The sequence below is a fragment of the Typopeltis vanoorti genome, chromosome 17 (genome assembly GCF_054136105.1).
Source record: "Typopeltis vanoorti isolate ZY-2024b chromosome 17, IOZ_Tvanoo_1.0, whole genome shotgun sequence".
Taxonomy (NCBI): domain Eukaryota; kingdom Metazoa; phylum Arthropoda; class Arachnida; order Uropygi; family Thelyphonidae; genus Typopeltis; species Typopeltis vanoorti.
Genome location: NC_143565.1, coordinates 91,828,731 through 91,900,819, shown reverse-complemented (window position 1 = coordinate 91,900,819; position 72,089 = coordinate 91,828,731). Strand labels below are relative to the sequence as shown.

General features: G+C 35.1%; 1 protein-coding gene across 1 annotated transcript; it reads left to right on the top strand.

Annotated features, from left to right (window-relative positions):
* Positions 1-13,843: 13,843 nt before the first annotated feature.
* Positions 13,844-49,307, top strand: LOC150097628 (cell division control protein 42 homolog). The gene is made up of 3 exons (XM_090406845.1): positions 13,844-14,478; positions 25,666-25,724; positions 47,504-49,307. Exons 1-3 carry the CDS (start codon positions 14,286-14,288, stop codon positions 48,026-48,028), a joined length of 777 nt encoding a protein of 258 aa, XP_090262971.1. The 5' UTR covers positions 13,844-14,285; the 3' UTR covers positions 48,029-49,307.
* The last annotated feature ends 22,782 nt before the right edge of the window (positions 49,308-72,089 follow it).

Genomic DNA, 72,089 nt, shown 5'->3' with positions numbered 1-72,089 from the left:
TCACTTAAACATGATAGGAGAGGAGAGATTAGCAAAACAAGTGTTCTCTGCCAGTTTGCCCTAAATGAGTTTTAAATATAACAAGAAATAAAAATATAGAAAGAAAAACTTTTGATCATTTTGTAACCATATAATTGAATTCTTTAAGCGCCTCCATAGCGCAGTTGGAAGAACGACGGTACGTTGCGCCCTTCGATTGGAAAAGTTCGATTCTCGTCATGCCTGGGGGAATCTTTATATGGACTTTTCAATATATATACAGGGTGTTCGGGATAAATTTGACATATTTATAATTAATTATATTTTTCCGTAAGTTACATGTATTAACACACACTTCTCTTCATTTAAAAGTTTGGACCCTTCTTCATTCACATACAAGATGTCAGAAAGGATGGATAGCTGGAACCCACCTGAATCATGGAAGAGAATAACTTGTATCATGATGATTCGTGCCCGCCATCAAAATAAGGATATTACGACTGCTGCCCAATGCTCCCTGAATACAGTAAAAACAATCAGGCACGAACTAGAGACTTGCAATGGTGACTACGAGGATGTAGCAAGAAGAAAGATCCCTAGCAGACGATCTGATTGCGTTCGTACAGCAGAATTCCTCGCAAATCTGCAGGAACAGGTGTTGAAGAACCCTGGCATTGGAATTCGGGCTTTGTTCGTGGAGTTGCTAACTGTAGTCAAGCCCTGGATAACAAGGGTAGGCAATGGTAGGCCGTATGAATGGCAGCAGGATTCGGCCCCTTGCCACACCTCTGGGAAAAGTCAAAAATGGTTGTCTGAAAATTTCTACGACTTCACCAGTCCAAATGTTTGGCCTCCAAACTCCCCAGACCTTAACCCCATGGATTATTTTGTATGGGGCGCAGTTGAAAAAGACACCAATCGCACTTCCAGTAATACAAAAGCCCAGTTAATGGATAAAATTAAAACAGTTTTTGCGGCCCTTCCCAGGGAGACTGTAGCATCAGCTTGTTCGAGGTTCCGAAGCAGAATTGAAGCTGTGATCGATGCTAATGGTGGTTATTTTGAGTAAATCTTGTTGATAGTATTGTAATTAACTCTGCCTGTAATGTTTTTTTGTCAATTCATTAAATTTAATAGATACAAAGAAGATTTTCTTTTTCCTTACGAAACTGTCAAATTTATCCCGAACACCCTGTATATATATATATATATATATATATATATATATATATATACACTAGCATTTGACCTTACATCTCTTTTTAGTCCAGTGGAAACGCAATGAATTTTTTTCTGCTATTTTATTCCATCTGCTTGTATATCTGAGATTTCTTGTTTCCCAACTATCGCATACCCCCTGCTCACAGTATTGATATGTCATATATTGTCTCTTACAGTCTGAATTAGGATTTTTTTTTTTTTGGTAAGTTTATCTTGAGCAAGTAAAACTTTTCTTTTTATAGTAATATGTTGCTTTTTTATTGTGATTGTTGTGAATTATAGTATATACTAGAATGGTCAGTCGAATCGAGTCTTGATAAGTAGGTGCTGCCATCTATCGCCTTTTAAGTTGTAATTTTACCATTACTAGCGGACTGTGAATAACAAAAGGTGGTGTGAAATGGAATTGAAAGAGTTTGAGCGGATTTGCAGTTTATAATACGACTAGGAGGATGGCGCCTACGGCGCCCAACCCCCCAGTTCCGGGATGGTAAGCCGGTTCTCTGAGCTGGTAAGCTGGTTAGTTTTGGATCAGATGTTTGGAACTTGATCCACCTTTGCCGCGAGTTGTCCCTTCTTGCACTACTTCCGAGTTGCCCTCATGTTGCACTACTTGCTAAGACTTGAAAACAGCCATTTTTGTTCAATATTAGCTTTGTCTTATATATCCATAAAAATAGTGCAACGTTTAATATTTTTCTATTTAAAAAAAATGTATTATTTTCCTCAATTTTTTTATATAAAAATAATTACACTACCCACATCAAATTATTAATTACTATTAAATATCTATTATATTAAGAAGCCGGACAAAAAACGTGACACAAAAACATTACATAAAAATGCTTATCATTTTATATCTATCAGTTAGATTAAGGAGATGAGTATAATCTAATATGTCTAATCTAATACAATCTGATATGAAAAGATATACAGTGCGACTAAAACTGAATAATTAATTAATGTAATAATTAATTTTTCTTCAGTGCTAAACATTTATATCTTCTAATAATGCATAAAAATAAATATACAATATATGCCTATTCATGGATTATAGATATTTATACAGTCAACCCTCGACTTACGTCCGTGATCCCATAAGGCAGTGGTTCTCAAACTGTGGGGTGTGACCCCCAGGGGGAACGGCATACTTTCCTACAGATAAAAATTAAAACTGCCCTAAATGAGTTTTAAATATTACAAGAAATAAAAATATAGAAAGAAAAACTTTTGATGATTTTGTAACCACATAATTGAATTCTTTAAGCGCCTCCATAGCGCAATTGGAAGAACGACGGTACGTTGCGCCCTTCGATTGGAAAATTTCGATTCTCGTCATGCCGGGGGGAATCTTTATATGGACTTTTCAATCGAAGGTGAGTTAGCCGATCTCATACGGAGGTAGCAGGGTTTTTTTTTTCCCGGAAACGGGTTTTTCATCCCGCATACAGACAAATCGGCCCTTCAGAACACACGCAATTTACAGACAAAAAATACTAGCTGTGGTGGTGATGGGCAGTAGATGGCGCTGATGTTGATTGGTGGTAGAGGTGCGATGTAGTGATGGAGACGGAGAGTCGCACAATAGGTGTCCTCCCGCGATGAGTCATCGAACTCCTTGGAGGTGTCACGAATAATAATACCGTTTTAATTATCATGAATTTCAAAATAATTATTTTCTTCACTCGCACTTATAAAACTCGTGCGCCAGAGAAGTGTTGATAGTTCGGCAGCGGCCGCATCCTCTTCCAGGCAGCACTATACACGCGCAGCTGAAAGCAGCAACTTAATGACATTAGGCCTAATGTTGTGATACTTTAATTATTGTGTTTCAAAAACTGTTAAATAGTATGTAGAAAACACAAAATAAACTGAATAAAACGTCAAACTTAGTATGACTTCTATTTTGATAAATAAAACCGGCGGGGAGGGGGGGGGGAACTGACAGCGTTTTCTCTTGTCAGGTGGGGGCTGAGAGGAAAAAGTTTGACAACCACTGCCATAAGGGAATAAATAACATTTTCGACTATACTTTCGAACAAGACGCAAGAGAGCGTAAAGTAAAAAAAGGTTTTTATTTAGCAACATTGCATCATGTAACAATGCTGTGGCAACAGCGCATTCAGCGAAAACGCATGCACCTTGGCATTATGACCATAATAGCTAAGACACTAAGTCTCTTCAACATGTTGAAGGAGAAAGCAGGACCCGATTACGACTACGAATTGTTTCGGAAAAAATGCCTGAGCCGACGTTCATCCACAAAAAAAGCTAAAATCTATGCCTGGTTTCAAAGCTCTTTAAAGACCGTGTTACGATTCTGTTAGGAGGTAATGTGGCTGGATATAAACTGAAATCATTTGTGATATGGCACACTGAGAATCCACGAGCCTTCAAAAACATGAGGAAGCATACTCTTCCAGTTGATTATCGGAGCAATAAGAAGTCTCGTGGATGAGTCAAAAATTATTTGCGGATGCCTTAATCAACTGTTATGCGAGTGAAATGGAAAGCTGTTGTGTGAAAGAGAATATAGAATTTAAAATTTTATTAAATCTAGATAATGCTCCAGGCCATCCGTCTTATATCGGTGATCTTCACCAAGTTCAAGGTCATGTTTCTCCCTCCAAACATTACTTCATTGATCCAACCGATGGATCGGGGAGTTCTAGTAGTGTTTAAAGTTTAGTATCTAAGGAGAACTTTTCACAAGCCATTTCTGCTAATGAAAGAAACGACTAGACCTCTTGCATTTCTGGAACGCATTCAATATTTATCAAGATATTAAAAATATTGCTGTGGCTTGAGACGAAGTGATCTCTCAGTGTATGAATGCCATATGGAAAAAGACATTAAAAAGGTTTGTTGCACGATTTTGGAAGTTTCGGTAAAAAATGAAGACCTTTGTAGATTGAGTGAAGAACTGGGCTTAGCAAACAACCTGAATCTCGAAGTGAATGACGACGACATAGTTCAACTCATAGAAAATGCCCTTGAAGAGTTGCCCAACGAAGAATTGATTGAAATGGAGGAACAACGTGGTGCAGAAGAGGAAGAACGAGAAAAGGAAGAAACAAGGAGAGGTACTTGAACAATTCACAGTGAAGAGTCTTGCAGAAATGTTCTTTGCAGTTAGCGATGTTCTCAAAATGGTTAGACATGGACCCCAATGTTGAACCCTACTTATTAGTAGAAAGAAAAGCACATGATGCGTTTGCTTGCTATAAACAAATTTATGATGAAAAAAAGAAGAGGAATAAGCAAAGCACATTGGACATTTTCATCAAAAGGTTACACCAGAAGAGCTGCAGCCTGGTCCTTCACATAGAGAAGGTAATGAAGATGTGATTATGGAGGAAGATTTGGGTGATCATTCTCCTGTTTTTAGTGGCAGTAACGCACAGTACAGTTTTATAATCTTACGACTTACATCCGAACCGACTTATAAGTACAGTCATCCAGGGATGATTTTGCAATTAAAGTTTCGGCCTGTGTATTCTCTGGAAAAGAAATATTAACTTAAATATCTGTTTAATTTAAATGACATTCATAAATAAATATCGAAGACGATGCAAGGACTGCTTTGCAAATTATATGATGAAAACTATTTGCCCGTTACTTCATGTCCTCTTGGTGCTGATGCGTCTCCATTACTTAGGGGGGGGGGGGAATCCTACAGTTTGCAAAAGACAGGTGTAGAAAAGTAGTCCTAATGCCCAAAAAATTATTTTATTCTTCTAAGAGAACACAGTTGAACCAATCACGGTTACAAAAATAAATAAAAATAATAAATAAATTAGTTACAAACGACCTGGATTCGATTCTCTTCAGGATATCGACGTGAAGAATTTTCATAAGGAATTTTTCACAGCTGAAGGTGTATCGTTCTCATACGGAAATAGTAAGGTTTGTTTTCCTAAAGGCACACGGCCATAAGATAATACAATTAAAATAAAATGCATTTAATGAGTGGAATAGGGTTAGACGGCTTGTGCAGTGTGGAGTTGTTATTTGGAAATATGGCCGAAGCAATTATGAAGCCAGTGTATTGTCTGTAAATAAATAAATACCAGTATAAATAGAAGCGCGTAAAGCTTACTACAAATTCAGGCCAATTCCGTTTTGTATATTATTACCAGTGACTATCATTTGGACAGCTTTCTTCTTCTTCTTTTGTGAACAGTCCTCCGTCTGCATTAGGTAATGACATTAAAACGCACCAAACTGCTGAAGAAATTTGGTAAACGTATGACAGACCAGTCACGCCCCCTGTCTTATGTTGAAAATAGAATTTCAAAAAACATCGAAAAAAAAAAAAAAACATCTTGTCAGCAACCGAATAGTTCGAAATGTTTTTTTTTTCTCACTGAGTATAGCTGTGACCTACATCATATTTTAGTATAGGCCATACTTAGTTAAAAAAAAAAAAAAAAAATTCTCCCACAAATTTCTCCATCGCATAAACCTGAGCACTAGTGAATCCACTGATTTTATGTAATCCGATCCAATCCCACACAACTTAATAATCTATTTTGCCTCCAATTTAACAAATGTTTATATCCTACACTGGGAAAAGAGCTGGCTTCTGTTTACTATTCACCCCCCCCTCCCTCTTTGTGTGTGTGAGAGTAATGTTTGCAACGATACATTACAATCTCCGGATTCTTCATCGTCAGAGCTCTTGTTCCAAGACTGACTATCACCTTGGGTTAAGATTTTTTTTTTTTTTTCTGTTCTTCAACGAAGTTAATCACATATTAGGATGTCAAACAAGAATTCCTGCTTGGTTGCTGTGTATCCACAGAATCAACCTTTCCTTCCCGGTTCGACATGTTTCATTTATCACTGAAGTGTCTGCCAAACATCTGTACAACATCTTCAAACTCATTAAGATGTCAATTTTCAGTATTGATCAGCCTTGGTACCCCCATTCCAAATAGCTCGCATATGTATTCAAGACTGTACCAAGGAATCATGTACTTCAGATGCCATTCATGTACTTGTTTATGCTGCATACTTTGGATTTATAACATTGTATGGCCAGCGTAAATAAAGATCTTTCAATTCTTATTATTATTTTGTCATTATTATTATTATTTTCTCGTCCTCCTTGACTCTAGAATTATTCTTTTACTGTAGAATTAGCATCATACGGAATAACTTTTATTAAATCGCCGCTAATAGGCTCTGATTTTAAGCTCTTAGTGTTATTTGTGTATTTTCTAATTTATTAGAACTTTTTGAAATTCCATCATTTTCCTTGTAAAGCCCATTGAAAATTTCATGGAGTGAAATTCTTTCCCAACAATAGAGGAGCAAGAATACATTGATATATTATTCGCTCCAACAAATTTCTTTTTCATTTATGAGGGGGGAGGCGAATAGAGAAAAGAAAAGAAATGTTAGTCGATCTTTGGCACAAGCAAAATTCGACTAACAGAGGATCCTGTAGCCCAATAATAATAATAAATAAATAAATAAATAAAATAAAATTAACCGGAGAATTCACTAGCTGATATAATATATACCTGTTAAGACTTAAGGCCACAAGATGGCGCCACTGATCCACAATCTCTCTCCCCCCCCCCGAAAGTCTTTGTTCATGTAGTCTCCACACACTGCCAGTCATGGCTGAAGGGTAGATACGGGCTATTACCGATCTTCAAAAAGTTAGCTAAGACTAAAATAGCGTCTATTCCCTTTGGATATAAAAAGTATTAGGTGATTTATTATTATTATTATGACACCCCCAAGGAGTCCCAGGACTCATCGCGAGAGGGCACTCTACTGCACCACACATCTCACTATCTCCACTGCTACTTAATTCTCCTCCTACGACACTACCATCAACGCTATCTACCGCCCATCTTCATCACCAACGGTAAACTTACGTTTTTTTTTTATGGGCGATTTGGCTGTGTGCGGAATGAAAAACGCGAGATTCTGGTCGGAAAAACCCTGCTACCTCCGTATGAGATCAGCTAAGTTGCCTTCAATAGAAAAAGCCCATATAAAGCTTCCTTGGTCACGACGAGAATCGAACCTAGGCCTTTACCAATCGATGGGCACAATTTGCAGCTGTTCTCCCAATTATGCTACGGAGGCTTCAAATTATTCTTTATTTATTTTTATTTCTAAAAAGTTGAGTACGTTAATGTAAGATAATGATTATAAAAAAAGGATTCCAGAAATCAGTATCGGTAATCCAGAGGATAAGGCCTGCAATGTGCAATGAGTTTTAATCCTTGAAGAATCCTATTATGGAAGTGGAGTTTTGCTAAATTCTTTAGGGTTTTAAATTGATTAAAGTTGTAAAAAAAACTCCATGTATGTAATAGCATAAAAGCATTTTTTTCCCTGTTAAATCAGGCATATCGATTTTCTAACTCTTGCTTCTCCACCGTCTAACAAGTTTTTCTTAAACTTTCCTTAATAGAGAAGACACACACACACACACACACATACACAACACACACAGGGGGGGAAAATCCTGAAAGGTTAGTAAGCTTGAGAGTGTGGAAGGTTGCATTGCTTTATGAACCCCCCCTAGTTACTTTTACTTTTACTGTTATTCACAGGCAGATCAATGTTTCCTGCTTGCATATCTACTTATATAGGCAAATGCTCAAAACTTCAAGATGGGCGGGACAGGGGTTGTACTGTCCTCCTGTCGGCAATCAAGAATTTCTTGTCATTCCAAATATAATATATTTTTAATATATATTATATTTAAATTTATATTTTAATATATATTATATTTAAATTTATATTTTAATATATATTATATTTAAATTTATATTTTAATATATATTATATTTATATTTTTAATATGTATTATATTTATATTTAAATTTATATTTTTAATATAAATTTTTATTTATATTAAAATTTAATATAAATATTTAATATTTAATATTTAAATTTAATATATAAAATTATATATAATATATAAATATATAAAATTTAATATTTATATTTTTAATATATATTATTATAATATATATATACACATAGTAGCATGTAGACTTTGCCGGTTCATGAACAACATATAGGACAACATCCCTGAAGACTCTTCCTGTCGTGACAATGGGCAACCAAGAAGGTGTACAGATTATGCTCAAATAATGATTCGTAAATCCTTAGCCAACCCACAGCCTTTCACGGGTGAGATTAGTGTTAAAAAAAAAAGTCTTTGCTTAAATTGTACCATTTTGGTTTTCCTTTTTTTTTTCTTTTTCATAGCCTTCAAAATGTATGCTTTGTTTTTCTCTATCCCTACAGAAAAAAGTCGAAGAGCAGGTTATAAAATTGTTTCACTTTTGACACAAACACCTTTAGTTTACAGCGCGCGTATAAAGTAATCAATTAATCTTGTTTTAATAATAATGGCATTGCTGAGAAATTAGAAAATTCCCATCATTCATCCTATTACGTTCGTTTTGACTTCTCTTGTCATTTTGGGAAACAGGTTTTTCGTTATTGAAATAAGCAGCCAATAATTAAACTTCATAACTAATTGGTATTATTCTATTACAACACATTTTTTCCCAGTCTCCTATTTAACCTTCATTTCATTCTTATTAAATTAAAACGTGATTTAACTTTGGACATTTTTATAGCGATTTATCAATTTAATCAGTGACGCACTGGTTCTTACGAGTGCAAAATATCTACACTATGTGGCGTTTCTTTTGGATGCAGCAGAACAGATTTTGCAAATTATTACAATGTGATTCGGCACGTACAGTGTAACCTGCAGGCAGCCAATCGCCATAAATGAGTCTTGTGCTATTACAAAAGCCGGTCACATGACCGTCAAGCCCGATTTAAAAATTAAAATATTCATAATAATAATAATATTTCAAATTATTAGTAACTAGAAATCGGAACTGATCTTTGTTTTATGTTATAGTTGTACCGACTTGTATAAAAATTAGGTTTAAATTTAATACAAAAATTGCTTGGTATTTCTATCAATTGTTCAGTTGTCTGAGTGCTGTTTCACATTTTTAATGACTGTTTTAAGTGCGAATCTGTTTGACAATTTGCTTTGCTGCCAATATTTCATCAAAATTAAATTACAATTTCAGATTTTACCTAAGACAGTTTTTGAAAGTGAGTGAGTTGCATTTTTAATGTATTGTTTTGTTGATTTTATTTGCATTCATTAACAAATTAATAATCAAATTAGCAAAATTTAGGAATGTTTATTTGCACGTTGAACAATCAGCTATTTCGTACGTTCCCATCATGGGATCCACTATTTTCGTTAAAGACAGTGTGAAGTGTTCGTCCAAGGTTCATAAAGTAACTAAGTAGATAATGGGGTATGTGATTTAACGTGATAATGCCCTAATAGCACGTGAGTATGATATGATAGTTGGCATCAGACTTGTCAGTGCGCGTTGCATGGAAATTGTCGTGAGAAACGCTTCTATATGGCATTCGCAAGGGTATTTCGACATTTTCAGTTAGAAAAGATAGTAAGGCTTTTGTAATCATAACTGTTTGAATTGTTTGTTTCTTGTTTACAGGAGAAAACCCTGACCTTCAAGTGAAGGTCTTTGGCCTTCATAAAGGTTCTTCGCATCCTAGATAGACACAAATCCATGTATTTCCATGCAGCTGAACCTGACCTATTACTAATTATATGAGAACATCGATGCTTTTGATACACAATAACGGGAATGTCCGTTTTTTACTACTGCTCTCTCGGCTGTAGGAAAAGAATATAGAGCCGTTTTGACTTAATACGTTCGCTGCCATGCTACTCGAGCATAGTTTGTTACCGTACACCAAGCAATTTCACTTCTTCAAGGTCAGTACGGGTAATCGACATACGAGTATATTCGTAGTTGGCTTGTGAGGCTCATATACCAACTACGAGTATACTTGTAGCTGGCAGCGAACGTGTTAAGTACTAAAGATAGATCGTTCTACCATTAAAATAGTAAGATTTAAATCGAGGTGACCCGAAAAATAAATAGCTTCTGTAATGAATTTTATTCCTCAACTAAATTTCTGGAGACAACTAGTCTTCATCTTTCACTAATAGTAACGCAAGCTATTAATGAATCAAGAGGACAGTGAAAGAGATAGAGAGAATGCATACAGCAAACAACTGCAACCATCGCGTGGCCCTTAATGCTAACACTTATCATTGTCTGTAATAGTGCCAATTCGACGGGTGATATTTTTGAGATGTGGGGTTGAAACCACAGTTTCTAGGAAGAAAATACATGCCCATGCCAAAATATTACACTAATTTGGAAAACTGGGTGAAGAAAGACTTAAAAAAGTTCCTCCTATGATTGAACTGGAAGCTACAAAGCTCTCTCTTTGGGTGGCCTATGAAAGCAAATTGTATTTCTACAAGCATCTCTGACTCTACAAATATTGGTAAAAAAATATATAAAAATGAAATCTCCTTAAAATCCGTTACTCAGCATTTAGCATAATTTGGTGATTGTGTGTGTGTGTGTGAAATTTTTAAAAAATCTAAAACTAGAAATAAGGTGCTTGTAAAAATTAAAAAATATCGCACATTTGCAATTCCAAGTATGTGTATTTTTAACTCAGTAATAATAAATATTTAATATGTTTATCATGAAGTTACATTTTTGCATTTGTAATCGATCGAAGTATGTTCTTGTTTTGATCTCCGCCACTGGCGGCTCGTGACTTGAAATAGTGCAGGTGCTGCAACTTAACTTTCGAAATATAGCAGGGTTTTTTCTCCCGGAAACGCGGGTTTTTCATCCCGCATACAAACAAATCGGCCCTTCAGAACACATGCAATTTACAGACAAAATATACTAGCTGTGGTGGTAGTAGTGGGTAGGATGGCCCTGATGCTGTTGATTGGTGGTAGAGGTTTGGTGTATACGGAGAGTCGCACAATAGGTGTCCTCCCACGATGAGTGTTCGGACTCCTTGGAGGTGTCACGAATAATAATAATAATATACATACACACACTGTAAGTACAGTGTATACGTGTTTGGATAAAATATCAAAATTATGATATAAATTTTTTAAAATTTTTTTACAAAAATTAAACATGAAAAAATAGTGTTTATTATTGATAAAATTATACAGTTTAGTATAATTCAAAATTACTTAAAAATAAAATCCATTATCATAACCCCAATAATGTTCTAAAATAAAAACTATAACAAATGTTATTTCTTTAATTGGGGAGCCTGTGTAGCTCAGTGAACGTAGCATTTGCCAACACGGCGCTTGGCCACACAAAGGAAGACTTGATTTCGAATCTAGCCAGCGACTAGAGGAAATTTTTCTAAGCCTTTTTTCGACCGGTCCCGAGTTAGTCGATCTCTGGCACGGGCAAGCGGGTTTTTTCTCCCAGAAACTCGGGTTTTTCGTCCCGTAAACTCAAGAAAGTCGGCTGTAGAACCCACATTATTTCAGACATGAAATACGAGTTTGATATTAATGATAGCCTTGGGCCAGCTATCTCTGATTGGGTACCAGTGGAGATTGAACTGCCCACTCAGTCTCCAAAAATTAGATAGGGCTAAAAACGGCCTCGCTTACTCCCTATATATACGGGAATAAAAAGGCGTTAGCTGATTTGATTTTTTGATGTCTTTAATTGTAATGTCCAAATATTTAAAAAGACGGAGTAAACACGATAAGCACTACGAACACTCTACTACTGGTGCAAACTGCACATAAACAACAGTAGAACTGCGCGAAGAACAGTGCTGCATTACGCTAATAGCTCGAATCTCACTATGACGTGCATATGCTTGCGCGCGTAGCAATATGGCATATGCACTAGCAGCACTGTGTTTACCACAGTGCTGCTAGTGTCCTTCACCCCCCCTAAGTGCTACAAGAAGATTTTTATTATTTTTTATATAAAATAAGAGAATTGTATAGGATTGTTGATGATAAAATTAAATATTATAAGCAAATATAAATAAATATATTTATGTATCGAGAAAAATTGGGGGTGCTGCAGTTCCGTAGTGCCTATGCACGAGCCGCCCCTGATCTCCGCTGAAACAATTTCACATTATACTACCTTTTTTTTTTAATGTCCATGCCAGAGAATCAGATTTAGCAACTCGAGAACTACCGACACCCACCATGCTTCTTTGAAATGATTCCGTACGCAACATGATCATCAAAAAGATTCTTAATTCTCACATTCTTGTTGCTTTCAGTGGCAACATCCCAGTAACGCTGTTGTCGTCTGTTCTTGTTCTCAAAATATCAGACCTTTGTGCATCGTTAGCACTGGTCCGTCTGTTTAAATTGATCGCATCACTTTATCGTACGACAACCAACATTTCTTTCGGTATACAGAAACTATTCGAGTTTTCATAAAGTATGTACAAGTATTTCTATAAGAAAATGCTTTCATTCAAACCTTATGGTATAAATTACTGATGTGATAACACACACAGTTAACAGAAACAATACTTCACAGCCAGAGTTGCTTCAATTGTAAATCCGAAACTTCCTATCTACCTACACACATATACAATTAACAGACAAACAGTACTATTAGTAAGCGATAGATGGCGTAGTGTGCAGATGAAGAATGTCGACGGCGAGTTGCGTGGTGTTGAGCATCCTACTGCGATGAGTCTGTAGACGCCTTGCAGGTGTCACGTAATAATAATAATCGCTTGGGCAACGGTCCTGGACAAAAGCATGCATTTTCTATACGTGTATATGCATGTTGTCAATTTGAATAATAATAGTAACACATTCCTGTCCTCTGATTTTATGTTACCATATTTGAATCTTGATAATTTCTCATTATTATTATTTTTTTTTTTTCGCGAGGACCGGTGCCTGGCAGAGGATCACACTTGGAGAGACGCCGTTATATAGTAGGCTATATATTCAGAAATACCATTTTGCGCTACCGCTTTGTGTTCTTCAGCACCGAATGAATATGTGCATCTGGAGCATTTGCAAATTTCGTTACCTTGATTTAAAACCGAAAAAGAAAAACAAACTTATGTTTTAAAAAAAAATTAAAAATTAGCGTCACTCGGTCTGTGTGGTAATTAAATCAATCATATGCACTATCTGGGATATTATTTCTTTACTTTGCATACGGTATTTGTAATTTTTTAAATGAACATCATTATTAAGATGGCTTATTCGTTCCAGAGTTTCCCCCTCTCCCAAAGAAACTAATTAATTGCACGAAATATAAAATTCAAAATTTATTCCTTAAAAAAAAAGGGAGAAAAAACGGTTTTACTACCACAGAAGGATTCCAGGATCTCATCAATTGATATAATCTTTAATTTCAAGGTAATTTTACCCTACTACACTCAGAATGAACCAAATGAAATATATATAAATGCTCCATTTTCAACGCAATAGGAAATGTGTTCGTCACAACCCTCTCTACTGTAAAACTACTTTACCTGTTGCTCGTCTATAACTAGTAGCATTAAGCACAGCGCCACAACACAAGGTATGGAATAGTTTCTCCTCCTTAATTCATAGCTTTACCCACTTTGGTTGAGTTTTTAAGCATTTCTGTCCAATCAGACCTAGCGAAGTGTGACGTCACTAACCGGTTGCACCGATAGGTGTCGGGCTACCCAGGCCAGCTGTCGGCGTATGTGTAGCAGACGACAGTGGGGCTTTCATTCAGTGTACTTTTAACTTCTATGCACGAAGCTTGGTGTGTGCTTTGAACTAGCTTGTATAATATATATATTATATATATATATATATATATATATGTGTGTGTGTATGACCGAACTACATGTGTATATTGGAGTCTTTTATAGTGTTTAAGGGATATGATGACTACCACGTTAGTAAAGAAAACTTCAAATTACAATATATGCAGTTTTTAGCTATTTTACGTAGAGCGTGTTGTGTTCGTTAGCTTTAAAAGTGTTGTGAGGACGTTAAAGGTTGAAACAACTGCCAGCCATTATGGCTTTGGCGCGATGGCTTTTATTTAGGATTTTCATTTTTCTTGTGTGACCCAAAAATGAAGTGCAGAAGCATTTCGCTTCGGCACATTTACTAAATTTGATCCATATATGAAAAAGATTGTCCGTTTTTGGATTTAAGAGTAAAAATGCCACCTCTAGTGCGGGACCAAACAACAAGTCTCCTTTCAACTTTGGATACGTCTCTCGGCGACTGTGTGTGCAAGGTGAAGTGTGTTTTGATTGGAGATGGGGCAGTTGGAAAAACAAGTCTAGTTGTTAGTTACACTACAAATGGTTATCCAACAGAGTACGTACCTACAGCCTTCGATAATTATTCAGGTGAGTGTATATATGTTTATTTATTTATATTGATATAATGCTTGCTTATTTAATACGTTACTTAACGATGAGATATGGTTATGTTACCTTTTAAAAATCTGCTCACCAAGTGAGTGTATAAATATTAGTAATTGCAAGAACAGTGATTGCGCATCTGGTAGTTGATCTGAATTTTATACTTATTAGGTTGCCTAGGGTAGCTCATCCATTAGCTAAAGTTAATAAAAATTTCGATGCCCTTCTTCAGCACGCACACACACACACACACACACACACACACACACACACACACACACACACACACACACACACACACAAAAAAATGCCTATCGGAATAATCATGTTTTTATTTCAAGAATACGTGTTGGAAGATGAGTATCCCAATATCAATCAGTATCTCTTGAGTTTTTAGGTAAACTTTGCCCTCGGTGTTTTGGATATACACTGGTCTCACAGCCAGAGTTGCTTTAGTTATAAATCCAAAACTTCTTATTATGAAAATTGCTCCGATAAACTCTCTTAACACCACTAATGGGGTTTCGTGGGTGGTAGGTTTTTTTTTTTTTTAAATAATTCCACCCACAAAGGTATATGATAATATATTTATACCATTGTTAGACTAGAGGATTAGATAATCCCGGAATCCTATTCTAGAGATCAAACATAGAACACCCAGCTGCTTTGAAGTTCATTAAGCGGGTTGGTGTTCCAAACCTGATGACGAAAATCTTCTGCTGACATTTGGAAACATAAGTGCTAGAGAGCATTTCGAAACAGCCTCGTAAGTTGCAGACCAATGGCTCAGTCGACACTGACGATGCCCTTGCCCGGAAAAATCCTGGATTCGATTCCTATCTAAGACGCAAAGAATCTTATGAGGGTATTTTTGTTCAAGGTGAGTTAGCCGGTATCGTACAGAGGTTTTCATCCCGGAAAACAGGCAAACCGACCAGAACGCACACAATTAATAGCATAACACACTGCTGGCCTTGGTTATTTCGGTTGTAATTCAAACAGCAGAATATAATCGCTACCTTACCCACTAAGCTAACCAGCATGTTGCGCCACCGAGGGAGATGAATGTGTCTAAGGGACCTGATATATATATATATATATATATATATATATATATATATATATATATATATATATATATATATATATATATATATATATAACCATTGCTTCCAGTAATAAACAGAATATATTACTAGAAAAAAAACAACAACAAAAAAAGTGTTTCATTAGGATTCTGTTATCTACCATTATGCACTTAATACCTGAAGTGATTAGAATATCGTAAATTGACATGAAAGTGTTTTTAGGGGGGAAAAAAAAGTATGACACATTCCTTTTTTAAGGTATGGAACAATTCCTCATATTTCTTATTTTCCCTACAAAGAAAAGTAAGGGTCATTATCGGTGGTTCTGACAGACCCTTAAGCATCCACGACTTCACAAGTATTCATGGATTTCGTCATCATAATTCATAAGGTGTTATGAATTATGATGATTTGCTTGACATACAGAATGAAAAGGCGTTTCCCGGAGGGAGAAAAAAATCCTCCACCGCCGTATGAGACCGACCGACTCGCTTTTAGTTGAAAAATTGTGCTATAGGTTCTCCTCGTCCTGTACAGGTTCCAACCGAAGGGCACAACTGAAACCGACTGCGGAGGCTAGCCAAGCAGGTGGTGTTCACAGATCCATTGACGTTTCTGTTTCAGTTTGCAATTGCATTTCAAAAAATACAGCGACGAGATCAATTTTGAAATCGTAGGTAATGGGTGTGGCTTGCAGAATCTGTCCAGGTGTTGGAAAATATTAAAATATCTATATTTTATAAGCGAGGTCTGCGATACAAAATTATATCCCCGTAACTGGATGAGAAATGCAAGCTTTACACACGAATATCAGAGAATTACTGCTTAGAATAATTTTCGAACTCCTGACCATCTTGCACCACAGAATTTTTTTTAAAAAAATGAAAATACTGGTTAAATAATACTTTTCAGAGGAAATCAACCATTCACCAGAATTGCATTCGAAACTTTTTCAGTGATTTTTTTTAAAATAAAAATACATATAATAATCTAACAGTCACGAAGGTAACTTGTTGCAGGAATTGCTTTCGATACGATTGCATGGGGATTGTTTTTCTCAGTGAGAATTTTTTTTTTTTTTTTTTTGTGTAACTTTAATTTACGTTAATTTAATTAACTTTGTGGTGCTGTATTTATCAATATGCCATAAATTAGCAATAAAAGTTTTGTACACACCAAATTGACAGTGTACCTATTTATTACTATGTACCCTCCTTGAGGAAGGTTAAAAAGTTGTGAATAAACTTGTGAACTCTGGGTTCCATCTCAAAGAATAATGTTGCTATTAGTAAATGAGTGGTTTTATGTTAATTGCACCCACAAAAGTGGGAGTTATATCGATTATAAATCGATAGCAAGTTAGTATTGTGGGTGGAGCAAGAATTAAATAATTCGGAAATCTTAGTCCAAATAGACCCAAACATGGAATGTTTTGAGGTTCCTTTTTAATCCTACAATAAGCAAGGTTATAGCGGGCAATGAAATCATCTACCGCCTAAAACTAGCGTAGATGTCTGAATTTCCCAGATGGATTCGAATTTGTAGCCTAGTGGTGAAAGCGGCAATGATCAGCTCAGTTGAGTAAGCAAATGTCCAACGATATCGTTCTGCGTGGACGATTTGTCCTTATTTGAATGAATATTTACTCGTGAAATTTATTTGCCCATGGATGCATCGATCGACAAGTTTAACGCACTGAGCATAAAACAAATTGATTTTTATCTTCAATTTGTCATGTTTTTTAAATTTAATTATCCCCCCAATATTTGTGCCATTTCGTACCCTAAATAGATGTCATTCAGCACATAACATTTCAATAAGGAATAGCTATGTGTTTCATGTTTGGAGATATTTGCTACAGATTCAAGAAAATTGGAGTATACGACTTTGCATTTATTATTATTATACCATTTCGCAAGGTTCAAGAGATTTCGTTTGTCAGAATCAATTTCATTAATAATAAAGTATAACTTTGCTATTAATGAAATTGCAGTTATACATTGTATAACTGCAAGCATTTTCTTTCTTCTATTTTGATCCCCCCCCCGCCTTCTTTTTGTCTTGTAATAAACCCATAAATTCAGAGTGACTCATCTCTTCGTATAGTTAAGAAAACTTTTAGACACGTGTATTTTGTCACTTGTGTATAACACTTAATCTCAATTTCAACATGAGTTTGAGACCCATAAAAAAAAAAGTTGTCGATCCTATTTCCGGATACTTCATAAACATTGGAGAATAATGCGCTCGATTTCCTCAGATTTTATTCTTATTTATTTATTATTTTTTAATTATAGGTATTGTTTGGAAATTTGTATTAAATTTCAGTGTGTGTGTGTATGTATATATATATAAATCTTTTATGGCATATAAGATGCCATAAAGTGGAATGATATTCTGCCTTTTTTGAAAACTTGTCGATTGGTAGAGCCTCTGCTACTAATGGCTCAGTTAAGTAAGTTTGAGCACGGTTAGTAGTTGGAAGGGGACCAATCGTTCGATGCTGTCGGCACACTCTCCCTCGATGAGTCTTTGGACTCCCTGGAGGTGTCAAAATAATAATAATAATAATAATAAAATATTTGTCTTTGTTATCTAAATTTTAAATTATGAGAAATGTTGTTATAAAGAAGCTATTAGAAAATTATTTTAATCCGTGATAAATGGATTTGTTTAGTTCATAAATGTTACCTTAACGTTTATTATATTATAATAATAATAAACGTTAAAGTAAAAAAAAAAAAAAAACTAATTATATCATTTTAATTCCATATTTAACCCCGCTGCTTTTTAGCCAGTGGTAGGAGAATTATCACTGTTGAAAAACTAGCGTAAATATTACAATACTCACAGTTCCCCCTATTATTATTATTATTATTATTATTATTATTATTATTATTATTATTATTATTATTACATGACATCCAATGAGTCCTTGAATTCGTCGTGGGTCCAAGTGGTTAGAGATCGTTTTTTTTAAGAAAAGGGTTTAATTTTAAATACAATTGATTTTGTTGATATTCGTAACTCTCGAATGTTCTTTAGCTCAGCATTGTTTAACTGATATATATTATTTCGCCTTTTCGATTATATTCGCCATTACTAGTACGAACTGTTATAGCAGTTAAAACTGCCATGATTTTCTTGCGGCCAGGATTCTTTGCATCATGGTCACAGACAAAAAAAAAAAAAATCTTTCTATTCAAAAATGATATCATGAAATATTTACATTTTCTTAACAAAGGAATTTAAGAATATTTCAAAACGATTTTAAAATGAATGAAACATGATACCTAATCGTGAACTACTGGTTTCTTTATTTAAAAAAATAGTAATATTTCAGTAGTTAAAATAACTTGAACTGTCACATTTGTTTCAAGAATAATACATTTGAGCAATCTGGATATTTGGTTTAAAAAAATTATTATTTTCAATTAGGTCTGTTATTGGTCGTTGCGAAGTTTCTTTAGAAGTAATTTTCAAGTTTTTTTTTTTATTATTATTATCGTGAGTTTACTGTTTTGTTTGTTGTTTCAGGACTGCAGTTTACACACGTTTTAAATAAATGTAACATTTACACTTTTCAGCTACTACCTTTCATCCCTATTTCAGTCCAATTCGTTCTTATCCATGTGGAGTGTTTGTGGGATTTTTTTTTTTTTTTTTTTCTGATGACCATGGAGTGGTTTCATTTGTTTTATTTCAGAGTTTAATTCCAATAGCATTGCTTTGGTAATCCGATAACTTTTGGTTCTCATTCTAGAACTGAAAGAACAAAGTGTCGATTTCTCTTATCGGCATTGAGAAAATCAATGAAATTTGATACGCAAATAATTACCTTTACCATGTTTAGTTTTTTCATGGAATCTTATAGAATTAACATCTTAAATAATTACACATTTTTTAAAATAAATTTCTTAAAATTATTTTATTCATTAATGATTTTACGCATAAAATAATTACACAATTTAATTTATTGAAATGTTTTCCCATTCATCGGTGCAGATTAAAAAAAAAAAAAAAAAAAAACAGTCAAGTTGAAATATAGAATGGAAAACAAACTGGTGCAATTAGTAAGTAGAACCCGACTTCAGGATGTGCTATTTAATTATATATATATAATTACTTTTATTAAATAAAATATTATATACACAAATATATGCAAACATTTGTTTATCTGCACTGGTTGTGAAGATAAGACATCATTTATATAAGTATATTGTAAATTATTGTTTTCATTTAAAGAAATGATTCTTCAAAATTCTTATATGCTTAAATTTATAAATACGTTATACAGTGCTCATAATTTTTAACCACCAGTTCGGAAAACTAAAAAATTAACAATTACAGAAAAATTGTCATATATATATATATATATATATATATATATATATTCAGCATTAGTTGATAATTGACCAATGATGTGAGTCTTGATAATAAAATGTTAGGTGATTGAGTGATAACAGTTTTTGTGACAGGATAAAAAATATAGACAATGACAGTTAGTGTTAGGAATTTAACTCAGAAATGCTGTTTTTCTTAAAATCTGGTCAAAGACACAAAAATTTACATGAAAGTGTAAATGGATAGAAAGTTTGACTGATGAACCAGGAAAATGGAGTTAAGTGGAGCATGGAAAGAGTGTAGTAGGGGATGTAGTAGTTCCACAGTATAAGACTGTGCTTCAGTTCCAATAAACACTTAACACATGGGTGCATAAACTGCAGCTTACAAGTCAATATGACACATGAATGTTCTGTTTGGCTTGTATAGTAATTGTATAAAATGCTAAAAAAAAACTTACATGTTATATTTTCTTAAATAATGAAAGCATATGTGAAACTGTTAAATTCAGTGAACTTTCTAGAGATGAAAAGGGATAGTTTGCTATACAGAATAATTGCCTTATTGAATTTCTCTTAGAATAACATTGATGCTAATGGAGCTTTGACTGGGACATGTTTGGTACAGAAAGCAAATTCAGTCTAAGAATTTATACATTGCTTTCTGTACATAATATTTAAAAAGCTTATACAAACATTTTAAAAATCTGTTTACTTTGTAGAATTAATTTAAATTTGAATAAATTATTATTAACACCAGACCTCCATGGAGTCAAACGACTCATTGCAGGAGGTACACTGTTACACACAAAACCCATTAAAGTGTGCTTTAAACTTATTCAATGTATCCACATTCACTACAATGTCAGGCAGTGCATTCCACTCTCCATGCAAAGAACCTGCTCTTTATGCCCCTGCTTGCACTCTCCTTATACAGCTTCCAGGAATGTCTCCTTATTCTACTCCTCCTCCTGTTCTTAAAAATTTCTTCCAATTAATTCAGTAATAACCCTTTAGCAACTTAGATGCTGCAAAGAACCTGCTCTTTTTGCCCCAGCTCACATCCTCCTCATACAGCTTAAGTCTGAGTGAGAATGGAATGATGGAGGACTGGTGAGTAGTGGGGGGTATACAGCAAAATAAATAAACTTGATGCCTCGCAAAGGAGAATAAAAAGGCGTTAGCTGATTTTTTTTTTTTTAAAATAAGATGATTGAGCTAGATGGCATATATAGCCATTGTTTTAAGGTTATGACAAGTGGGTTAAATGTACCCTTAACAAAGAGTAGATCCCCAAATTACAGATCAGTGTCTGTGTATCCAGAGTTGTGGTTAAGATTATCAGAGAGATTGGTAACGGGTAATCCAGGACTGACTTAAGAACAGTATGATGCTGCAAGGGCTTGTATAGGAGGTTGTGTTTTAATGTATAAAAACTTTCAGGTCCAACACATTTGTCACCTGTGTAATGTGGAAGACATGAAGAATTGACAAATATGTTGAACAAGAAGAATATCTATGTAGTAATATATCTAGGTTTTGCAAAGATTTTTGGCAAGTTAGCACTTCAATTAGGACAGAGAGAGCTAAATATAGATTAGTGAGTTGGATAGATGACTGATAGTTATCAACAAATTGCCCAGAAGAGGAAAGTTGCTAGTGGCATTCTGCAAGGATTTTTTTTTAGGGACTTTAATGTTATTAGGAGAGATTGAAATTTAGATTTATGAATGATGCAAAACTGGGAAGAACTATGAAGAGTGAAACCATTGTGGTTCTTCAGGGAGATTTCAACAAAATGTTAGCGCAGACAATGAGTGAAGATACCACCTGTTGCTGGCTGAGTGATTAGCACACCTGTTCTCTAACCAACAGGTTGAAGGTTCAAATCCCACCATGGCATGGATGTTTGTGATTGTCTTTAGGTGGAAGATAAATTCATTGCCTGGTGTGAGACCCCCCCCACACACACACTTACTGGAGGCTTGAAAAGAAGTTCCATGTTTGGTCTCTAGAGCATGGTTTCCAGACTATGTGACAAAAAAAAAAAAAATGCAGAAATATATATATAAAACTGATAAAAATAGAAAAAATCTTTAGCCCATCCATGGTACAAAATGTACTATAGGTTTGCATACAATCTTTTGTGTATGGTAACAACATAAAAAATAAATAACAATTTAATGTTAGTTTTAAGCTTTTGTATTGGCAAAGGCAAGGTTAGTGTGCTGTGTATTCAGTTAGTGAGAATGTATTGAAAGAGTGTAGGAGATGAGGGACCTGAGAATAATGAACAAAAACTTTCAGGTTGGGAGTCACATTGCAAGAATTTTAAAGATAACGCGGTGGATTATGCAAATGATGACAAAGATGCTGATGTATATAAATAGTTACATGGCCTGCATGCTTGATAACCTTGTTTTTGAGATGAGATTTTGGAGAGGGTCCAGAGAAGAGAGAGAAGGAGACTAAAGCAAGGCTTTCAGAATATTGGGTATGAGGATAGGTTGAGAGACTGCTATCTGAAGAACCTAATGGATATAAAAAGGGTGATATCACAGGCCATAAGTTGGTGAGGGGTTTTCGTACCAGATTGCCTAAAGTGTATGGCAGATACACTAATCAAATTTAAGGTACAGTTTGTGCATTGCATTTGTTAAGGATAATTTTCCATAATGAGTCACTGACTCCATGGAGATTTAATGATAATGATTTCATTAAGACCCAGAGTGGTGAATGTTTTTGTATACTTAAATATAGATGGGATAGCAGAAGTGGATCATTAGGAAATATTAATGATGTGAAACAAGCAGCACCTTAAATAATAAAGTGTAAGTGGAGTTTGACAGCACAGCACATTTACAGTGTTGAATCATTGACTGACTTGTCTAAGAAAAGTTTTCAAAGAAGTAAAATGGGCCATAAAATAGTATACTGCATATAAGTGAAGCGTCAGATTACAGCTTACTTTGTTTACCTGAAGTGACAGTTAATGTTAGTGGTTGGTTAGATGTGGAATTGATATGAGCAGGATTTTCTAGGGATAAACATGAACTAATGGGTTCATGGTTTCCTCCAATGGGTTAAGAGGAAATAATATTTTAGTAATTTTCCTGTATTATAACAGGATAATAAATACTCTGGACAAGAGATTTATATGCAGCAGTATATCTGGGAAATAATGACTTCCCACAATGATTTTTGTGACTCCTTGGAGAGTTTGATGATGATAATAATTGTATTATTAAACATTTTACTTTTATCCTGTAAGTAATCAAGTCAGTAAGCATAAGAATAAAATAAAAGAATAAAAAGGTGCTAGAGAAAATTTCTCTAGCACCTTTTTATTCCCCAAAGAGAATAGCCAAAGCTCCTTTAGTTCTAACTTTTTTAAAGATGTGTGGACAGCCAGTCTCCATCCTTCAGGCCTTCTCTAATAGTGAGCTCAATGAATCAAGGCTTTTCGGGAGAAAGTCTAGCAGACAACAATGGCCTTCTTATAGCCATCATGGTATATTGTCATGGTATATATTGTAATCCTGTGTATTGGTGGAACTGTGATCCAGGATAAGATTCGGGATTTGAGGATGAGCATTGGCAAAACATGAAGTTCGTGGGACACACAGAATATTGTTGCTGAGATGAGGAGGACATTGACAAGTAGATGTAAGGTGATATCTGTGTACCATTGTATGAGCCCTTGATCAGATCACATCTGAACCACTGTCATCAACATTTTGAAGAAAAGTTGATGGCATGTGAATTACTGAGCTTGGTGGATATGACAAGATAGGAATGGAAAGAAGCTGGTGAGGAGTAGATTTTTTCCATTCAGAGAGTGGTTTAGTGGAAGTTGAGAAAGGTTGGGAATGACTATAGAATAACACATTGGATACATCACTAGTTGAGTAAGACTGCCGCTCATGATGAATCTACTGACACTATGGAATTTTTATTAAAAATAAAATATTAACAATGGTTATCAGCATTTTCATGGAGTTGCACAGCTCATCCTGAGAGGTTAGAGTTTGTTATTATGTCTGAAATGTATTCTCACTAATTCTAGCAACTAATTCTTAAATTATGGATATATATATATATATATCCAAAGCATCCCATCAGCTTTCATTGTGGCTTTCAACAAGCCCTAGTTATTTTACTGTAATTTTTTCAAGATATAAAGATAGATTTTGTACTTAATATTTGTAGCATACTTCAAGTCAAAATCTTTTTTTTTTTATGTTAATTTTCATAAATATATATTCACTTCATACACTATTCAGTAAGTATACATTATTATGAAACTGGATGTGATGTCTTGTGGATAGGTACATTGGATAATGGCAATGATGTGGAGGACCTCTGATGTGCAGAAATAAAGAGGTTATGATCCATATAAGGCCTTGATTGGGCTTTATATGGATTATTGCACAGATTTGGTTACTAGCTTTCATGGTACATTGGATAATGGCAATGATGTGGAGGACCTCTGATGTGCAGAAATAAAGAGGTTATGATCCATATAAGGCCTTGATTGGGCTTTATATGGATTATTGCATTATTGCACAGATTTGGTTACTAGCTTTCATGGTACATTGGATAATGGCAATGATGTGGAGGACCTCTGATGTGCAGAAATAAAGAGGTTATGATCCATATAAGGCCTTGATTGGGCTTTATATGGATTATTGCACAGATTTGGTTACTAGCTTTCATGGTGACAAGGATATGTTAGAAAGGATCCAGAGAAGATTCATAAAGGTGATCAGTGATCTGGAATGTAGAATATGAGGGCAGATTGAGAGAATACCTCTGTACCGAGCCTTGATAAGAACTCATCTCGACTACTGTACCCAGATTTGGTCACCTCGGTTCCTTCTTGATGGGGAGGAGGTGGAAAGGATCCAGAGGCGAGTGACTAAGATGATAACAGGTCTATGGAATGAACCATATGAGAACAGGTTGAAGATTTGTGGGTTGGAGAAACTAGTTGATAGGCGGAGGAGGGGAGATATGATTGAGACATTCAAATTGCTAAAGGGATTCTATAGGATTAATTCAGAGGATATTTTTGAGATCAGGACTGGTGGTGGGAGAACTAGGGGACACCTATGGAAGCTGGGCAAGAGTGTGGTTAGCAGGGGTGTTAGAGCTGGGTTCTTTACTTTTAGAGTGGTAAATGAGTGGAATAAGCTGCCAGAGTCTGTTGTGGGTGCTATGACGGTGAACGAGTTCAAGACAAGGTATGATAGACACTATGAGAATGTAATCGCATAGTTGTGTGGACATGATGTTTAGGGCCTCCCTCGATGAGTCTAAGGACTCCTGGAGTCGCCCAAAATAATAATAATAATAATATAAATTGCAAAGTCTTGTGAATAGGAGAATGAGGGATATTATTATTCAAGCCTCCATTCAGTGTTGAAATCACTCATGGTCTGTGAAAATCCTTTGTCTGGATGTGGTCTGCCATTTGAGGATACCAGTTACGATTTCAGTTTGACATGAGAAAAAAAGTTGCTTTAATTTAAAGATTTATTTAATGGAAATCTCCACTTCTATAAAATAACTGCACTAGACAATAACTACTTAATTGCTTTATATTTTATATAAACATTTTTAGAGTTAAAATCCTTTACTTTTTAAAACTTAAATTCATTGGAAGGTCATTCAGAACATCTAGATTTTTTACTAGTTCTAATCATTAGACATGTTAATCATTTATATAATTGTTGTTTCAGTGGTGGTAACTGTGGATAATCAGCCAGTTCGGCTACAGCTGTGTGACACTGCTGGTCAGGTAAGTTTGTTTTTATTTCATTTTGATTACAATTTAATTATATCAAAATTGAGGAATGGATCGGGCCTGGGTAATTCTCTTCTGTGATTTTTGATTCATAGGCAGGGGGAAAAAAGGAATGTGATCTAATAAATCTAGCATTAAATAATACCTCATCAAGCTTGTTTCTTTTTAAGTTAGTTGGGCAGAAAAGAAAGTATTGTGGAAATTTCATGATTGATATATTGGTTTAGACCAGGGGTTGGCAAACTTTTTTAGACCATCAACCCCTTCATGGAATCCTTGATTCCTCATTGACTGCCATCATGTTTAATAAATGTTATCAGTAATAAATTTCTCAATTTAAAAATAATCATTCCTTCACCCTTTTCATTGGTAAATGATGGTATAAATCCAAATTTTAAATACTCTTGCGAATACTGTCAGCACTTCTTCTTACTATCAGTGGCTGCCATTATGGACACTGCAACTTTAAAAAAATTACACAGTAAATTCAAAGTTATCAGATCACTGAACACCACTCTGATAACTATAGGCGATAAATGCATACTAGCCCTGATTGTCTCTGTTCTAGATGTCTTCATCGGGGAGAGCACGTGCTTCTCCCCTTGTTGGCCCAGCTGATCAGCCAGTTGGTGTTGCATGTTTACTAGGTGTTACTCAAAATCATTGTAGGTATTTATTGACCCATGGATATTTATCAACCCCAGGGATCGATATTGACCCCTGGTTCAGACAAATAATAGTAATAATCAGTTGTTTAAGAAGATATATATTATAGAGACCTGCAGTTTTTGTTGGGCAGTTAAGAAGGCTTATAAAAAATGGTGGTAGTGTATTGAAACATACACTGTAATAATGAATGGTTGAAGTTGAGACTTTATATTATTTTAAGGTATGGTTTTATATACCTTATATACAAGTTAGATGTAATCTTCCATTATGAGTGATAAACTCTATGGAGATTTCTAGTATAACAAGAGACATAAGTTTTAGAAAGTTCCACTTCTGGGTTTTAAAGTGAGTGATTCATAGAGCATTAGCCATAATCTAGATCAGTGAATAGTGTCACATCCTTTACTGATTAGTTCAGCAAGTGTTGATAGTGAGGAATGCCCTATATCAGAGTGCAAAACTTCATAGTTGATACTATAAAGTTTAGTGATGGAAGTATAATGGTATTTTGTGTTGGTTTCCTTGATATGGACTTAAAGCTTTGGCTATAGTTCCTGGATGGATGAACACCAACAAGTGTACAACAATCTGGATAGCATAATGCATTGTACATTGTGGCAGTTTTGTAGAACATACTTATACCTCCTTGAATATGGCAGTATACCAAATCATGTTACAACATGCTTTAAGGAAACTGATGTGGAAAAACTTGACTGGCTTGCATAGCATCCTGATTTTAATTGAACAGAAGAACACCTTTGGAATGACAGGTGCATGCTAAATCAGTGCATTCAGCAATGTTACATAACTAGTGATCATGTTGAAGGAAGAATGATCCAAAATACTTGATTTGTATTATCACAAACTGATAAAGTATTTCTAGAAAGGTGAACACTATGATCAAGGCTAAAGGAGGGTTGATGTGCAATTTAGGTTTCTTGGAGGTACTAGCTTTGTGTGTGTGTGTGTGTGTGTGTGTGTGTGTGTGTGTGTGTGTGTGTGTGTGTGTGTGTGTGTGCGTGCGTGCGTGCGTGCATGCAGAAGTAGCCCAGTCATGAAGATACTTCATGCACAAACTTTATTTGCTTTTACATTTGGATAAAGAATTAAACCAAGAATATAATTTCTTGGCATATTTAATTTATAAATATAATCAAGTGAAAAAAACTTTCAACATCTATCTCTGATTCAGAGTAATTTAATAATAAGGTGATTCACCTTTTCACTACTTGTATCTGGAAATATGACTTCTGCATTACTTGAACCTTGGTATCTCTTCTGAGTCTGGCTCCTACTGATGTGGTTTTCCATGTTAGACCCACTGAAGTGGTCTCAACCACTCCATTTCATTAGATGCTTGCCTATAGTATAGCCTCTATTGATTTGGACGTTATCAGGATCCTTCAGTGGATGCTTTTTCCCTGTGAGATAAGCTATTCTGCTTAGTGGTAAGGTGTGTCTGTCACTAAGTAGAACCATCGCTCAGTATCTTTGAGTGATTGAGAGTTGATGAGTTAAAATTATCCTTCAGGTCACTCATTGAGGTTAGAGAGAATGAGATTGCCTAGTGTGTGCAGAAGACCCTTTACTTATAAGTGGAAACCAGTCTGGGTAGTGGCTCCCAACCTTTTTCCACTTGTGTACCCCTTTTAAACCCATTTCTATAAATTGTACCTCTTGTTTTAAAATAGCTGTTTTTAAATACTGACATTTATTGTTCCATAACGAAATTTTGCATTTTGTTTACTTTACTTGTTTTTCCACCATTACTGATCATTTTTCATGTACCCCCAGGGGTATGTGTACCACTGGTTGGAAACCAATGCCATAATGCATAGCATTATACACTCCTAAAGGACATGTGCTTTGTATTATGGGATACTAAGACAATCGATGTGAAGTCATTAACCTGGGCATGAAGATACTTCATGCACAAGCTATAACCAACTGAAAAAGTTACCCACTGATGAGATCTCAATAAAGATTGAAACCAGTCTGGGTAGTGGCCTTCCCTTAATGCATAGCATTATACATGTCCACAAAGAGATGTGCTTTGCATTATTTGCATTATGGAAGATACTAAGGCAAGTGATGAGAACTTATACCACCTTTACCACGAGTTGCCCTAGTCCTGAAAATACTTCAGGATATACCTGGATAAAGGATTAAACCAAATATATAATTGGTAGCATAGCCAAGTGAAAAAAACTTCAATCAACTGAAAAAAGCTTTTGTACTTTCCTTAATAAACATATCGCTTTTCTAGCCTACTTTTTATATTCCATATATAGCTGGTTATTCAAGCCACCATAGCTCAGTTGGTATAGATGGAGCCCTTTGGTCTGAAAGACCTGGGTTCAAATCTTGTCCAAGACGTGAGGAACCTTTATCTGGTCTTCCGACTAAAGGTGAGTTAGCCAGTCTCGTATGGAGGTGGAGGATTTTTTCATCCTTCAAAACAGGAAAACTGGCCCCGTGAACACACTCAAGACATAAAATACCCCGCGCGCCGCTAACATTAGGCCCTGCGACAAGTCGGTAAAGGCTGACCCCAAATAGATTGGAAAAGGTACAAAAAGAACGACATATAGCTGGTTATTACCTATGTCTTATGTTGCATTCATAATGCCAGCTGAATCTCAGCATTCATCCATTTTATACATACTCTGTTTAACCCTCTTACTGGCCTTGACGTGTTTACATGTCAATATTTATATGGATCTGAAGCACCATTTGAAATTGAAATAACATTTGGATACCACTGAAATAAAATGGAGGCGAAGCATAAATTAATTCATATATATACTTCATTCATGTACATATTGTGGGGGGGGGGAGTAATATCATTTTGGTATCCTGTCAGATGTCAGCTTTAGCAACAGATATCTACACTATTAGATTTTTTTTGTTTGTTTTTCCATCTCCCTACATGTATTGGTAAAGCAAGCAGATTCATATGATTGTTATGTACGATACAGTTCGAAACTGTTCAGAATTGAGTTTTAATCAATTGTTGATGTTTCCATCATTTTCACAAAACTAATTTCCACAATGATTATGTTATTCAAAAAACTCTATCATTAGTGGTAGTCATGTAGTTAAAAAAAAAAAAATAGATCTATATCAGTAGGGTTTTGCACTTTTCTCCAGTTAGTGAGAGTGATCACCTAGGTTGTGGCTAGTTATATGAAGAGGAAAGGATATATGTAGAATTACAAGGCTAGTGATTATGCACAGTAGCATAGAGCTATAGCATGGAATGAGGTGTTAAGTGGGAGGGAGGTAAATGCTGCATGGGAACTGACCAAAAGATATTTAACAGCATCAGTGTGTGAATGCATTCCAAAGGTGAAAAGACTGAATTAAGTAGGTGTCAAATGAGTGAGTAAAGAGATTACGCATGAAATTTGGAAGAAGAGGATACCGTGGAGGCAGCACAAGATGAATAATAGTAGTTATCAACTGCATACGAGTATGAAGAGCAGCCCAGGAAAGTGACTCAACTGGTAAGAAAACTGCAAAACTACAGTTTAAGCAGAAATTAGCAAATCAAGCCAAGAAATCAGAACTAAAGAAAATGAGTTTTGAGGGATAGCTACCTCAGACAGTATGTAACAGCAGGCACACGAGGATTGATAGTCTTGGATTTGATCATCTCATTAAAGGATGTTATTATAAATGAGATGTCAAATCTCCCTCTAATTGGTGAGAGTGATCATGAAGTGATTACCTGGGTATCACCTTATGGTCACTCTATCACTTGCAAATCATGTGAGGACTTCCTTGAGAAAATGGTATATGTGAAAATACAAGGCTGGTGATTATGAGAAGCTCAGGAAACAGCTTGCAGCTGTAGCATGGAATGAAGAGTTGGGTAGAAAGGAGATCAGTACTGCTTGGGTGATGTTCAAGAACTATCTAGTAGAAGCAATGTCTAAATATGTTCCAAAGGTCGGAAGGTTAAATAAGGTAGGTGAAATGGATGAATGAAGAGATTAAGTATACAATACATAGAAAAAGAAAAGCATTATGGAGGCAACATAAGAGGAGTGATAATAATCAATTCCATTAGGAATACAAAGAACAGGCAAGGAAGGTGAGTCAGTTGGTAAGGGTAGCAAAAGTTCAGTATGAGCAGCAGTTGGCTAATTGAAACCAAAAAAAAAAAATCCTAGGGAGTTCATTTCATATATAGCCAGCAGAAAAAAAAAGAATGAGAATGATTATGTGATAGGATGACATGATTGGAAAAAATAGCATTAATGAGAAGTTCATAAAGGTCTTTCATCATTGTGAATGTGACATCATGGAGAGATTGAGAACAGTGGATGATTAGGAGAAGCTGACTGTGAGGAAGAGGTATATGCAGAATTAAGCAAACTTGATATTAATAAGGCTGTGGGACTTGATGATATATCACCATGTATTTTGAAGGAATGTGCCAGAGAGCTGACATCTGCCTCAACATATTTGTTTAATATGTCTTGCATTGGGTCAAGTTCCAAAGGAGTAGGAAGAAGGCAAGATTGTACCACTTCATAAAGGAGGTGACAGAATTCAAGCATCAAATTATAGGTCCATCCATGTGTCAGTAAAGTGTTGAAAAGGCTAGTGAGAATCAGGATCCAGAATTGCATTGACAACAATGATAATATCTTTGATGGACAGCACGGCCTTGCTAAAGGGAGGTCATGTTTTAGTAATCTACTTACTTATTGCAATAAGTAAGTAGATTACTAAAGGAGGTGACAGAATTCAAGCATCAAATTATAGGTCCATCCATGTGTCGGTAAAGTGTTGAAAAGGCTAGTGAGAATCAGGATCCAGAATTGCATTGACAACAATGATAATATCTTTGATGGACAGCACGGCCTTGCTAAAGGGAGGTCATGTTTTAGTAATCTACTTACTTATTGCAATAAGGTGACAGCAGTATCGGACATAGGAGATGGATACAGAGTAGTATACTTAGACTTTGCAAAGGTTTTTGATAGATTATCGCATGATGAGTTAAACTAGAGCAGATGGAGTTAGATATTAGACTAGTGCATTGGATTGGAGATTGGCTCTCTGATAGGCATCAACAAGTTGTATATATGGGGAAGTAATATCCTAAAAGAGGAAAGTCACTAATGATATCCCTCAGGGGTCGGTTTTAGAGCCGTTGCTGTTTAACTTGTATGTTAATGATACGGGAAGATTTGGTTGCAGATGATTCAAAGTTGAGACAAACTATGAGGAGTAGAGTAGATATTTTGTGGCCTTACAAGAAGACATGAATAGGCATGGGAGTGGGGATGCCAGTTCCATGTTGTGAAATGTAAGGTTTTAAATTTTGAAAAATAAAGATGAGATGTAGAATTTACTCTTAGTGGGGATATATTGTTGGAGGAAATAATAGATCTTGGAGTGATGGTGGATAAGGATCTAAAATTTAGAGGACATATTGCCAAAATTGTGAGGACAACTGTGCACAGATTTGGTCACCTGGTTTTCAAAAGGATGTTGGAGAGGATCCAAAAGCAATTGACAAATAGTTTCTGATCTCTGAAATGTTGAATATGAAGAAAAGTTGAGACAATGCAATTTGCAGAGTCTGGTGGACAGGAGGAAGAGGGGTGATAAGATAGTGACATAAAGTTGGTAAAGGATTGTTATAGGATTAATTCTGAACAGGTTTTTAATGAAATGGTGGGAGATTGAGGGAGAACAAGAGGTCATCCCTGGAAGCTTTATGTATATATACACATATATATGTGTGTATATATATCTTATTATCCTCAACCTCCAATCAACAATCGTACTACACCTTAAACACATTCAAATAATGTGCAGACACCACACTCTCAGGCAATGTATTCCAATCATTAACAACTCTCCATGTAAAAAACCTGCTTCTCACTCCCTCCTTATACAGCTTCCAGGGATGACCTCTTGTTCTCCCTCAATCTCCCACCATTTCATTAAAAACCTGTTCAGCATTAATCCTATAACAATCCTTTACCAACTTTGTCACTATCTTATCACCCCTCTTCCTCCTGTCCACTAGACTCTGCAAATTGCATTGTCTATACAAGGGATGTCCAGAAAGTAAGTTCTATTTTTAAATATTTTTACTGCAACGCTGCGATCACAATGGTGTGCATGCATGCTGAGTTTGTTGATTCCTTAGCAAGGCGTTGGTGCCATTTTCAGACATTCTCGCAGTGTGTACGCTTCTTGGTGTGTGTTTATGTCTAAGAAAATGGAATCACCCGCTGCATGTGAAATTAGGCGAGTTATCCATTTCTTGAATGCGAGGAACGTTAAAGCAGCTGAAATTAATCGGCAACTTATTGAGGTTTATGGAGAACACGCAATGAGTGATTCAATCGTACGAAGATGGGTAAGACATTTAAATGAAGGAAGGACAGGTGTGCACGATGATGAACAAAGTGGGCGACCATCTTTAGTGATTGATGATTTGGTGCGTTTCAATTGAATAAATGATGTGGCATGCTTACCAGGGCATTGTTTTGATTCATGATAACACCTGCCCACACATGGCTAGCGTAACACAACAACTTCTCGCCAATTTCAGCTAGGAACAATTCCATCATCCCCCATATAGTCCTGACCTTGCGCCAAGCGACTTTTACCTGTTCAAACATCTGAAATCTTTCTTTGGTGGCTGGCGGTTTCAAGACGACGAGGAAGTCTAAGAAGCAGTCAATACGTGGTTTGCGTCACAGGTGGCAACCATCTACAACAAGGGTATGCAACTCTTGGTGTCCCGTTATGATAAGCACCTGAACAATGGCAGAAATTATGTAGAGAAATAGTGAAAAATGTCTACTTTAATTTCCAATAAAGTTTTTTTTTTGTAAGTATATTTTTGTTTCTCTGACAACCCATTGGAACTTACTTTCTGGACGTCCTTCATAATATAGATAAGTGCCTTGTTTGGAGTATATAGGCTGTATAATGGTTCTAAAGGCATGGAAAGAAGGCACCACTATATAACATTTTCCTAGAACAGCAATTTCCAGCTATAGACTACAGACCAGGCCGTATATCTGCAGATTTAAAAAAAAAAAAAAAAAACATATAGCAGAGTTTTCTACCCTTCTGGAACATACAGTTTTTCATCCAGACCTACAAGCAAATTAGCCAGAGAACTTAAACAATTTACAGACAAAAACATATAGTTGGTGGACAGCAGATGGGTTGTGTTGATGGTGTGATTAGTATGACTGTTATATCAGACTGTGTGTGTAGATGGAGAATTAAGTAATGGAGTCAGTGGGTTATGTAGAGTAGAGTACCTGCCTGTGATGAGGCCTTGGAGATGGGATGTAATAATAATAATTTCGCATTGTAATTACCGTATTGGAGAGGTTAGTTTGGAATAGACTAAAGAATTGCACTGATGGACATAGGATTGAATATGATGGTTAGCATTAAGTTTGTGAAGAGTAATCTTACTTGAACAGCCTACTTACATTTTATAAGGTTACATATGTGTTGGATAAGGGAGATTCATATACAGTGATATTCTTGGACTTTGCAAATACATTTGATAAATTACCACATGACAGGTTGGTGTACAACATAATGGAGTGGTTAGATTAGATGTTGGACTCTCCAAATGATATACAAGGAAGTGGTATATTGTCATCACTATTGTGCCCAGATATGGGCGCCAGGGTTTCTGCTTGATGGAGAGGAGGTGCAGAGGATCCAGAGACGAGTGACCAAGATGGTGGCAGGTCTGTGGAATGAACCTTATGAGAGCAGATTAAAGATTTGTGGGTTGCAAAAATTGGTTGATAGGTGGAAGAGGGATGATATGATTGAGACATTCAAATTACTGAAGGGTTTCTATAAGATTAATCCAGAAAATATTTTTGAGAATAGGACTGGTGGCGGGAGGACTAGGGGCCATACATGGAAGCTGGGAAAGAATGTGGTTAACAAGGGTGTTAGAGCTAGGTTTTTTACTTGGAGAGTGGTAAATGAGTGGCCACCAGAGTCTGTTGTGGGTGCTGTGACCATGAATGAGTTCAAGGTGAGGTATGATAGATGTGTGAATGTCGAATAGTTGTTCTTGACATGATGTTAGGGCCTCCCTCGATGAGTCTGTTGACTCCTTGGAGTTGCCCGAAATAATAATAATAATTGTTGGGGGGCCCAAGTATCTCATAAAAGAAAAGTTACCTGTGTTGTGCCATAGGGTTCTTTTCTTAGGCCTCTGCTGTTTAATTTATTTCTTAATGCTGATGTTTGCTGAGGATATTAGGAAGAGTTATGAAGAGTGATGCTAATGCTCATTCTCTTCAAGAGATTTAAACAGACATTTAGCTTGGATAAATGAGTGGGAATGTAGCTTTAATGTTAATAAGTGCATGATGTTGCACTTTGGAATGCAGAGATAATGAGGCAGCAGGCCCTTCCTTAACATTTGTGGGTTGCAGGGCAAGAGTATAAATGGAGGCCCATATACCATGTGCCTAAACATTGAAGAGTTATAAATGAAGCTAACAAACTGTTAAATAAAATAAGTTTTATTATCCTACCTTGACAAATAACCTTCATAATGACAAAAATATATGAAAATGTATGGTTTTTATAAATGACTGAAAGTCATTTATAAAAATATCGAAAATAATTGAATTTAATTATTATTTTGCTTGTCTTGGTTGTCTGTTGATGGGCTGGAAATGTTTGGATGAGTAATAAAATAAACACCTGCATAATTCAAAATTATATATTTACTCCATAAAATTTATTCTTTCATAAGATTGAGTCAGAATATTTAATTTTTTACCTCTTATTTAATAAATTCATTATTTTTTTTTGTGTTTGTGATATGCGGTCCTCTACAACAGGGCAGGTATCCCTTTTTGGTGGTGATGGTCAAAAGTAACCTGAGGACACATTATAAGTGTTTGCTGTTATGACAAGCAGGGATAAAGAAGCGGTGTAGAGCATTCTGACTACTCATGCATTATTTGAGCATAATAATACTATGTGTATTATTATGTTCAAATACATGTACTGTAATGTGGAAGCTCTTTAGAAAGTCCAGAGATGAGTAAAATGATTTCAGGAATGATTATGGAGAAAGGTAGAGGTAATGTAAATTGCAGAGTTTAGTAGATAGGTGGGAAAGAGGTGACAAGATAAAGAGAGAGACCTTTAACTTAGTGATGGCATTTTACCAGATTAATACACAAGAATTATACATAGTGGAAGGTAAAAGAGGAAGAACAAGAAGTCATCACTGGAAGCTGTGTAAAATTGGGTAAAGAGGGGGAAGTGATGAGTAGATTTTTTACATGCATTAGTGGGGTGAGTGGAGAACGCATTGCCAGAATTTGTTGTGAATATGTAGACGAGTTCAAGATTGTGTATGATAGATTTGTTAATCACTGAGCAAGACTTTCCATGATGAATCTGACTCCATGGAGATTTATTATATCCTGAAATACTTGGTTATAGAAATTGAAATGTTGAAGTATAAATCAATTTACTCATAAAACAGGTGTTTAATGCAAAAATTAAAAATAGCACACTTCTACTGGTACATGGCTGTGCTTCAGGAAGTGGATTACATTCTGAGTGAAATGATCGATAGATCTAAATCTCAAAAGACACGTTGCAAAAGTGTGAATACCAGGCAGCATATTACTGCTGTGGTAATACGGATCAGTTGAGATAAGGAGGTGCTTGTACCACTGTATTTTTTATCATTATTATAAAAACCTCCATGGAGTCAAAGACTCATCATGGGAAGTCCACTGTTATACACACAGTTTATCATACTGTGCCTTAAATATATTCACTGTCTCTGCACACACCACATTCTCGGGCAAAGCATTCCAATCACTCGCCACTCTCCATGCAAAAAACCTGCTCCTCACACCCTCCTTATACAGCTTCCAGGAATGGCCGCTTGTTCTCCTGCTATCCTCACCCATTCTGTGCAAAACCTCTCTGCCATTAATCTGGTAATAACCTCTTAACAGCTTATGTCTCAATCATATCCCCCCCCTCCTCCTTCTATCCACCAATTTCTGCAAATTGCATTTTCTCAATCTGTCTTCATACACTACATTCCAGAGACCAGAAAAGAAACCACTTTAATCAATCGCCTCTGAACTTTTTCCAACGCAATTATATCTTTTTGAAAACCAGGTGACCAGATCTGTGCATAGTAATCCATATGTGGCCTGATCAAAGCCTTATACAAAGGAACCATAACATCCTTACTTCTACAAGTCAGTGTCCTCCGCATCATTCCCATTATCTGCTGTGTTGTCTTCACTATTTTAGTAACATGTCCCCGAAATTTTAGTTCCTTGTCTACAATCACTCCCAAATCTCTCATTTCCTCTACCTCTTCCAAGATATTTGCACCGATCATGTACTTTACATCCCATCTCTGCTTCCCAAATTTCAAAACCTTACACTTTGAAACATTGAATTGACATCCCCAGTTATTTACCCATGCAGCCAGTGTATTCAAGTCCTCTTGCAAAGCTACAGCATCCACACTACTCCTGATAGCTCTCTCCAACTTTGCAGCATCTGCAAACAACTGCACATCACCATTCGGACCTCTCCAGATATCATTTACGTACAAATTAAACAGCAATGGACCCAAAACAGACCCTTGAGGTACACCACTAGTAACTTTCCTCTTCTGGGATATCGCTCCTCCGTAGACAACTCGCTGATACCTATCAGACAGCCAATCTAGTGAACCAATCTACTGTTCAGCCCCATCCATTCCAATTTAATTACCAGCTTGTCATGTGGCAATTTATCAAACGGCTTTGCAAAATCTAAATATACCACTGTATATGCAACACCCTTATCCAACGCATTTGTCACTTTATTATAAAAAGTAAGCAGGTTGCTAAAGCATGATCTTCCTTTAGTAAATCCATGCTGGCTGCCAAAGAGTATTTTTCTGTTGTCAACCCAATTCTGAATCTTATTCCTAACTAACTTCTCTAATACCTTGACCACAACTCCTGACACACAGCCTGGTCTATAATTCAAAGCCTTACTCTTATCACCTCCCTTATGAATTGGAACAATTTTAACCTCTTTCCACTCTTTTAGAACTTGACCCAGTGAGAGACTCATGTTGAAAAGATATACAAAAGCTGTTGTTAACTCTCTGGCACATTCCCTCAAGACACGTGGTGAAATAGCATCAAGTCCCACAGCCTTATTTACATCAAGTCTATTCAATTCCTCATATACCTCCTGTTCACTTACTAACAGTTCCTCCTTTCCCACTGCTTTCAAGTTCTGCATGATGCCACATTCACAAGAATGAATTATCTTTAGAAATTGCTCACTAAATATCTCAACTATATCCTCCGCAGCGGTTATCATTCCTCCGTTTTCACCAATCAATCCCATCCTACCATAATCGTTCTTTCTTCTACTGGCGACATATCGAAAAAGCTCCTTAGGATTTTTTTTTGGCCGCTTTAGCTAACTGCTGCTCATACTGCATTTTTGCTACCCTTATCAAGCTAGTCACCTTCCTCGCCTGCTCTTCTCATGCAGTTGGTTGTTATAAATACTCATTTTGTGTTTCTTCTATAATATCTTCTTCTTCCAGATTGCATACCTTATCTCTTGATTCATCCATTTTACACCCACTCTATTTACCCTCTTGACCCTTAGAATACACTCTGATATTGCCTCCACCAAATAGTTCTTGAATATGGCCCAAGCAGCATTGATATCCTTTCTATCCAGTTCCTCTTTCCAATGTATTATCGCAAGCTGTTTCCAGAGCTTTTCATAATTACCAGTCTTATAATTCCACATATATCCCTTTCTAACAGACGTCCTCGAATGACTGGTCACCCTGCACGTGATCACCTTGTGGTCACAATCACCAACTGGTGGAAGATTTGACACCTCATTTATAATAACATCATCTGATGAGATGATCAAATCTAATACTCTTGATCCTCATGTACCCCCCCCCCATTACGTGCTGCCTAAGGTAATTATCTTTCAAAAACTCCAAAAATTCATTTTCTTTACCCCCAGATCCAGTCTCTTGTTTCCAGTCTATATTACCATAATTAAAGTCGCCCATAATGATAATTCATTTCTTGCTAGCTAGGCCAATTTGCCTATACATTTCCTTCTCATTACCCTCCATATTACCAGGTCTCTAGCAACACCCAACTAAATATTTCATCCTGTTTACTTCTACTCACACCATACCGCCTCAAAACCGTGACCACTATTTGCACCTTGCAATTCCACCTTAGATGGGCATAACTCATCTGCTACCATTAAGAGTACTCCACCCTGTCTATCTTCACGAAAAATATCATATCCGTTCATCTCTCTATTCCTGTCAGAATGTCATCGTCATCTAACCACGGCTCACTTATACCAACAATTTTGGAGGGAACAGACTCGAGCAAAGCAACAATTTCGTTCCCCTTATTTCGAATACTTCTAGCATTAGTGAATAAGCATAAGAAATCATTACTGCTTCTACAAGTCATACGAACGTCACTCCTACGATGCGACTCCTCAATTCATCACTATCATACCTTGGCAACACACTGACTACCTTTCCTACCACACTGTTATCTTTTACTCTTCTTAATATCCAATCTCTTTATATCCAATCTGGCATTTTCCTTGTTCCCATCCAAATCATTTATGTGTCTTTAAGTCATGATTATGTCACCAATTTGCAGATCTGAATGGTGTGTAGATCAGGTTACATGAGTTTCTTTCATTGTGATATGTAAACTCTGAAGGAAGGTCCAGAGTTATTGACTCTTCAATACCTTCCCCAGTCACTTCCTCTATATTACCACTAATTCTACAACTTTCCTCACACCTAAACTCTTCCCACCCATGCCAGGCCATCTCAATCTGTGTTTGTCCGCTTACACATTCACCTCTGAATTCAGCACCTGCATGTTTCATAAAGTTCCTCCCCGTCCACCCTGACTCCTCCCCGTTACCCTGTTCGTGTTGTACATCCACTCTCTCATTTACTTCATTCAAGTGAACAAATACTTCTCCCTGCCCTACTTTTTTGCTCTTTCATATCACTTTGCACCACCTCAGATCATTACAGTCATTACGTCTCCTGTCAGTAACAATCTCTCCAGCAGACTCACACCAAAACCATTTAAATGCAGCCCATCTTCTTTATACCATTCCATCTGTCCCTCCAATTCCTCCCACACATTCACAAAATGCACTCCATTCTCCTCACATAATTGCACTAACATATCATTCATAATCTTTGCTCGCCTCCTCAATTCATCACTATCATACCTTGGCAACATACCGACTACCTTTCCTACCACACTGTTATCTTTTACTCTCCTTAATATCCAATCTCCTTATATTCAATCTGGCATTTTCCTTGTTCCCATCCAAATCATTTATGTCTCTTTAAGTCATGATTATGTCACCAATTTGCAGATCTGAATGGTGTTTAGATCAGGTTACATGATTTTCTTTCATTGTGATATGTAAACTCTGAAGGAAGGTCCAGAGTTAGATAATATCAGAACTCTGAAATGTTGGTTACATAGAGAATTTGTGGAAATCTAAACTGCCAGTTGGATAGGCAGAGAACAGGTGATATTATAGACTTAAGTGGGTGAAACTGAGGAGGTGGTTGGACTTAATTCAACATTACCCAGATTAATGTGTTGAAGAGATTAGGCACAGAATGGTTCCATGTGCATTTTTTTTTTTTTTTTTTAATGTATTCTGTAGAATAATGTGTGAGTGGAATAGTATATTGTTAGAGCATGAATGTGTTTAAGGTACAGGAAGACTGAAACCTTCTGCATTGAGAATGTTGGCCCCAATGGATAATTCAGAGCAAATAACAGACATTGTATCTATATATGATTGTTTGGTTATGTATGTTAGGTGAGAGTTTTAGAAAGGCTACATGTCATGTAATATATCTCAATGTAATAATAACATACAAAAAATTTGGATGATTTATCAGGTCAAAATGCCCACCTTAAAACAAAATAATGTGAAAATTCCTGTATATTGCTGGTCTGTTTTCCAGGGAGGTTAATGTATCCACTCTCCAACCAGTAGGCAGTAGCTTCAAATCCCACTGTGGGCAAATAACTTGAGGTGGTAGATGAATTTCATTTCATGTGAGACCACCACCCTGTTTATGTGAGATCAAAGTCGTGGCTTGAAAAAGTTCCATGCTTGGTCTCTATAACAGAATTTGCTCATTATTTGACCATTAGCACCCATGGAAAAAAATTCAAAATTAGATTAAACAAAACCAGTTAAAGCATATTTGAAATAGGTGATTTAACAAAGTAAACTATTTATCCTTACACTATTTCCTTTCCATTTTCTTTTATGCCAAGCACTGGTTATGAGTTAAAACTGTTAAATCAGTGGCTCACCCAGAGGGGGGAGCCTTCCCTCCCAACAAAAAATGAAAAAAAAAATACTAGAAAATTTTCCAAACCTCTTTTCCTAATTAAAATTCTTTTTTTTTTTTTTTTTTAAATTTATGTTGTGCCATGCCTTCTATTTCTATGCTACTTATGAATTTTCGATCATTGCAGATACTCGATCATAGGTCATATGTAATGCATAGTTTGTATTCTCAACTCGCCCCCCCCCCCCCCAAGATTAAATCCTGAGTGCTCTACTGCATTAGATAGTTCAATTATATGAGAACATTGCATCCTTCATGAAATTATTGATTTGCAGTATGTATACTTCAAAAAGAAACCGAACCGAGAAATGATGAGAAAGTTTGTAATACATCCAAGAGGTAATATGGTGACTAAGACACTTTCTAAATAATTTTTAATTACTTTTAACTCTTAACAGACCCACTTTAATGAATAACATGTAACTCAAGCAGCACAAATGCACCCCTGCTGTGCCACCCTATATTTCAGTTTTTTAATTATGGAATGCCTCGTTTAACTTATTTGGAGTGCCCTGCTTGAATATTTCTGAAAGAAACTTCCTTGCTTTGAAAGATTATTACAGTTATAAATTAATTCTGGGTGTCAGTGCGGTTTGCAGTAGCCCATTAATGGTTCCATTTTAATTAGCTAGTTAGTTTGAATATGCTAATTTTGAAGCTAAGTAATAAATTTTGAAATCGTGTAATTTATTTTACAGTACAGAATTGGTTGCAGAGCTGTCCATTAATACTGTGGGAAATATTGTGCGTAATTATTTTCCTGTTACTAAGTTGAGATTAAATTACATATGCATGAAGCAAATCAGCTGCTTTCTTATTAAAGCAGTATGTTATATTGGAACAAATTTCAATACATCATGATAAAGTGTTCAAAAATGAAGTCAACTAATCTTATTAGTTGGCAGTTCGTTGTGCTTAATGGTTTTACAGAACAAAAAATTTCATCACATCTATAATTTTCATTTTAAGGTATATTCAGATAATTTTAAATCGAGATACAATGAATAGCAAATACTCTTTCAGATTTTATTGAAACAACATACCAATAATAAAAAGATCCAACAGATATTAGGTTCTGAGTTTAGGGAAGGGAAAGGTAACAAAAAAAAAAAAAAGATTTAAAATATTGTATTATTGCTATCTATTCTATTCCCTCTGCCATACAGCTGGTGAGGGGGTTAGCTATATGCTACCATACTAGGGAAATGACTATGAGCAAGATGGTTTCCCATTGCCTTCCTTGCCATACTGTATCCTGTATGTTCACGACGCCAGTTTGCCTGCCTGAGGGATGAAAAACCCCAGATAAACTGGTGGAAAAAACTCTGCTCTCCACGCCCAAGACCGGCTAACTTAGCTATGGCTGAGGAAGATCCTTAAGGTCCTCATGTCGCTGATGGGAATCGAACCTAGGATACTCCTTCCCCAGACATATGGTTGGAAAGCCACTAAGCTAACCAAGCGGACGTATTATTACTAGTTTATTTAAATTTGTTAGAATTATTTTTCTGGAAAAAAGAACAGTATGAATAATAATAAAAGCATATTAAACAAGTGTTCATGCTTACCTGATATGTATCCTTATGGGGTGACATGATAACATAGCATTGTAATAATGTCCACTACATTATTACAAGCTTCCCATTAACAATGAATTTCTTCTGAATTGACCTTATTTGTCATTTCTCCAGACTCCAGTATTGTCATATATGACATTTCCATCTTCTAATACTATTTAATTTCATTAAATGATCTAAATCGTGGTTTTCACGTGAATCTTTTTCCTGCCATCTGGGTATCATTTAAATACCTGCTTTGCTAACCTTTCCCATTCGGTTTAAGTGATCACCAAGATTAGCTCTACTCACACATTCTTTTATGCTAATAATATCAAGTTCCTTTCTAATATAATCTTTTTAATTGTGCTATTGATATCATGTGTTCTCTTTTGTAATTTTCCTCAGAAATACTCTTCTGTGATCATCTGCAGTCAACTGTGTAATGCAAATTTCAGTACTCAGAAAATTTTCTCTTAGCTTTTCATAGGTATCTTTAGTATGAAAACAAGCATACATGATAGGATTGACAATGCAGACATGAAATCATCAGTTTGAGTAGCATAATCTAACTATAATCAAAGTTCAAACAAAGTGTAGTAAAAGGTATTAAAAAATTGACTTAAATTTGGCCAACACTCAGAATAAACACAGTCCATCTGATCTGTTTAGATTATGATTGCAGCTTTCATTGTTTGGTCTTTTTATAAGCAACCTGCTCTTATGAAGGACTTCAGTTTTTTTCTGAAGAACCTTCTGTCTGGACTGATAGTATGCTCCAAACTGTTCCAGCTTGTGGTACTTAATATAATGATTATGCCTCTTGTGATGAACAGCTATGGATCCTCTGGATTGGCCAAAGTGGAATGTAGCACATGTACAGGGGATATGATACATAGCAAGAAATGCCAGTGGAGGAAACTCATTCTTTTTAGAACCTAAAAAAAAAGATGAAAGCTCTGACACGGCAGAATGCCACTTTAATGTCAAAAGTCTAAACTATCTTAGATATGCCTTAAACTTAAGGAATGAATACAAACAGTTGACTTCTTTTTGAACCATTTGAGAATAAGGAGCCTTGTATTTGTTTATGGTCTCATTGATGCAAGCATTACTGAAGCCATTAGATAAAAAAGGGGGATTTTGTGTTCTTATAGAAATGTGTGTGGAGAGAAGGCGAGTCCAGTAGTCCTTTCAGTGCTGTATTTTTGATGTATATGATATTGAAAGACTAAAATGTGTGATTTACACACAATGACATAGTTGTATAGCCTAAAATACATTAAGGTCCTAACAGCATAATTTTAAAGCAAGAGGTATGTTAATATATCTTATCAAAAAAAAAAAAAAAAAAACTACTGTACATGTCAGGATATATGAACTATTTCCCATAAGAGGGATAACTTCAGTCCATCATTTCTATTCAGAGATCTGGTCAGTGAAATAAGGTTTCATAACTTTCTTTGTATAAAAATTCTGAGAGAGAAAGAAGTTTTTTTAAGGATCTTAGTCTTTTTAAAGGTTCTTGTTTTTTGGTAGAGATGAACATATTCTGCAAGTCCAGACCTATTCTGACTTATGGAATTCAATAAAGAGGGGTCTCACAATAAACAACTACAGATTACCAGTTTAGCCAAAGGATGATAGCCTGAAATGGTAGGGAATTCGATAAATACCAGAATAGGCTGGACGTAAAATTTATCCTTTGCAGAACCCCTAAAAAAAAAAGCAGAAATCTTGTTAATAGGGCAAAAGGACACATGAAGGCCAACGGATCTAATCAATTTGACTATTCTTTCGGAAATATTGCATTACTGTTCCTTATGCTAAAGGTGTTTCTGCAAGAATAGTCCTTCATGTGTCCTTTTGCCCTATTAAGATGTCTGCTTTAGGGGGCTCGTAGAATGTCCGTGTTATTTTCCCAGAATGGTGAGTTTTTCTACAGGTTGAGAGAGCTCTTTTCACAGTATGCATGCTGTTTAGGATAAAAGTTAGTTATAATAATTAATAATTCTTGCTTGCTGCACTCTGAATCTTCATTCTCTTATATTCACATTGTAACAGCAGAAGAATACACAAACACAGAAGTTACACATGAGTATAATTAGTTTTCCTGATTCCATAGGACAGTGTTTCTCAAACTTCAGATATCTGCGGACCCCTTCTTAAATTTTCATTATTACCAAGTACCCCCTAATTAATTAAAACAAATAACTAAATTAAAATTAATAAATTAATTTAAAATATTAAAAAATTAAATATCTATTTTATTTGAATTTATATGTTCATGTAAACAAAAAATATGATTTATTTTTAATAGAACAAACTTTATAAAGATACTATAAAGTTTTACTTACTTGAAATAATTTATCATCAATGAGAGGAGTAAAATTGCTTATGGTGAGATAAAATTTCAGCAAAATTTGGCTCTATAGTTGTTAATTTCAATCTCAGATGCAGTTCAACATCTATAATGCGATTCCTCCTCTTCTTCTTCTTAATATCTACAAGGGCAGAAAATCCAACTTCGCACAGATATGAACTTGGAAATAGAAAAATGAACCTTAGAGCTTTATCTGTTAATTCAGGAAATTCATTCTGTATTTGTAGCCAAAATTATGATAATGTATTCTCGCTGTATTTATTTTTTAGGAAACCATCAGAAGCTAGTTCTAAAAGTTGTTCTTCTTCTATTGACGATAGACCCTTTGGCATAAATTTGTTTTTATTGAAAGGGTATCTTATCCACTCAATATTAATGTCCAATTCAGGGAAATACTTTTCTAGATTCATTTGTAAGCTTTTTAAATGTTGCATAATAGTAATTTTCACATCATCATCATCATCAATTTGTTCATTTGAACTTGCGAGCAATTCATGAAGCGATGGAAACGCGTCAAATTCTCCATTACCAACCCGCTTTTGCCATAACTTCATTTTTGCCAACGTGGCATTCATTTTATCTTGAACATGAAATATAAAAATTTCCTTGCATTGTAAAGATAAATTAAGACTATTTAATACAGTAAATATATCTGCCAGGTATGCTAATTGACTGAGCCATTTCCAATTATGTAAATGCTTTTTCAATTCAAACTTTTCATCAAGAAAATCTTGTAGTTCATTCCGAAGTTCAAATAAACGAGTAAGGACTTTTTCACGAGAAAGCCAACGAACATCGGTATGGAAAAGAAGTTGTGTATAGTTGCTTCCCATTTCTTTGCAAAGTTGAGAGAAAAGTCTGGCGTTCAGAGGACTTTCATCTCCTTTAATATAATTTATGATTTTTACAGCTTCATCAAGAACTTTTCTTAGGGCTGTAGACATCGTATGTGTAGCCAAAGCCTCCCTGTGTATGCAGCAGTGTGTCGACTTTGCATTTGGTGCAACAGCTTGAATCCTTGAAACAAGCCCTTTTTTAGATCCGCCCATGGATTTCGCTCCGTCCGTGCTTATTCCAACACAACTTTTCCAATCAAGCTTGTTTTGATGCATAAAAGTATTTATACTGTTGTATATTTCATCTCCTGTTGTATGTTCTGGCAAGGGTCATCATGAATTTTTTGATGTTTTTTTTTCGTACCTAACAAACACTAGAAGATTTGCAAAATTTGTAATGTTGGTGGATTCATCTACCTGCAACGCATAATAACGACTCTTACGTATATCGGATAACAATGTTTGTTTTATATTTTCAGCCATTTCAGTGATTCTTCGATGAACAGTACTATTTGAAAGGCAAATCTGATCAAAAGATCTTTTTGCGTTATCTCCGATCATAATTTCCGCTATTATTTTTGCTGCATACTTGACCAAAGTTTCACCAATTGTTTCTGCTGCGCCACTTTTTACTATTAATAGCGACACACGATATGAAGCTTCTAAAGTCTTCATGTTTTCACCTCCTGACACGATCGACATCACTTTTTGAGATTCTTTTAATTTTTTTAGTTTATTTTAAAAAAATTCGACAGGTTTGTCCTTGCTTTCATTTTTTAAAGTTTCACCGCAAATTACACATAATGGAATAGGTTCCTCTTCATTTCCCGTCCATGAAAATCCACATTTTAAGTAATTTATATCGTACTTACGAAGATTTCTCATCTTCTTCCTAGTTGGTTCTTTAGAGATGTCAGACGACACACACTTATCAATTTCACTTGATCCAGATACAATATATCAACATTTTCTTGTTGCTTGAACATAGTAGATACAGCTACTTGTATCTACTATGTTCCTCTCTTTTGCGCATTTTAAAAATCCAGTCTTTAACCAGTGATCCATACTTAAGAATTTGAAAGCTAAAAAAAAATACCGTATTTTAATGAACAGTCCTTCAACAAATGGCTAGTGAAAGCAGAACTCGAAACAGACAGCAATGATAGGCCAGTAGAGATAAAGCAGCTATGAAGACGCTCATATGATTGGTGCGGTATTAACAAAAGATCGCGCTACTAATTGACAAAGGCAAGCCGACAGTTCAGTTGAAATGCTAATTCTCTTCAACCGAAGTCCTTATATAATATCTGAAACACATTCACTATATATTTCTTAGTTTTAACACGTTCACTCAAACAAAACCATATGTTGCCGGTGCACCATATGGTTTTGATTGTCTACTATACAGCATTTTATGTGGGAGGGGTCATGCGATTCATTAGTTAGTGCCGTTTTTACCCAGTTGTCTCTAATTGCACTGTTTGTTGAGAAACATAATACACAGCCTGCAGATGTCTCTGTACCTTATTCAGTGATACAATAGGAACGTTTTACGATCTCAAACTTACATTTTATTCCATGCGTTAATGATGCATAACCGAAAATTGCCACAGAACCCCTGAAGACCTTTCGCGGAACCCCTGGGGTCCGCGTACCACACTTTGAGAAACACTGCCATAGGATTTTGGTAATCTAGATGCAAGTAAAATAAAATTCCCAATAACAGACCTAGTTGCAGTATTTTTGGCTTACAGAACCTTCCATTGAATTTTTTTTTTTTTCGTTAAAAAGTTTAAAATTTAGGTTTTATTTGTTTATGGTTATTTAAATATATATTTTATTTATTTACTTTGCAGGATGACTTCGACTCTTTGCGGCCCCTCTGCTATCCACACACGGACGTATTTTTGGTATGTTTCAGCGTGGTTTGTCCGACATCTTTCCACAATATTACGGAGAAATGGTTACCAGAAATTCGCCATCATTGTCCCAAAGCTCCCATTGTATTAGTCGGCACGCAGTGCGATTTGCGAACGGATGTCAAGGTGCTTATCGAACTTGCAAACTACCACGAACAACCTGTTGGTGAACAAGAAGCTCGGCAACTGGCCCACCGTATTGGTTCCGTTGGATACCAAGAATGCTCGGCACTTACGCAAAAGAACTTAAAAGAAGTATTTGACTCTGCCATACTGGCCGCTCTTGCAGTTCGAAAACCAGATCTGGTCAGTTCCGAAAAACTAAAGGGTAAAAAGAATTCTGGAGTCGAGAGGAGCCGATTTAGTTCTACCAAACAAAAAATTAAAGTAAAAGCCACTCTCCATTCCAACGATGACGATGATGCTAAGAAGGGATGGAAAAGGTTCTGCTGTTTTTCTTGAGAACTGAATTTGTTTAGGCAATGGACGTATGCTCGTAGCAACATTAGGTTGTTTTCATTTTTAGTACACTGTGATCATTTTAAAATAAGTGATGCTTTTCCATGTCATTTAGTGTTAATACTGCAAGAAACCACGTTATCAGGTCTGAAATATTTTAAGAAATTAGACAACCCTCAAAAGGACTTTTTAAAATAACATTAAGAAGAGTCGAAGTAAATTTTATATTTACTAAGGTACTGGATTATATCTAAACTGCATTCCTTTATTTTATTTGATTTTTTTTCTCTCAGTTCCTAGCATATTTAAAAGCAGTAACACTACTCATGTACAGCAGATTCTTTTCAGACTGCTTTTATTTCTTACAGGGTAAGAACTGTGGAATTCGTTATACCTGTAAAAACCATTTATTCTCTGTGATCGAATGGTTTCGTTTTGTTTGCAAGCACAGTTTCATGTTTATTACAAAAGCGGCGTGACGTCATCCATCGTGTATCGCTTGTTCATGCAATATCTCCTGCAGGTTTTGCAAACATCTATATATGATTTGTTGTGCCCAACCTGATCCTGTCTTTTTGAATTAAGTCGTCCTAATCACTTCTGTTTTTGCAGTTTGTTTGTTTTTTTGCTAGCTCAGCCATGATTACTTGCATGCATGGACTATGCAGCTCAACCAAGAATGAACACATATCATGTAAGAAGTTCGTCTATGACAATATCCAGAACAAAAAAGGAAATCACACAACATAGTGATCCTATAGTTGTCATAATTTTCAGTTAGCGTTTCAGATGTTTATTTGTACAGATATATTAATAATAAAAAAGTGTATAAAGTTTCAAATTTTGCTTGTACAAGAGAGACGTGATTACTTTCCTTTTGTGATATTTGTATTAAATGATTGAAGCAAATGGATGATGTGTATGCGTATATTTTACGCACAAAAGGTGTTTCGTGTAAAATGTTGTCAACGTTCATTTCTCTACGTCGGATCCATCTTCTGAAATTAAAATTTTTATTTTTTTAGTATACGAACTGATTCAAATCTATAAACATTTTACAGTAATTGCTCATAGTTTTTGAATTAATGAACCAGATTGACATGTCCTTACGCTTCCATTGTGCTGGAAGTTAATGGATGTAAACTTGCATTAACTGTATTTCACCGATAATTAATTATGCAAAATCATTCCTTACTTTTGGGATGTACCTGGCCTTGTGAAATGTTGTATGTGCATCTTCTGATGTGAACTATTAAACATTTTGCAGTTTTAAAACATGAAATGTGTCGTAGTTAATATACTAAACGACTGGTCATTCATTTTATTGCCAATTCAGACTTGCATAAGTTGTGTTTTGAAATCATTGTCACTATCTCCATTAACTTTATTCTCAAAACCACATTATTGATCAGTGAATGCGATCGTATTAATTTTTTGTTAATAGAAAATGATATATATTAATGAAAATTCAATCGTTATCATGAAATTGAAATTACGTGGAAAGTTAAAGAAAGAAAAGAAATACACCAATCTAGAATGGATTCATCTCTTTATCGCAAAACCCCAGTGCGTGAAGCCATTGGAGAAGACGAGGAGCTATGAAAATTACAAAATATCTCAAGCAGCAAACTTAAATTTAAAATCAGAATAATAAGTTGCGCGTATTGAAATATGAGTGTTAACAAATCAATAAAAATATTACCTGCGAAGTAATAAAAAAAAAACTTGGACAATAAGTAGTCAGTAGGCTGCATGTGTGTCCGAAAGTGCAAATCTTATTCAGATTTTTTTCATGTTTTTTCTCTTAAGGTAGGAAGCCTGTTTTCAGTAGGAGTCACTCCACTTAATTTCCACCAGACTGGAAACTATAGTAGAAAGGAGAAATCACGTGCCCAGTAATAATAAAATGTGTTGTCATTATGATCCTATAACACTTACATTTTCATTTCAAATTATTTAAACTGCTTTTTAGAAATCACTCATAATTAGTGTTAAAAAATCGATTATTCGCTAGTGAATAAAAGTTTAACGACCAAACACTGTTTTGGTTTATTTCAAAATTGCAGTAGAAAAGTTAATAAAATTCCAATTATTATTGCAAAAGATGCCTGTGGTGCTCCATAGCGCTAGACCTCCTAAAAGAAGGACCATTGTAGATTCAATTTTAGTCCCTAACTAAAGGGACAGACAGGAAGGTTTTTCCTCTCCAGGTAACTCATGCTTTTAAACCCCCTCCCCAAATTCAGTTTACCATAGAATTATTTGAAATAATACGTTACTGTCTGAAAGGAAAGCATTCGATAGCCTTGAACTTAGCTTTCAGTGACAGCTAAAGGTGGAGACTGGTTGTCGGCCAATCCTTCAAAAGTTAGGGCTAAAGGAGTGTACCTACTTTGGGAATAAAATTTATTAGAGGATTTGTTCGTTTTTATTTTATTATTATTATTATAAATCTGCAGTCAGTCATCAAAGGAAAGTTTTATCTTGGTGCTGGTATGTCAACAGATAGACTAACGGAAAATATTTCTAAAAAAAACTGGAATACTTGAATTAAAAAAAGAAATTCTCAAAAAAAAGATAAATATTCGGTACAATTGTTGCTTGTAATGATCTGTACATTAACTGACTAGACTTCAAGGAAAGAAGAGATTGGCTGTGGTATTCAACATGAAACATGGACTGAGGGGGGGGGGGGATTTCATATAGTAATATGGATGCAAATTATCAAATAGAATTGCACAATGATACTTATCTATGCTTATGATAAACCAAAGATTATACTAGGGAAAAGGTAAAGAAATTTCGCAAGTTATTAGTGCCCAGAAAATAAAAGGAAGGAAAAGGTAGTTCTAGTTAGACTTAAACAGTAGAGTAGAAAATTGATCGCAAGCATAGAAATAATTTGAGAAATTCTGTAGTAATAGTAGAGTTAATGATCATAATGGCAAGTACTTGCAGGATTTCTGCTGAACATAGTATCACTAATGACTAGTTCACGTGTTGCCACATAGACTAGTCATTAGCGTATTACTCTTACAGAAACGTACAATTCACGTGGAGAGAATATAAAAAAAAAAATAAAAAACTATCAGTGGAAATATTATTCACAGCAAGGGTCTTTAAATGGGTACAAAAGTGTATGGGGGGGATTTTAAATGAGAAGTGTCCATTTAGGTTTGAGCAGGATAAAAATGACTCGCATTAAAAACTATGGGAAAGTTTTAAAAAGAATCAAAAAACGGCAGCTTTCAAACGTGAGTCTCAAAGAGACCAATATTATTACAGAAAAAAAATGAAAGTTTGTAAATAAGAACCAAACCTTAGAGACACAGTTGGATAATCTGAGCACGGGAAGCATGTATATAGGTCAGAATTTCGTGGTACACAAGAGAGTCCTGGAAAAAAAAAGAATCAATCGCCTAGTAGTACCCAAAGGAAGTAGGCAGCGCGCGCTTTTAGTCCTATTTGGAAATCGGTGGGTAGCTAATGACCAACTTTAACCCTGTAGCGAAATCAGAACTCATGGCCCTAGATTATAGGCGCAAGGAGACGAGAATATGACAGAAGCTGTCGCCATCTCGTGATTCTTATCCTAACACGTTCTGTCTGGAATAACGTGAGTTCTATGATGGATTTTTCTGAGATGCACTGTTCAAAGAAAAAAAAAAATCGAATTTCTAGAAAGGATAAAACCCTATTTCTATAACTGTTTCTGTGCTAAGAACCAAAGGTTATTCTTAAAGTTAAAATAATTAGTAATCTTATTTGTAGTAATTACTTTGAAAAATTATTCAGCGAAAAGTATTCAATGTAAAATCGTAGATAATATCCGGGTGAGAGGGGGGGGGGGATGAATGCAGTCACCTATACATTTTAGTATAGAAAAAATTAAAAAAAATTGTCAAAAACCTGAAATGTGGAAATGCTTAAAGGGGTGACATTCCACCAAAAATGCTTAAATACGAAGGTATAAAAATTTTAACAGCGCATAATTCAAAAAAATGAAATTCCAGATGATTCAATTTTCCTACTAAGTGTTTTGTAGGGTCTCGATTGAAAAACGGTCAAGAAAAACAAGCTGCGTTCCACCTAAATGACTTATAAAGACGAGATTTTTTTTTTTTTTACTTGACGAAAAATAGTCAAGAAATCATAGTAATATCACGTGTATCTGTATTTACATTTTGTAACTCTAGAAAAAATGATATAAATTGGCGAGAGAAAACTATCCGAAACGGTACAAATTATATGGTGTAAATTGGCAATACATAGCCTATACTGAAGATGCAAGTTATATAAAGATCACATTATGAAAAGAAAGTAACATTAAACATAAAAATCGGAGATATTAAACTTATTTACTTCATGTTGGTATTGTACTCCTAAATAAATTCACTACAAGTTAAGGACTATTTAAATAACTGCTGTAACAAAATTGGTACTTAAATCGCGATGAAAATACAGAACACGAAAAAATTGACAGGAACTTAGAAAACTGGATTCTTTGCGATTAATTTACGATAAATAGAACATTTCAGCTATTCAGTCACAAATTCAATCTCAAATGGTATGAAACAAAATAGGAGGAAAGATTAGCAACAAATGATCGACAGTGTTGGAATCTTGCCAAATAGCAGATTAATTTGGAAGAAACTATTAATTCCTTAATTGTTGTGTAGAACTATGATAGTTATCTTTTACATCTCTTAGCTGGGAAATAATGTTGAATCATTTCTAAGAACATTGCGTAAATTGTGGAGTTCTATTTGATCTATAAATGATAACTAAATATGCTGTTTAACTTCATTTATGAATGTTGAAGTCGCAAGTGGAGTAAAAACTCGAAGAAATTTTCTTGGGTCTTTATAGTTCAACAAAGATCATTTGAGGATTAAAAACAATGATTTAAAAAAAAATCGGCAATAGAATTTATTGAAAAGAAAGTATAAAATTATTTAAAAAATCTAGTTAAACATAATAAACTATATTCCATGTTAGCCAATTATGATCCCATTTTAGGCTGATTCAGCGTCACAAAAGACAGCGTGTTCCCCACTTTTGCCCCGGTGGTTGACATGTACAAGGTGAGACTAAACTATGCTGTTTAGAACTGCCAAATATTTATTTCTTAATTTTACGGTAGAAAACTATTCTTGCATTAGTTTTTTCTGCCAATGGAATTTTTCAGGAGCACAAACTACGTCATGTTTTTGCACAGTATTTGCTTTTTTTGTAGAAAGGAAGGTGCAGCCATTGATGATTTGAAGTTAAATCCCGATTTCATTTGTGAATGGAATTCCCTGAACTGTTTCTTATTAATGCGACGTTTTTGCCTCAGAAGAAGAAAGAAAAGAGTGAGAGCTTGCAATAAATACGTCACAAACATGGAAAAACTTCCTTTCTGTGGTAGCACTTGAACTCAACTATTATACCGAAGGTAGACAAGTATTCCCAGGTCATAGCAGGAATAAAGAAACTTGGATTCACGTCTTAGAATTAATTAAAAAAAAAAAAAAACTAAATCAAAGTTAGTAATGCAGTGTTTTTAAAATTGTGAAAATAGCAATAAATGATAAGCATTTTGGCTAAATTCAAAAAGAAATTAAGAAGGAAAGAACAGCAGGTTACAAGAATTTAGTACCACCCTACCATTACTTCCATTGAATGTTTTTTTAAGGCAAAATCATAAAACATCTATTGTTCACTCATTAAAGGCGTCGCGCCATAGTAGACTAACTTCAAGGATTCAAATAACACGGTTTGATTCATTATGAAAAACAATTTGTTTCTTTTTAGTTCTAAGTTGTCCTACTTACTGCTCTAAAAATCGTTTATGTGTGTACTACGATAATAAAGCTTCGTTTATTTAGACCGCATGAGGACAACTTTTATTTTATGTTTGAAACTAAATTAGGATTCTAGATCAAATGGGCTTATCGTCCCTATCTCAACAATACATTAATGGTGGGCGATCTTTGGTAAAGAGAACGTTTGTTAGGGTGTGTCCTCTAAAATACAATTGTCTATCGCCAACACGAGTTATGTCTGAAATTAATGGGAGATTTTTCATTCGTCCTTTTTATTTAGACAAAACTTATTAGGATATTCAATCTTAGGTGGTGTTTACCACCATCTAAGATTGAATATATATTAATCCCACATACGACAGGTTTGCAAGAACTATAGTATCAGTGCCGTGTATGGACCGGGTCTTTCCCTTGCATTTATTTTCCATTGGATATTTATAAAATGGCTTGTATAGAGGTTACAATCACTGTACTGATTGACATGCTCTATTCATTATTAATAGCAAGAAAGTGTTACAAAGGGAAAAGTAAATTGGTTATTTCAAGTTGAATATCTATTGTTTTTATGTGTAACAAAAGTTCGGGACCGGCCTATGGCTGGGACGTATTCATGACTGTAATCCATGTGTGTTCACGGGGCTGGTTTGCCTGTTCTGGGGGCCGAAAAACAAGAGTTTCCTGGAGAAAAACTCCCTACCGCCGTATGAGACGGTAGGTTCCTAAAGGTTCCTCACATCACTGACGGGAATCGAACCCAGGTCTTTCCGACCAAAGGGCTTCGTCTATACTGACTGAGCTACGGAGGCTCCATGAAGATAATGAAATCTTATCAGGGGTCTACTTCCATAATAATAAGATATTTCTCTTTTACACATTTTTATGTCTAATTGCTCGTGAAAGAAACTCTTGCACTTTGGTATGAGACTAGCCAGTTCACCTTCGTGAAGGTCCAAGAAGTGACCCGAACCTAGTGAAATCAGATTCTAAACCTCGATTTTTAGATCAAGAATGATGCACGAGCAAAAGAAATAAGTCTAAGTTAAGCGATGAAGAATTTGTCATTGTCTCGGGGTCTTCAATTATTATTATTATTAACCGGGTATCTCCATGGAGTCTAAAGGCTCATGCTAACCAGTATTCACACGATACCTATCGTACGTCACCTTAAACTGATATGCCAATAAAGCACTGACACCATCCTCAGACAAAGCATTTAACTCATTCACCACCCTCGCGGTTTAAAAATAAAAATAAAAATAAATAAAAATTTAAACTTCGATATATTACTATTTTAATGACATTAATTAGCTCAATTGTTGGGTTTTATTTACAGGGGAAAAATATTTTTAAGCTTTATTTTAAATGTAAAATGAATAAATAATTGTGTTTTTAACCGACTCCTCCTATTTTTTTTTTAATTTGATTGAAAGGGCTCTAATAAATAATGCCCTTCATCGGAATCATATCTCTCATGTACTAGAATTACCAAAATAATTTTTGCCAAAGGTGGTGCAATCCTGTAAAATGCTGTCAGCACAAACTTTTGTTTGCTATGATTAAATTAATAATGCATTATTTAAAAAAAAAAAACTTTGAAAATTACATCTTATTACGCAATAACATCATTAAGGTTATTGCGTTATGTTAAAGTCACGATGTGTTCCTATAATCTGAAATCAATTATTTAGTTTAATTATTTTTGGCAATTTAAATTCATTGTAAAACATGGAAAACAATATTATTTTGAAATTAGTAATAGTATTTCTTGGTTTGTTTTGTTTATTCTGCGTTTATTATATAATCTATATTTACAAAAAATAAAATATATATATATATATATTAATAAATATATATTATATATTTTGTTTTATTTTATTTTTTTTACTTTCTTTTATTATTTTTTTTGGGGGGGTTATAAAAGTTCTGCTGATCCGGATTTAAGGAATTTAGAAGGCGATAACCCAAAAAGAATCGGTGGTTTAAAGTGGATAGTTATCTTTTTATGATACTCGAGAAAGCAAGATGTTTCTTTATAAAAGCAGCCTACTTACGTATAATTATAAACCGGGGGAAAAAAAGAAAGAGAGAAATAGTCCTTTGAAATGCAGTTTCACTTCTTTTGCTAACTTCTTAAATGAAAAAATGCTTCCGAGGTTTGCTATACCGTATTCATGAAACTGCGCAGATGGTCTTTTATTTCTTTTAGGACGAATGACTCTTGGAAATGCTAAAATGCAATCTGAAACGAAAGAGAAAGCAGCGCTTTAGATATTCAGGTAAACTAACGATTTTTGTTCACATTTAATCAAGTAATTGCTAGTAGAGCACGCGATTTGAATGCGTGCAACAAATACTGTCCGTTTTGGCAAATATCCAAGTATCACTTGCGATATTGCGGTGCATTTGTCCAAGTTATATATAAACATTAAGTGTACAGGTGTGTGCAGTAAACAGTACGAACTTAAAAATAGCTTTCGTATGACTTGTGTAATAACAGTCTTCGCATCACTAGTTAAGCAGAAATGTCTTGTTTCCCCCATTCCCCACTGCCGCTTCCTTTTTTTACGTAATTATTGCATTTTAATTTTGCTTATTGAAGCATTCTTGAACACCAGCTATGACAATTACTTAATTTTTTTGTAAAGCTTCTAAGTAATGATTTAAAAAAACATGTAGCAGAAAACTGAGCGGTCATTATAGACCGTGCATTTCAGTTACCAAAAGACAGGAAGAATATTTCATTTCGGTACAAACATTAAATGGAACAGCACAAGTCTTATTATTTATTTAATTATTACATCTTATAAACTTAGTCCAAAACTAATAAATAATTAAAATTTACAAATCTTTTTTCGGTGCGTATATTATTACAAACATAATAATAATATATTATTCAGACATATATTTAGACTGGTGTGGTTCCAGTAATTTTTAATTATATTAAATGAACATAATATAATATATTAAATGAATTTTTATTATATATGAAAAATATATAATAATTTGGCGCTGCAAGTAATTCTATTTATTCCAAGACAAACTGGAAATGAACATATGAGATATTTATGTTTATCAAAATAACTTATTTGCATATATTGCTTAATTACGTTTTCTAGGTCTCCCAGCTAGCTTTTTACTAGGTATCGTAAGTTCTGTTGTCTTCCCCTTCTCTCATTGTGGTGTTTCTAGTTGAGGAAGTTAACGCCACTGTTTGCATTTCGTTATAAATTTAGAACATAGCCGACAGTCTTTGCTACTCTGGAAATAGGGGTGAAAAATATGGAGTGGGGGGTGGAACAGACATCAGGATCAGAAGACTTTTACTGCTACTGTTTCTGATGACTTGATGAAAACCAAATGAGATAGGGAAAGTTTAATTTATTATATTTAATTTATTGTATTTTTTTTTTGCGACAGCAGACGATATCATTAGTATCGCAATTAAATTATTGCAGAGTTACATATTCTAGAAATAGGTTTGACGCAAAGAGAGAGAAAAATAGTAGTGCTAACAGAAAGTATAACTAATAATATTAGCTATATTTTCTTAATATTTTAGGTAATATATAACTAAATTTTAAAGTCCTAAAATAGCAGACGATTTCGTACTATTGTAGTTTACGCAGAGCTATGGGCTGTATAATATATTACAGCCTTGCACATTATGAAATTCTTATTTTTGAAATGTTTTAAAAATGAAAGAAAATGAAGAAGCCATTTTTCTTTTTCTTCTCCTTTGGTAAGAATATAGGTTAGGTAGGATGCACTTGTAGGAGGAGAAAGCTATAATGTATGCTTTTCCGGATCTTGACGTTGGTTCTAGGAAAGAGGTGCTATTTTTACATATTTGTTTTTATGTAAGCTAACTTTCATTGGTCTCTCGTGCTTTCCAGACGCTTTTTTTTTTTCCCCCGACTGATTACGAAACTAATAAAATCACGACTGGTTTTCAAGTCTCCTAAAGAAAATGTGAGTTACGGAAATGACTAACAATGCGGGTGTGTCCTATATGGTAGGAGTCAATGATCGAGGATGACATTTTGATTGTAAATTCTATACACCACAAATAATATAGTTAATTCTTGGAACTCTGAAACTTACTGACAAATTCTACCTTTACCTTTTTGTGCCAATTCTGATGGCGTTGACAACGAAGAGTTCCATATCGTATACTTCTTATAATAATAACCATTATTAGTATAGGCGGAATCACTTTCCTGGAGGATATGTTGATTTGTTTACTCGTTTAAATAAGGAAATTAACGCTATTCGGTAGCGTTTGTATCATGCCTTAGAAGAACTACTAAGCAAAAATATTAAATTGTATACTCATTATGTGTAACAAACACCTTCTGAGGCAATGCGAAACTTGCGTCTGTTTTTAAGCACGTTTCGCAAAATGAGTTAAGCATCAATTTAAGTGAAGCAATAACAAGCGCCTATGCGCATGTTACGGCATTAAGTTGAAGGAATTTTATTGAAATTCTGTATTTGGAATCCTCGCACAGTTTTATTGGGATTCCAAATACATAACCGCCATCTTACTTTTTGTATTAATCGTTTGACGAGAAAAAAAAAAAAAATGGCAAACCGTTTTGAAATTGTGTAAATCTTGTTAGATGGAATTGATTGATATTTTTACTAAAGTATACAATTTTCATCAACCCTTTTTGCTGAAAATTAGACAAAACAAAATTGTATATCTACAGTACATATGTGAAAAACGTCTTTTGGTTCAACGGCTGGGATAAATGAATAAATAATTTAAAATGCAAGAATACTGATACGAAACGCATATTTCCAGGTTGTTCTCAGATCATTTTTGTGCTTGTTACTGATGATTTTGTCTTAATTCTGGATCTCTATATTCTTCACTTAATTTTCTATTGTGTTTATCATTTCACGTGTAAAAATCATGCCAAAACAGAACGCCTCGATTAGCACATGGAATTTATTGAAATTTGAACAATAAACTTTTTTTTTTCATAAGATTAACAAAAAAAAAGTGCTTTTTTTATTTTAATTAAATCCAATAAACCTATTTTATGAAGTGCATCTTCCCCACCCCCACAAATATGAAAAAAGAACAAACAAAAAAAAAAAAAAAAAAAAAAAACACTAATCTTTTATTTCAGGCCACGTGTGTTACCTTCACCCTTCAATAGACTCGGAAACCATGGAGTAGGATGCGATTTCAACTGATTACAATTTTTTTTTTTTTTTTATCTTTCTGTATATATAACTATTTTCAGTCATTTATTTTAGTTGGAGGTGAAATAAAGTTCTATGGAGTTTTGTTTTTATTAAAAAAAAAATTATCCGTGTTTGAAATTGTGTTTTGTTCGGGTCTTTCCTTTCATGCCATTAATGTGCTGTTGTAAATTATTATTACGTGACATCTTCAAGGAGTCCTTGGAGTCATCGTGAGAGGTTTACTATTCCACTTCAGCTCACCGTCTCCTTTATCCAAACCTCAACTACACAACACCGCTAACATCAACAGCCAAAGAGAAGATTATATAGTCTGAATGTTTACTTCGGAGACATCACTATAGGTTGAGAATTTCTATTTATTATTATTATTCAAAATAAACGCTGTTTTAAGTCTTAAACCCAAAACACTTATTTCCTTTCATCCTAAAAATCTATGCCAGAAGCAGAAGTGTACCGTCCATCTTCTTTTAAGGAAATCGAGTCTTCTGTTCCAGGCACTTCACCAGTTGTGAGAATGACCTTACTACTATTAATTTCCGTAGGTTCCTCTTTCTATCTTACAAGATCTTGATTTAATTGTTTCCTAAATATTTCCTATTGTATCTTTGTCAATAAAGTGAAATGTTCGTTCTGAAGAAAGAAAATGCATGTTGACCCTCCAATTTCTGTCCATTTGCAGTTGCTCCCGTTCTCTTATGGCTTCTTCATAAGATCTTAGATAAACATCTTCAGTCATATACATCCAGCTTGATTTTAGGCAGCAGTATTCATCTCTGTAGCTCGAGAGAGAGAGAAGGAGAGATGTGCTGGAAATATCTCCTTTCCACTCTGAATCCCGATGTGCCAAATTTGGTCTCGCTCTCTCTGTGACGTGCTTTGACTTCTAGAAATCCCTTGACTTCGACTGCTGACTATTGTAAGATGTCCAGTAACTTTCCTCGCCTATGTTTCGGTGATTTGTTTCGCAAATTCCCTTACTGTGGACTTCGGATCGATACCCATCCCACTACTAAGAGGTATACTCCAAGGACAGCTGTTTCCTATTTCTTCAATTGTGCTATTAATGAGTTTCTTCGCTCTCTTCTGAACAATTGACTACTCACTTGTATGAATATAATTTTATATTCATAGCCTCTACTAGAGAGAGGTTGAAGGCCTAATTATCAATGCGATAATGTCGAAGTACGCTTTCTCTTGTCTCTTCTGGTAACGACAAGAAACTGTAGATTAAGAGCTTTAAGTTTTTCCCTTGCATTCTGTCTGTCATGGAAATATTGAAGCATGGATCTCTCTCTCTCTCTACAATGAAACGAATTTATCAAAATTGAATTCTCGGTTCACTAAGTTTGGAGACTCTTTCTTAGCCATCTACTCTAAGATGGTTTCTTGCTTCTCTGCGAATAACTAAGAATAAGCACCACTTAAACGTCAACAGACACGCTACTATAGATTAGTCCTAGATAAAATCTCACTCCCAGTACTGTCCTGGATGGATGTAGCGATCGCTATAGTCCATTCTGGGTTATGTCATGATGTACCATTAGCATTCTTCCATGCCACTGTAAACCATGGAGGTCTTGGGATTGCCTCGTTGCCTATATCTAGCCTGAAGAAACTCTCCCTTCTCAATTCAGAATTATGTTTTACTGCCTCCGGGACTTTATGTATTAAGAATGATTATTGACGTACCTCTGGATGAATGCTTCTTGAAAGGATACTGATTACTACTGGAGAAAGGATATCCTTAAAGCTGCACTATTCATCGACCAAGCTTCGGCACAAAAATCTAATCGCGTTCCCTTTCAATATGCAATGGATCATATTTGACTTGCCTCCCACCTGGATTTGAATATACTGATTTAATCAAAACAGGAATCACTGCTCTGCCAACTCAAGCTAGCATAACATGGAAAAAAAGTTATGACAAGAACTGCTGAGCAGGCTGTCAGAGAGCACAGCAACTTTGGCTGGTGTTGCACAGTATTATTGCATACATGGAATATGTATCAGAAGACACTATGTTGTGAGAAAGTTGCTTTCGGTAGTGTAAACCAAGATGTCGTGTACTTGTAGAAAACTACGTCGTACCAAAATTTATCTCAGGAAATGTATCCTTGAGACATGAATGGTGTCAGCAAAGTTATATTAACCTGCTAAGCTTTGAACTCTCTCGGGCTGATTTCAAAATATTTTCTTTGAGTGTCTTCCATGGTTGTGTGATGAATTAGTGGAGTAGCAAGAAATCTGTTTATCTAGCATGTAGTATATCGGGAATCTCCATAGAATACACATATGGTTGAGGAATATAAATGATTTTCATCTCATGCCATTAACAAACTCAATAGAGATTTTGTATTTTGAAAATATCGATACATTACACTTACATTTCCACAAGTTGTACAAATAATACTCATTGTAATTATACAATTAACTGTAATTGCAAACAGTTCTGCTTTAAATTCTATGTACTAAAAAATCTGTAATCCTAAATCATTCTTATCTCAAAAGAGATTTTTAACTATCACCAATGAGACGCTAAGAGTGGTTTTTCTAATATGAAAAATAAAATAAAATAAAATTAGTAATAATAATAATAATTAAAGAAACATTATAGCTGATTATTATACTATACATTTCATGCTATTCGTTTATTTTAATCTATTTTTTTTTCCTTCTGTGGAATGCAAAGATATGCAACATATCTTAAGATATAATAATGCAAACAGATTAAACGCAAGGATATTTATGCAACATTTCTGTCACATGCTCTCGTTGTCATTTTTTGCTGTATATTTGAATCCCGAAATTATCAAAACAAAGTTTGTTTCCTAAAATAAACTCAGACAAAATTACATACCTTAACCTCTATAAATACTTTTATCAAAATAGTATTTAATAATAATCATAAAGAATAATAATAAATGCAATAATAATGTACGGAATTGAAAATCTAAATTTGAATTTATACTCTGTCATTAAAAATACTTTTTTTCAACCAATTTGTGTTACCTTTTTTCGATTACAAAATGGAACAGTCTTTGTTTGCTGCAGGCTGCAAAATGGGCACTTTCAGCTGTTGCGAGAGCAGCTGGTGGCCGATATCGTAACTTACTTTTAATCCCGAAATCAATAATTTTAGTGATTAAAAAACGATTATTTGAAAGTGTAGAATAATTAATTTCATTTGAAGATCGGATGAAACGTAAGCCCTGTGAAAGTTTCTGAGTAATTGGAAATTGTTTTTTGAATTAAATAGCATTACATATATAGTATGGAGTAACAAAATGTTATCTGAAATGTTTTAAAATGTGAAAAACATACGCATTCACCAGAAGACAGTTTAACTTATTATTATTATTGTTATTGTTCGTGACACTTCCAAGGGATCCGAAGACTCATCGCTGGAGGACACCTATTGTACAACTCTCCGTCTCCACCACTACACCGAACCTCTAATACAAATCATCTACATCAGCGCCATCTACTGCTCACCACCACCACCACGTGTGTGTGTTCTGAAGGGCCGATTTGTTTGTATGCGGGATGAAAAACCCGAGTTTCCGGGAGGAAAAAACCCTGCTACTTCCGTATGAGATCGGCTAACTCACCTTCGACTGAAAAAATCCATATAAAGATTCCTCCCGTCATGAGGAGACTCGAGAAATTTTATAAACTAAAAATTTATTATACTAATCTGTCTTTTCCAATTGAAGGGCGCAACGTCCCGTCGTTCTTCCAATTGCGCTACGGTGGCGCTAATTATATTTAATATATATTTCATATAATAGCTAAAGAAAAGACAGATTAGTATAATAAATTTTTAGTTTATCCCAACACATGAAATTTAACTAAAATTTCATCTACTTGTCTGCCATTTTCGAAATGACTATACAGTAAATGAATCTTAATGCCGAAATACGTTTAACAGCGCCATTCAAGTGAGGCGGCCAATTACGATATTTTATCCATTTTCACATTTTCATAAATGTTCTGTATTAGCATTATCTTTCGCTGTTCCTTTTAAAATCATCTGTAACTAATTTTCTTTTTATTTCTGGTATCTCTATTACAAAAAAAAAAAAAAATATAATAAAATAAAATAGCAATACCATTAGTTCTAGTTAAAATATCCAAAACTAAGTTTACGCATTCGTTGAGTGATCGAAAGAATTTTATGTATATTATTTGTTAATTACGAATAAAATAATGATAACGATATCCATTTTATTCGTTAAAGATGTTAAAACATCTTTAACGATGTTGAAATGGTTTAACATCGTTAAACCATTTTAACAAGTTGGAAGGGGACCAATCGTTCGATGCTGTTGGCACACTCTCCCTCGATGAGTCTTTGCTCCCTGGAGGTGTTAAATCATAATAATAATAATAAATGTATGACCATCATGTATTACTGAAATAGAGAGCCAAAGGCTTATTTTTATCATACATATCCTCTAGGAGATGTGCTTTACATTTATAGAAAATACTAAGGAAAGTCATCTGTAGCTTGTTCCACCTTTGCAACGAGTTGCCCAAAGTTGTATTACTTATGCTTGTTTCCGTCGAAACTTTTAGTTTCTATATATTTTCAACACGAAACTCTTGTAGTTTCTATATTCGGCTATGAAATAATGTTGGATTTAATATTCACTTAATTTGTACCATCAAATATTATATATTTGCAGTGTTTGTTCTTTATTTCTTTATTATTATTATTATTTTTTTTTTTTTTGCATTTTAGCACATACTAGTAATGAATGCATCTCTCAGATATACCTCGTCCTACGCTACAAAATTACGACCTCGACCTCCCGAGTGTTAAGCTGACATGAAGGGGCCGGAAATGGCTATGGGCGCGCATGAAATCACAGTGTCGCAGCGAGGACCTTGAAGCTCCCACAACCGAGCAAGCCAAAGTAGCTTTGACTAGACGAGCAAGCATCAGCCTTCGATACACAATGCAAAGCTCAATTATTGTCGCGCAAGCTTAAGACGTCTTCTATCTACAAAAATAAAAGCCTAAATGGAATGTTTATAAATGCATGCATTTATTAACAAATAAATATTACTTCTTTCTCAATTAATGAGCTTGCGCAGAGCATGGAGAATTCGCCCCCTGTTAAATTATATCCGTTATTTCACAAAATTAAAGATTATAGCAATACGAAAGAAGGAAATTATCCTGGTTTAAGGAAATTAGTTCATAAAGTTTTCCACCACATTTAGTTTTGGCGCTTCAATCACTTTCAGCAAATTGCTTAGTCATGACGCAGCTCAAATGTATTTAAGCTTAACCTTTAAGTTTAATGGACAATAAAAATAAACATATGGAATAGAAATAAATAAAATAAGAAAAATCACGTATTAATACATAATTTCATTCCATTTTTTTTAATCTAGCGTGATATAAAAATCTTTTAAGACCTTTTTAATTACCAGAGGGATGAATTCCATTCTGTGAGTCGTAACTTTTGGGAAATCGGAAATTAACGTTGCATTCCCACTCAACCACGGCACGATAGTCCTAATCCTCACTCATATTCATTTGTATGTATTCGCGTGTGTATTTTAGTGACTTGCTGAATTAAAATCGAGTTTCTTGGGAAAGGAAAAAAACATACTTTCCTATCTAAACGCGCGTATGTAATAGATATTTACCTGTTTGAATTTAATTGTAGTTATTTTTCACTTATTTTATGTGTACTCTCTTACTTGAATAACTTAAAGTAAGAGAGTATACACATAAACTTATTTTTGCTGTTTGTTTGAGACGAAACAAACAGCAGAAATATTTATTTTTTTTACTTCCTTTGCCGTTCTAACTACAGCTTAGTTCACTTTTAGAGGAGCAGTTTCGAACATGTTTGAATATACGGAAGGGGGAGAAAAGCTGCGAAAATTTACTGAGTAAAGAGTTTACTATTAAGGAAACGATGAGGTAAGATGTAAACTCGGTATTAGCACGAAAAAGTAGCAAAACGAAACGAGGTCACATGGTCAAGGTGTTGCGGAGCTAATTCAATTATCTGCGGAATACATTGAGGTCAAGTGACAGCTCCTTCCATGGCACACGTGTTTATCCCGCTACTCTTTCCGAGTTCCCCACAGGCATAAACGTAACATGATAAAATGTTATGAACATTTAACTAAGAGTTCCATTTAAAAATAATAAAAATTAAAAAAACTGAGTCAAAACCATAATAAAATCGTTGGTCTGGACATAATGGAACGACTCGTCAATCCAGTTTGGTTTCTTTAGTTTGTCAAAAGTTGAAATACAATTTCATAACATGTCAGTTTATTGAGAAATAGGTTACTGTGACATATATACCCATGTCTTCTGTAATTCTACTATCTCTCTATACCTCTTCTGAAAAACATCACTTCGTGTAGGAGTATATTATCACAAAGATATTTTTATTTAAAGAAGTCGTTTTTGTGGACAGAATTAACGTACTTCCTGGCACACGAGAAACTAATGTTTGTCCTACTAAAATATGAAAATAATAAGCTGATTTAAGAAGTATTACTTTAGGATTACGTACGAGTATTGCAATGGTTTACATGTAATTATCGCCACTTTCTTAGATCGTTAAAAAAAAAAAGTGAAAAAATTTCTGCAAGATTTTAAAACTGCATTGATCAACTCGCTCCAACAGAATCGAACACACACGCACACACACACACACACACACTGGGTGAATTCGAGAGCTCAACAGTTACAAGAAATGATCCAAAAGACATTGATGGGACATCCACTCTCGCATTACAGTATGTTGTAGCAAAGCATGGACGAACAGCGGTTTGGTTTTGCTTGATTTTCCTTATCCTTAACGAGAGTTTATCACGGCATTGCTGAAAAACTCTCATTATTGTTCTTCATCTAAGACAGGATCATATCTTAAGAATTCCATGAGTCATACACACTTCGTTCCTCTCCTTGTGTGTTGATTATATGCTTAAAGATCTCTCTCTCGGACATTTCTTAAGGAAGTTCTTGTCATTACCTTCTTAATAGCTTTATAATAAAATAATTATGGCTCATTACAGCGTAGGTTACTAGACGTAAGGGTGAACAAGGTTAGCAAGAAAGAACGGTACCACAGTTGTTTTTTTTTTTTTTTTTTGGTACAATTTAGCAGGGAGTGTCTGATAGTTAAGGGAGGAGTGAAAATAACCTATTGTAACTGTCAGTTGGCTATTATTGGAGACTTGACTGACCAAACCAACCAACATTTCGAATTCTCTCCCTCCCTCCCTTTTCTTTTAATAAGCTTAAGAAAATGTTCTCCTTTTGCCGAAGTAACTGTCACTGAAGTTGTCAGAAACGCCCTTTGAAAATGGATGCACATTTAGGATCTGCTATTGACAAGTTCCTTTCACGCAGAACAAGAGCGTGAAATACACGGTGACGTTCCACAGCAGTGTGACTAAAAATAGCACGTGGACATTTGTTTAAGCTACCAAACAGTATTGACATTTGGGTTCATATTTCAAATGAAAATAAAATAAAAAAAAAATTGCAAATGTACTATTTTCTGATTAGTATATGCCTTTGGGATCAACTACATTTTTTCACAATAATCAGTATTATAATTTTTCTTAAGATGGCGTTATTAAAAAAAAAAAAAAAAAAAAAAAAAAACAGACGATACCAGAATGTCTACTGTCTTTGGGTGAATAGGTCGCACAGGTAGCAATTATGACCATAGTTATAGGGTGGCTTTGAGAAGGAACTATTTAGTTACTTTCTTGTCGCCCAAGGCCGTCTTGCAAAATACCAGAACTGAGAAGGGGAGGAGAGGGATCAGGTCACTATGGAAGCTGTCATACTGCACTGAGAGATATAAATAAAATTTTACCTGTTAAAAAAAGAGAAAAAAAAAAAAGAAAACTTGTAAGCGTTTCCATTGAAGTGTCATTTCAAAAAGCATAAGACTTTTATGCATATATATTTTAAGCATAAAGGTCCCTTGTGTCATATGTTTTATTCATAAAAGTTCTACGTTTTATATATATATATATATATTGTTTTAAGATAACATCTTTCTTCGATACCTTACCAATACGAACCAACCGGTTTTTACCTTGTTTCCATTTATATGCAGCAGATATTTGAGATTAAACTCTTAATAGCCTTCTAACTAAATTGCTGTCATTACACAAGCCCGCAAAATTCAGACAACAACCCTCCCCCCCCCCCAATAGCTTGATTTAAGTGAAAAATGTAAATGTCTGCCTACAGTTACGATCTGCTATAGGTAGCCAACACCGTGTTAGTGTAGGAAGCTATAAAAAAATGTGCTCAGTGCATGCAAATAATAAAGTACTCAGGTTACTAAAATTCTGTGTTATCCAGCAACAGCAAAGACTTTAGTGGAGCAGGACACGCCTTGTGAACAAGTGATGTAATATACATGAAGGCTGTAACAACAAGAGTATCCAAATGGCCAGAGTTAAGTGCTCTACATGGGCGAAGGCAATTTCGTAACATGCACTCAATGCGTGCGTGTGTGTGTTTGCTGGCTATGATGGAGGCAATCAAGGAATGATACATCGTTAGTCTCCATCTCTTTCCTACTATGGGGTATCTATAGAGTACACCGTTCTTTATTTATTCATTCAAAACCACATTACTCTTCACCTACCTTCTATAGCATGTGGGCAGAATGTTTCTGCTGTCTGTAGGTGGATATGTCCTCTTTGAGGCTTTATTTTTATTTTTTCTACCCTTTTATTCCTGGTAATTCTTCCAAATATATTTCACAATATACTTCTATATTTGTTGATCAACATTAAATACTGTTACATGTTACAAGACAGAAATTAAAATATTCTAGAGAATAAAATCTGCCAGTCTTTTCACGAAATTCAATTAGCTGTAAAATGATCAGAGGGAGTTATGCCTATGATTGCCTTCATTACGCTAGTGGGGATATTATTTTACACTGGTCAACGAACCACACGTACATTGGCGAATTCTCCATGCTTGCTGCGCAATCTCATTAATTGAGAAAGAAGTACTATTTATTTGTTAATAAATGCATGCATTTATAAGCATTCGATTTAGGCTGTTATTTTTGTAGACAGAAGACGTCTTAAGCTTGCGCGGCAATAATTGAACTTTGCGTTGTGTATCGAAGGCCGATGCTTGCTCATCTAGACAAAGCTACCTTGGCTTGCTCGGTTGTAGGAGCTTCCAGGTCCTCGCAGCAGCACTGTGATTTCATGCTGTTCATGGCCATTTCACGTCGTCTCACTCTGTTGCTTAAACACAGGCCATACGCAGTGAAAGTAGCTCTAGCCAGTGAGCTTCAGCCAGCCTTTACAAGTGTGCGTGTTGCTTGGGAAAATTAAGTTACATGCAACTTTTTATGACGATGTTATTGACCAGTTGATAAAGAAGACCCGTAGGGTAGAATTTGCATTCAAGTAGCTAAATTGAAAAAGATAGAATATCATTTGTGAAATAAATGTATTTGTATGATTAAATGTACATAAATTTCTAAATATATAGTTTTAAATGGTCAGTAATTCATTATTCCCTAATCAGACTTCAATCACACCTCTCACTCCCTAAATGATAACAAGAGCAAGCGTGAATTTCAAGACCAGCATTTACCCCTGGAAAGAAGACCTCAGGGAGGATAACTAGATTGATCTACAAGGTGACAAAAAAGTCATCGATTATAAGTTTATTATCCAGTATCGCTACATGTCGAGAATGAGAAAAATTCCTTTACTGGAGTGTAGGTTTCTGAAAAAAAAAAAAAAAAAAAAACTTCAATCTGAACCAGTTTAAATTCACTGCTTGATGGCTGGTTCAACCCAAGCTTAATGAGTACACATAGTAGGCTGTTAGCTTCTGATCTTATGGTGTACACTTGTTTCGATTCTATGTGTTTGGCAGTATAAGTGGGTCAAAGGTTAGAAGGCGTTATAGAACTCCGTAGAAATGCACTGAACTTCAGCGATGATGATAGGCGGAGCTGGAGATTAAACAAATAAAGCTTTTTTTTTTTTTTAAATTTCCAACTTCTCAAATTTTGACTTTTGATAAGTTTTTATTTAGCAAGATGTGGAAAAACAATTCTAAATAATAGAGAGAGAGAGAGAGAGATTAACAATTATTTATTTCAAAAGCAGCCAACTGTTAAATATTTAGCTAAGTAGAAAGTACAAGCGGTCTAGTTTTCAACACCGTTTTCGTATTTTTTTATTAGTTTATTAAAGTGGGTATTTATCGTAAAACCCTTTAAAAGAGATAAGGCACGAATTGCATTTACAGATGTTATTATAATGAGGTGCCAGTATGTTGAAAGTCCACAACAGTTGCACAGGATCGTAACAAAAGAATTGCAAGCATAAAAGAATTGAGTGCAGTGTCTCTCTCTGTCTTTTAGATGTTCGTTCCCTGTAACCACAACTGTGATTCACCCAGAACTAAATACCGGTGACTAAACAGAATTTCACGGGCAGGTCACGCACCCTGGGATAGTAAACACGCCCTAGTCACATGGCACGGAAAACAAGCGAGATATATCTGGCATCTGTGCTAACGTCTGTAAATGTCGTCTTCCTACCACTAGTATTACCATAGCCACCTCCAAGTTTGTTAGCCATTTTGATTTCCCCCCCCCCCGCAGACGAATGACACTTTTAAATGCACTGACAATATTGTCAACCATCCTATAAGTGTGACGTCATCGAAGAGCCAACGCTTCCTTATTGGAAGTCCTGTGGCTTAGCTATAACATGTTCCAACGAACAGGTGTCACCCACCGACAGATATCATCGTCAAAGACGATGTGGGAACTCACACTGGATCTCACACCAGTGAAGTCATCCGTAAAAGAACACCTGTTCTGGCCAACGGGGATGGAAAAAAGTGGGAGAGGCCCATTCTACAGGTTTGTTTAGAAACACGATTCTTCAGTCGACCCACACTTAGTTTCAGTCATTCAATGAAGTTTTTAAATGTTTTTTTTTTTCATTATTTCGTTTTTGAGTGAATATTAAGAAGGGTTTTAATATTTAAAAAAAAAAACTAAATATATATTTTTGAAATAGGAAAAACAAAAAAAAAACATTGAAATAAATGACATCATGATCGGATGCAAGTGATACGTAATTTTTATCACATGGTGTGAGACTACCAATCAAACAGATGGCTGAAGTGTTGCAAAAATCTTTGATGTCTAGATTTCTGTTTCCCTGTTAGATTTCTAACGTTTTGTAGATGTGGTTATCACACACACACAGGGCCGATCCGAGAGTATTTGATGCTCCTAGGCAAAGAAAATTTAGGTGCCCCTATACATTGTCTTTCTCTATATAATATCATTATGAACATTAAAAAAATGTATTAATCAAAACCAATACCTTTGTATACATGATTACTCCTAATATCTGTATAGCAAGAAAATTAAATGCAAAAATTATGAAAAATTAATCTTTCGAGCGTTCGCTTTGGCAAAGTTTTGAATTAATTCATCTATATTGATTGTAGATGCAATTTCACAAATTTTACTAATTTTTTTTTTTGAAGGTTGTAATTTTTCCCCGAACTATGTAGCAAAATCTGGTGCCCAGAAGTCTTAGCGCCCCCAGGCGATTGCCTAGGTTAACCTAATGATAAAACCGGCCCTGCGACACACACACACACACATTATCACTATTCCTGCTTCCGAATTATTAATCACCATTATTCTACTTTTCTTATGAGTATGTTCATTATATGAATCTTTTCTTTTGTGCAAATAACGCCGTGACTATTCCTCCTCGAGAATACAAAATAATCATTGTCTTGAAGAAAATTAAGGCGACAACTCTTTACCAACATCTTGCTTTTTGTTGGTGTTGATGTAACTGCGTTTTACTTCATTGAAAGTCTCATTGATACAAAAATATTTTATGATAATAACTGTGTAATCAAATTGCTAATTTTGATAATATTGTGGCTGGCGCAGGGCCCTTAAACTCAGAGATAGTCGCTTCAATGACACAAACACACAACCTCGTTTTGACCTTTAAGGAAAGGTAGACTAAGATGTTTTTATGGTTTGCTTAGATCCACCTAAAATAATTTCTTAAAGTTGTAGAAAACAACCATTAAGAATTCCAGACCTATGATGATGAGTTCGATGCCCTACTTTGTTTTAGAAAGAATTTCTCCTTTTTTTTTTGTTAAAAAAAAACACTACTTTTTCCTTTTTCTACGATTTAAGAACATCCACTTATGAATTTTAAAAACATTCGATAAGATTTTAAACAGCGTGGTTACAATCATTCCAACAAGAAGCCATGCAAGAACTTGTATTTCTACTTTTGCCAACATTAATCAGGGAACGCCAACTTCGATGTCTACTTCACAATAACAACAACAACAATGACTCATGTTCACCGAGCGTAAATTTAAATGCTCGTGACGACCGAAGGTAGAGCAAAACGTATACAATAGAGAAAAGAGGGTGATGAGGTTGACGCCCGAATGTTGTCCACTTAATAAACACTATTTAATATTTCTCTGATACTTCCATGTTTTTTCTTATGTGCTAGTGCTTTATGACCACTCAGTCTTTGGAAATCTTTGCCAGCGAGGGAGGAAAAACAATGAAAAAGATGTCCAACGCCACGTACTCGAAGAAACACAATGGTTCGTTCGGAATGAGGGAAAAGAAAAAAAGGGGGAAGAACAGATAGTGTAGGGACGTCGAACTGCGGCAGCTGGCTGTTGTCTGTGTGTGAGAAAGCGGTTTCCTATCATGCCTGGAGATACGTCACAGCACCAGCTGCCACGTGTTGAAACGTTCGGTAGGCCTCCTATCTATGACCTCTTGGACCCACGGAACTGTAAGCAAGTCGTGACTCAAAGCCCCTCCTCTTAACAACTTCCCCCCCCCCTTCCCCTGCTTTCTCCCTACCACCTCTCGCTAGCTTTATCTTGTTGTCTATCCCTGAGGGTATTTTGGGGCACAATGTGCTGCAGGGACCGGAGATAAGGTCCCCCATTCATAACACATGCTTGTCTCCTCCAACTTCCA

Bases quoted from the DNA above. Each gene is read 5' to 3' on its own strand.
- LOC150097628 (XM_090406845.1), top strand. From the start codon at position 14,286: ATGCCACCTCTAGTGCGGGACCAAACAACAAGTCTCCTTTCAACTTTG. The intron at 14,479-25,665 runs GTGAGTGTATAT...TTGTTGTTTCAG, and splicing joins AGCCTTCGATAATTATTCAG to TGGTGGTAACTGTGGATAAT. The intron at 25,725-47,503 runs GTAAGTTTGTTT...TTTACTTTGCAG, and splicing joins TGTGTGACACTGCTGGTCAG to GATGACTTCGACTCTTTGCG.